General features: G+C 49.0%; 1 protein-coding gene across 4 annotated transcripts; it reads right to left on the bottom strand.

Moving 5' to 3' along the window:
* Window positions 1-36,540: 36,540 nt before the first annotated feature.
* Window positions 36,541-45,008, bottom strand: LOC125550477 (hydroquinone glucosyltransferase). 4 transcript variants are annotated; one of them, XM_048713478.2, is made up of 4 exons: window positions 43,162-45,008; window positions 37,793-37,907; window positions 37,441-37,484; window positions 36,541-36,984 (listed from the first exon to the last, which is right to left on the bottom strand). In XM_048713478.2, exon 1 carries the CDS (start codon window positions 44,941-44,943, stop codon window positions 43,486-43,488), a length of 1,458 nt encoding a protein of 485 aa, XP_048569435.2. In that variant the 5' UTR covers window positions 44,944-45,008; the 3' UTR covers window positions 36,541-36,984; window positions 37,441-37,484; window positions 37,793-37,907; window positions 43,162-43,485. The 4 variants fall into 4 exon arrangements, with proteins under 4 accessions (XP_048569435.2, XP_048569436.2, XP_087373768.1 ...); XM_048713479.2 differs by having other exon boundaries at window positions 37,808-37,907; XM_087517642.1 differs by having other exon boundaries at window positions 43,485-45,008.
* Window positions 45,009-72,089: the final 27,081 nt, after the last annotated feature.

Raw genomic sequence — 72,089 nt, 5'->3', positions numbered from 1 at the left:
TGCACACCAACAAGAACTTCGACCAGCAGAGGACCAACTGGGTGATGCACCAGTACCACCTCGGGGACTTAGAGCAAGAGAAGGAGTGGGAGCTGGTCCTCTGCAAGATTTTCTTCCAGACGAACACTAGGGCCAGGAGTAAAAAGATTATAAGTTAGTTTGGTATTGGTAGTTGTACTTCCTTGTCGTCCGCAAGTTGGTATTAAGGATGGCAATTTTACCCATGGGTACGGGTACCCGCGGGTACCGTACCCGCATGGGCAGGGTATGGGCACACTTTTATACCCACGGGTAATACACATACCCTACACGTTAAGTCATGGGTAGGGTACGGGTAGGGTCTTGTACACACAGGTATACCCATACCCTGACCACTTGTGAACTAATATTAAGTTGTTACAATTAATTATTAATTTGTCATGTGACTCATCTACTTCTATTAACTTCTGAGTATGTTGTGATTTCTAAATTTTATTATTGGTCTGAGCTGAAATAATTGATTTTTTTGTCAAATGTGCTATCAATCAGTGTGAATTATGAACAACTTGTGTACTATTGGTTCTACCCGTTGGGTACCCAATGGGTATAGGTATCCATTGGGTATGGGTATGGGTAAAGTTTCATACCCATGGGTACGAGTACGGGTAGAATTTTGTACCCACTGACTATACGGGTATGGGTATGGTATTGCTCTACCCTACCCATACCCTGCCCACTGCCATCCTTAGTTGGTATTGTTGTTAACGATCTTTTGGTATGAACTTGCATTTGCTTCCAACCATCATGCCGAGGGTCGACGTGGATATAAAGCTGAATCATTTGTTTCGAAATGAATTTTCAGGCACCTGATTGTTATTTATGGGTAGCATAAGCACCCGCCGTTCAAATTCCCAGTTCTCCAATTTTTTCGAAACAAGTGCATGGACTTATTATCACTATAAAAACACAATATCCGTGCTGCATCCCAGTTATCATTCTGTACTTGCAGAATTCTCTCGTTTATTGAGGACGTATATTGTTTTTTCAGGTCGAGCAAGTTTCAACTGGGTTGTAGATTGCCCAGGGTAGGTTTTGTTTTTAACAGGCCCAGACCATGACGACAACGGGACACAAAGATCCAGCAAGTATCTACTGGCCTCTGGCCCGCCAGCATTAGTTATATTTTGTCTTACAACATCTGCAGGCAGTTTTTTTACTGAATCAAACACACAACCCAGTTCTATCTTCCTCTTGAAACGCATGTCCTACATCCGTTTTCTTATCTCTACCTATAGTTTTACTAGTTCATATACACGTATCATTATATTGAAAACACATAAAATTCCCTTTTTCATATTTACATCCTTATTTTTGTTGTTTTTCCCACCCAGCGCTGATTTTTTTACCACTAGTTTTCCCTTAAACCAACTCAATTGTCCCACGTCATATTTTCTTACAAAAACAAAACAATTATTTTGGCAAATCAATAAGTTCTTAACAAATGTTTATCATTTCAGGATTACAACAGTTCAGACTCCACTAAAATATGCAAGATAAGGCTGAACTTTTTGACCGTGGTCCTGGGCAAAAAATGGGGTGTAATAAATTACTTAAGAATTAGCAAATGGGCTGCAAATTATAAAAAATAGCAAATGGGCTTTATGTTGTCTGCCACAGATTTGGAGGCTGACTTGTGGGCCTACTAAGTTCATGCGTGAGGGAGTCCTGGATTAGGGGGTGTCCGGATAGCCGGACTATACCTTCAGCCGGACTCCTGGACTATGAAGATACAAGATTGAAGACTTTGTCCCGTGTCCGGAAGGGACTTTCCTTGGCGTGGAAGGCAAGCTTGGCAATACGGATATGTAGATCTCCTACCATTATAACCGACTATGTGTAACCCTAGCCCTCTCCGGTGTCTATATAAACCGGAGGGTTTTAGTCCGTAGGACGAACAACAATCATACCATAGGCTAGCTTCTAGGGTTTATCCTCCTTGATCTCGTGGTAGATCTACTATTGTACTACCCATATCATCAATATTAATCAAGCAGGAGTAGGGTTTTACCTCCATCGAGAGGGCCCGAACCTGGGTAAAAACATCGTGTCCCTTGTCTCCTGTTACCATCCGCCTAGACGCACAGTTCGGGACCCCCTACCCGAGATCCGCCGGTTTTGACACCGACATTGGTGCTCTCATTGAGAGTTCCTCTGTGTCGTCACCTTTAGGCCCGATGGCTCCTCCGATCATCAACAGCGACGCTGTCCAGGGTGAGACTTTTCTCCTCGGGCAGATCTTCGTATTCGGCGGCTTCGCACTGCGGGCCAATTCGCTTGGCCATCTAGAGCAGATCGAAACCTACGCCCCTGACCATCAGGTCAGATTTGGAAGTCTAAACTACACGGTTGACATCCGCAGGGACTTGATCTTCGACAGATTCGAGTCATGGCCAAGCGCGCCGCACTGTCATGAAGGGCATGATTTAGCTCTGCCACCGAACAGTGCCCTGGAGGCCGCACCCGCATCGGCTCCGACCCTTAATTCGGAGCCAACTGCACGCGATCGAGGATGGATGGTTGGACACCGCCTCGGGGGCAGCAATCTCTACGGTGATCGAGCCGAACACCAGCCCTGTCCTCTGCGAAGCTCGTGACTCCAAGGAGCCGGACTCCTCTCCGGACTCCGAGCCCTCCGCGCCCCTGCCGATCGAATCCGATTGGGCGCCGATTATGGAGTTCACCGCCGCGGACATCTTTCAGCACTCGCCCTTCGGCGATATTCTGAATTCACTAAAGTCTCTCTCTTTATCAAGAGAGCCCTGGCCGGACTACGGTCAGCAAGGTTGGGATGCGGATGATGAAGAAATTCAAAGCCCACCCACCACCCACTTTGTAGCCACTGTCGATGATTTAACCGACATGCTCGACTTCGACTCCGAAGACATCGACGGTATGGACGCCGATGCAGGAGATGATCAGGAACCAGCGCCTATAGGGCACTGGAAAGCCACCTCGTCATATGACATATACATGGTGGACACCCCAAAGGAAGGCGATGGCGATGGAACAGCGGAGGATGACCCCTCCAAGAAACAGCCTAAGCGCCGGCGTCAGCGGCGCCGCTCTAAATCCCGCCAAAGCAAAAACGGTGATTACGGCACAGGAGATAATAACACTCCGGATAGTGCCGAAGAAAACCCCCTCCAGCAAGATTCAGCACAGGAGGATGGAGAAGCCAGCCCTCATGGGAGAGCGGCAGACAGAGAGGTCGAGGACGATAATTATATGCCTCCCTCCGAAGACGAGGCAAGCCTCGACGACGACGAACTCGTCGTGCCAGAGGATCCCGTCGAACAAGAGCGTTTCAAACGCAGGCTTATGGCCACGGCAAGCAGCCTCAAGAAAAAACAGCAACAGCTTAGAGCTGATCAAGATTTGCTAGCCGACAGATGGACTGAAGTCCATGCGGCCGAAGAGTATGAACTCGAACGCCCCTCAAAGAGCTACCCAAAGCGCAGGTTGCTACCCCGATTAGAGGAGGAAGCACCTAAACCAGCGCATGATACGACCGACCGGCCACCTCTTGGCCACGACAGAGAGGCCTCTCGGCCCTCCACTCAAGCCGCACCCCGGCGCCGCTCAAAAATACCAAGGCACGGGAAAATGTGCCCGACCTGTGCGACATATTGGAGGACAAAGCAAGGCAAACAAGATCGATCTACGGATCACGTGGGCGCCCCACGGCACGAGACGGTAATCATCACTCCGGATACAGTAAATCCGGCCGGGCCGAACACAACAGACAAAGCTCGTTTGAGCTACGTCGTGATATAGCCCAATACAGAGGCGCCGCACACCCACTATGCTTCACAGATGAAGTAATGGATCATCAAATCCCTGAGGGTTTCAAACCCGTGAACATCGAATCATACGATGGCACAACAGATCCTGCGGTATGGATCAAGGATTATCTCCTTCATATCCACATGGCCCGCGGCACACGCCATCAAATACCTCCCACTCAAACTTAAAGGACCAGCTCGGCATTGGCTTAACAGCTTGCCAGCAGAATCAATTGGTTGTTGGGAGGACCTGGAAGCCGCATTCCTCGACAATTTCCAGGGCACCTATGTGCGACCACCAGACGCCGATGACCTAAGCCACATAATTTAGCAGCCAGAGGAGTCGGCCAAGCAATTCTGGACACGGTTCCTAACAAAGAAAAATCAAATCGTCGACTGTCCGGACGCAGAGGCCCTAGCAGCCTTCAAGCATAACATCCGTGATGAGTGGCTTGCCCGGCACCTTGGACAGGAAAAGATGAAATCTATGGCAGCACTCTCGACGCTCATGACCCGCTTTTGCGCGGGATAAGATAGCTGGCTAGCTCGTAGCAATAACTTGACCAAGAACCCTGGTAATTCAGATACCAAGGACAACAGTGGCAGGTCGCGTCGCAACAAGCAAAAGCGCCGCATTAACAACGACAACACTAAGGATACGACAGTTATTGCCAAATTCAGAGGCTATAAATCCGGTCAGCGGAAAAAGCCATTCAAAAGAAATACTCCGGGCCCGTCCAATTTGGACCGAATACTCAACCGCTCGTGCCAGATACATGGCACCCCCGAAAAGCCAGCCAATCACACCAACAGGGATTGTTGGGTGTTCAAGCAGGCAGACAAGTTAAATGCCGAAAATAGAGACAAGGGGCTACATAGCGACGACGAGGAGGAGCCCCGGCCGCCGAACAATAGTGGACAGAAGGGATTCCCCCCACAGGTGCAGACGGTGAACATGATATACGCAACCCACATCCCCAAGAGGGAGCAGAAGCGTGCGTTAAGGGACGTATACGCGATGGAGCCAGTCGCCCCAAAGTTCAACCCATGGTCCTCCTGCCCGATCACTTTTGATCGAAGGGACCACCCCACTAGCATCCATCACGGTGGATTCGCCACATTGGTTCTAGACCCAATTATTGACGGATTTCACCTCACTAGAGTCCTTATGGACGGCGGCAACAGCCTGAACCTGCTTTACCAGGATACAGTGCGAAAAATGGGCATCGATCCCTTGACGATTAAACCCACTAAAACGACCTTTAAAGGCGTCATACCAGGTGTAGAGGCCAACTGTACAGGCTCAGTCACACTTGAAGTGGTCTTCGGATCTCCGGATAATTTCCGAAGCGAGGAATTAATCTTTGACATAGTCCCGTTCCGCAGTGGCTATCACGCACTGCTCGGGCGAACCACATTTGCCAAGTTCAAAGCGGTGCCGCACTACGCATACCTCAAGCTCAAGATGCCAGGCCCTCGAGGCGTCATTACGGTCAATGGAAACACCGAACGCTCTCTCCGAACGGAGGAGCATACGGCGGCTCTCGCAGCAGAAGTGCAAAGCAGCCTTTCAAGGCAATTCTCAAGTCCGGCTACTAAACGTCCGGACACCTTCAAGCGCGCCCGGAGTAACCTACAACAACACTGTCTGGCATGTTCCGAGCAAGCGTAGCAATGCGGCCCCAACCCCAGCCCTCGCGAAATTGCGAAACTAGTTCATCGCGTACATAACTATGCTCTGGAAATACCATGGGCACAGGGAGAGGGGCACCATCATGGCATGTCTGAAACACGGCTTAAACCGCACTAGGGGCTGCCGATTTTTTAATTTTCTCTTACTTTCGGGACTCCATTCTTTGGAAGGCCTGTCCGGCAGTACAATTGCCGCACAAACGATGCAAGAACCAGGGAAGCAGAAAGTTACACCGTACTATGGAACTCCCAGGTGGTCTCTATCACAAGCAGTATACCTGTTTCGCATACCATTCCGCAGCCTGCCCCTGGAAAGGACATGTTAAATAGTCCAACCTTTTGCTTATCGCGTTATTTGTATCGTTCTGCTTTGATCGCAGCTTTTTTAATAAACAATGCATAGCTTTTGTCTATTTTTGCATTAATCTTTTTACGAATATATGTTCAATAATGACATGTTGCACCCGTACACTTTGGTATGGCCAATACGCCAGGGGCTTAAGTACCCCACAATCTGGTGTGAGAAGTCCGAACACTTTCACAAGTGCGGCACCCCGAACTTATAGCATTATATGCATCGGCTCTGAATCATGTCTTGGGTCAATAGTTGGGTTTGCCCGGCTCCTATGTTTTGGTGCCTTACGTTCCATTATATCGGCTAAGGTAGCACTAGGAGAACTACTGCGATTGTGCCCCAGTTGAGCTGGGCTAAGCACCTCAGTAGAGAAAGCTAAAACTGACTGTCATGATAAAGCGAGAGCTGGTCGCTGTTTGAGAGGTTTTTCGAGTCCCTAAAGACTTATGCCGCTTAGAGCGAGGAGTCGGCTTTGTCCAGCCTAGGCGTGGATAGCGCCCTGAACTCGGTCTTCCGAATACTAGGGGCTTCGCCGAAATTTAAAATTATAGAATTCTATGGCTAAGTGAGAGTGTTTAAGCATTATAGTCTGATTGCCTTGTTCGCTGTGCTGAGCGCCTCCCTCGAAGGACCCAAAATGGGAAAAAGAGCGCTCAGGTTTATCCCGAACACCCCAGCACTAGTGGCATGGGGGCAGAAGACGACGACTCACCATCTCTCAAATTTGATAAACGGCCGCACAGAAGGTAATATTTTAAATTCAGAAAAAGCATTGCTTAGCGCATATGAACAAGTTTTCAGCGCACAGGACAAAACGAGCGAGTTTACTCAAAAATTACATCCCTGGAACATTCATCCGCCATAAGGCGGGCACCCTTCAGAACGCCCTCATAATACATCTCGGGCTTGCGATGCTCTTTCCCCGGCGGTGGCCCGTCCTTCACAAGCTTCTCAGCATCCAACTTGCCCCAGTGCACCTTAGCGCGGGCAAGGGCCCTACGAGCACCTTCGATGCAGACGGAGCGCTTGATGACTTCGAGCCTTGGACAGGCCTCCACCAGCCGCCGCACCAGCCCAAAGTAGCTCCCAGGCAGAGCCTCTCCAGGCCACAGCCGAACTATGAGGCCCTTCATGGCCTGTTCGGCCACCTTGTGGAGCTCGACCAGTTGCTTCAGCTGGTCGCTCAAGGGCACGGGGTATCCGGCCTCAGCATACTGAGACCAGAACACCTTCTCCATCGAGCTGCCCTCCTCGGCTCGGTAGAATGCGGCGGCATCGGACACGCTACGGGGCAAATCTTCGAATGCTCTTGGAGAGCTCCGATTTCGGGTAAGTAACAAGTAACTCAATTTTACATGTTTGCTTTGCATAAAGAATGCCTTACCCGCCACTATCTTTTTCATCGCGGCCACCTCCTGGAGGGCCTTCTGGGCTTCAGCCTTGGCAGACTTGGCATTTTCCATGGCCGCCACAAGCTTGGACGCTCGCGTCTTTGAGTCAAGCTCCAAACTCTCATGTTTTTTCATGAGAGCCTGGAGCTCTTGCCGCACCTCGCCAACCTGCGCCTCATACTTCTCCCGCTCGGTGCGCTCCATGGCCGCCCTCTTCTCGGCCTCGGACAGCGCTTGCTTAAGGGTCGCCACCTCAGTCATGGCCCCTACAATAGCCACGTTAATCCTGTCATTTTATGCAATTGCACCTTTTATATATTTCAATAAGGTATTTCTTACCTTCCTTGTCCTCGAGCTGCTTCTTGGCAAGCCCGAGCTCTTGCTCGAACTGCTCGAGGTTCTGCTTCAGCGTGTCCACCTCCGCAGTCAGTGCGGCGGACGCCAGCAGCGAAGCCTGCATACGCATATTGACTTAATTACGTTAGACTCCTGCGAATATTATTAGATCCTCTATTCGGCTTTTCATTCCGAACGCCAAACAGAGCATCAGGGGCTACTGTCTATGCGGCAATATTTTTACATATCTTTTACATACCTCAAAGACTGTTAGAAGGCTGGCACACGCTTCAGTCAGTCCGCTCTTGGCGGACTGAACCTTCTAGAACACCGCACTCATAATAGTGCTGTGCTCCTCGTCGATGGAGGCGCCGTTAAGCACCTCCAGCAAATTGTCCAGTACCTCCGGTTGGACGGAGGTCACCGGCTCGGTAGGCTTGCTCCTCTTAGAAGGAGGCTGCCTACCGGAGTCCGGAACCGTTGAAGGTTCCGGCGCGGAGTCTGGCTCAAAGCCAGACTCGGAGCCCTTGGGGGATCTATCCCCTTTGCGCCTGGAGTCCGGGAGGTCGCCTTGCGGCGCCTCCAGGACCACCTCCTCCTGGCTTGGCACCTGTTGGTACAGCACCTCGGCGTCGTCCGTAGGGTGGGGGGAGGTAGCGGGCGAAAGTGAATTCATGTCCAACGAATCCAGGGAGCCGCTCGACGACTCATCGAGCCCGGCCCGGGCGGGACTGCATAGTCATATTCGGCGTAAGAAGGAGCTGTGCAAGAAAGGAACACTATGAATTATTCTGGTGTCCGAATACTTACGATTTCGCCAGGGGCTTGGCCCTGTGCGGCCACTCCTCTTCGCCGTCGTCGGCGTTGGTGGAGTAGTCCGGAGGAAGGGTCTTCCCCCTCTTGGACCCTTCGGCCTCCCCAGTTGGGGCGGCCTTCCTTTTCTTTCCTCCCCCCCGCTGGAGGGGGAGAGGTTTCTTCTTCCTCCTCCTCGTCTTCACGGGAGGAGTGTGTCTCGGAGTCGTCGGATGATGATTCCGACACCTCCTGGCGCCGGGCACTCTTCCGAGTCCCCGTGGCCTTCTTCTTGGCCTTCTTCTCCGGCCCACATAGGGTGCCAGAACCAGCAGCTTCGCCAAGCGAGCATCGGCTGGGTCTTCGGGCAAAGGAGTCGGACAGTTGATCTGTCCGGACTTCGCCTGCCAATCCTGTCAAAGGTAAGGGAGCTTAGATCCCGCATAGAGTCAAACTATGGAAAACTAATACCCTGTAAAAGGTAAAAATAGCTTACCGCACTAGCGTGACGCTGCGTGCTGAATCCGTGATCCTCGGTAGCGGATGCGGGAGCCTCGGCGCCCTTGAATAGCACCTTCCAGGCATCTTCGTACGATGTGTCAAAGAGCCTGCTCAGAGTTCGGTGCTGCGCTGGGTCGAACTCCCACAGGTTGAAAGCCCGTTGTTGACACGGGAGGATCCGGCGGATGAGCATAACCTGGACTACGTTGACAAGTTTGAGCTGCTTGTTCACCAGGGTTTGGATGCATGTTTGCAGTCCAGTCACCTCTCCTTTGTTGCCCCACGACAGGCCCGTCTCTTTCCAGGACGTGAGCCGCGTAGGGGGTCCGGATCGGAACTCGGGGGCTGCGACTCATTCAGGGTCGCGCGGCTCGGTGATGTAAAACCACCCCGATTGCCACCCCTTTAGGGTCTCCACGAAGGAGCCCTCGAGCCATAGGACGTTGGGCATCTTGCCCGCCATGGCGCCTCTGCACTCCGCTTGGTTGCCACGCACCACCTTTGGCTTGACATTGAAAGTCTTGAGCCATAGGCCAAAATGGGGGCGGATGCAGAGGAAAGCCTCGCACACGACGATAAACGCCGAGATGTTGAGGATGAAGTTCGGGGCCAGATCATGGAAATCCAGGCCAAAGTAGAACATGAGCCCCCGGACGAATGGGTGGAGAGGAATGCCCAGTCCGCGGAGGAAGTGGGGAAGGAACACTACCCTCTCATGGGGCCTTGGGGTGGGGAGGAGCTGCCCCTCTTCGGGAAGCCGATGCGCGATGTCGTTAGACAAGTATCCAGCCTTCCTTAGTTTTTTGATGTGTCCCTCTGTGATGGAGGAGATCATCCACTTGCCTCCCGCTCCGGACATGGCTGGAGAAGGTTGAGGTGGGGAGTGCGGACTTGGGCGCTGGAGCTCGAGTGCGCGGAAATGGATGAGCAAAGGAGGAAGAAGGCGTGGATGAAAAAGGTGGATTCTTATCCCCTTATATGGGTGGATGCGACTATGCGTTCCCACCAGCCTGATAAAACTCGCTTATCTCCCAAGCACCGTAATCAATGGCGCGGTTGGGTTACCCACGCCCGTATTGATGAGAATCCTGGAATAAGGGGACACGATCTCTGCTTCGACAAGACGTGCCAAGGAAACCGCCTCGCGACACGCTGCGGTGGGGTAGTAAAAATGATTCGAATAAAGGCTTGGCCGCGGTGTGATGACACGCTACGGAATATGTCAGCAGATTAGAATTGTGTAAATATTATTCTCTCTATGGCAATATGTGGAAACTTATTTTGCAGAGCCGGACACTATCCTTTGTGTTTAAAATCTTCTATGAAGTACTTGGAGGAGGAACCCGCCTTGCAATGCCGAAGACAATCTGCGCGCCGGACTCGTCGTCATTGAAGCCTGGTTCAGGGGCTACTGAGGGAGTCCTGGATTAGGGGGTGTCCGGATAGCCGGACTATACCTTCAGCCGGACTCCTGGACTATGAAGATACAAGATTGAAGACTTCATCCCGTGTTCGGAAGGGACTTTCCTTGGCGTGGAAGGCAAGCTTGGCGATACGGATATGTAGATCTCCTACCATTGTAACCGACTCTGTGTAACCCTAGCCCTCTCCGGTGTCTATATAAACCGGAGGGTTTTAGTCCGTAGGACGAACAACAATCATACCATAGGCTAGCTTCTAGGGTTTAGCCTCCTTGATCTTGTGGTAGATCTACTCTTGTACTACCCATATCATGAATATTAATCAAGCAGGAGTAGGGTTCTACCTCCATCGAGAGGGCCCGAACCTGGGTAAAAACATCGTGTCCCTTGTCTCCTGTTACCATCCGCCTAGATGCACAGTTCGGGATCCCCTACCCGAGATCCGCCGGTTTTGACACCGACAATGAGTACACAAGGTTTATCAAAAAAGAAACTTAGTCAACAATCGACTCTACCAGCGTCAGACCGTTAGATGTCAATCTAACAGCAATCGTGCTTCTTCAGTCTCTGATCTTCCTGCCCCAGCCGCCCAAACCAGCGCCGTCGGAACCGCCTGCTCCCGCCTCCCGTGGCCGGCAGTGCTGCCGGGAAGGCCTCACGGCCCCATCATCCTCGCATCCCTGGCCTGTCTATCCCTCTACTCACCCACACCTCCTGTTATTTTCCGGCGACGGCAGCCGAACCAGTCAACCCTCGTACTCTCCACCGCGTGGGCAGCCACTGCCGTGTCTTCCCCGGCTCCGTGTCGTTCCCTTCGTAGGCCTCGCCGTCGTCCACCGCCCTGGTGCTCTCGGCGTGGCGTGGTCAACGATGTCCATCCAACGGCCGTAGTGCTTCTTCAACCTCTGGTCTTCTTGCCCCAGCCGCCCAAAGCAGCGCCGGTCGTGCCGCATGCTCCTGCCTCCCGTGGCCGGTTGTGCTGCCGTGGAGGCCTCACCGTCCCCATACTACTCCCACCGCTGGCCAGGCCATCCCTCCACTCACCCACTCCCCCTGTTATTCTATGGCGACGGCAGCCTCACACCAGAGCCGAACCAGTGAACCCTCGTACTCCTCTCCGCGTGGGCATCCACTACCGCGTCTTCCCTGGCTCCGCGTCGTCCCCCTTCCTAGGCCTCGCCGTCGTCCACCGCCATGGTGCTCTCGGCGCGGCGTGGTCAATGTGGTCAACGATCGACTTCCATCGGAAGAGTACTGTACGTGGAGAGGCTGACTGCTGGGTCCATGGCAGCCGCAAGGAAGTGCCTCCTTATTACGCGCAAAATAATTATTCCTCCACCTGACAGCAGGGACCCACCGGACGGGCCAGCAGTATTTCGCTGAAAAAACGTTTCCCCCTGACTGCTGGGACCCACCGGACAGGCCACCGTATTTTGCAAAAAAACGTTTGCCCCTGACTGCTGGGACCCACCGGACGGACCACCGTATTTCGCGAAAAAATGTCCCCCCCCCCCCGCTGTCAGCTCGGACCCACCGGAAGTGCCTCCTTATTACGCACTGAAAAATGAATACTCCCCCTGCTAGCTGGGACCCACCATGGTGGGAGGCTGACTTGTGGGCCTACTAAGTTGATGAGGACGGAGGGCTTTGTCAACTTAGTCAATATGAACAATTCTAGCTCCAGTGACCGTACGATGTCCATCCAACGGCCATAGTGCTTCTTCAACCTCTGGTCTTCTTGCTCCAGCCGCCCAAAGCAGCGCCGGTCGTGCCGCGTGCTCCTGCCTCTCGTGGCCGGCTGTGATGCCGCAGAGGCCTCACCGCCCCTACTACTCCCACCGCCGGGCCAGGGTATCCCTCTACTCACCCACACCCCCTGTTATTCTGCGGCGACGGCAGCCTCACGCCGCAGCCGAACCAGTGAACCCTCGTACTCCTCTCTGCGTGGGCATCCACTGCCGCATCTTCCCTGGCTCCGTGTTGTCCCCTTCCTAGGCCTCGCCGTCGTCCACCGCCTTGGTGCTCTCGGTGCGGCGTCACTACTAGAAAAAAGCCTACTAATGGCGCACTGGTTTTGCCTACTAATGGCGCATTACCAGTGCGCCATTAGTAGCACGCCACTAGTATATCTTACTAATGGCGCACCAGGCAGTGCACCATTAGTTTTGCCCATGGTGCGCCACTAGTGTTTGCTATATTAATGGCGCACCACACAGTAATGCGCCATTAGTAACAATTTTTTTAATTTTTTTTCTTAATCTCAGGTCACTATTTCACCTATGAGATATACAACAAGCATCCATATAACAATCATAGCCAACACACAAGTTCCATCATATATACATAGATAGCCAACACACAAGTTCCATCATATATACATACATAGCCAACACATAGTTCCATCGTTACATATTACAAAAGTTTCACATTGTTCATCCAACACTGTTCAGTTCTCATGCATTGTTCTTCTCCTTCTCCTTCCTTAGCCTGATGCGGCAAGAGCGGCGAGGCGGTGGAGGCGGTGGAGGCAGTGGGATGTAGTCTTCTACCTGAATTGGCGTGGCCATGTCGCCCAGCTGTGGGATCGCCGGCGCCACCACCAGTGCGTGGTCATTGTCAGGCACCACCACCATCGCGAGGCCACCTTCAGGCACGACCATCGCTAGGTCATCCTCAGCCACCTCCACCTCTTCCCTTGGTCAGCCACCACCAGTGCTAGGTCATCCTGCAGCTCCTCATCCCCACTCTGCTCCTCTTCTCCTGCACTCCAGTCCGGATCATCCTTCTTGTTGTCTATGCTGCTGCCAGAATCGCTGCTGCTTTCGTTATAGCCATGGTCGCTGCTGCTTTCGCTACCGCCATGGTCGTTGCTGCTTTGGCTGTAGCCATTATCGCTGCTGCTGCTCCCATTACCTGTCCAAATGCAACAATGACCGTTAACAATCAATGTGAGACAAAGCCAAATGTAGAGGAATAAGAAGAGGCAGAACGTACCGGCATCATAATCTTCAGTGTAGCGCATGCGACACATAGTTGGGTTGAACACCTTCACGATGAGCGTGGTGGCATCGTCGTCGTACCTGAAGAGAAGGAAGTACCCCAGTCGCAGGTCGTAGGCACGGTAGAACTTCTCCCACCCACGAGACAAGTACATGTGGCCCTCCTTGCTCATCAACTCCACATCCCACAGCCTGCGAAACCCGCTGCCGGCCTATCGCACCTTCACATTATTTGGCGGATCTTCACCCATCAGCATGTTCTTAAAATTGTCAGGCAGCCTCTGCAGTTTGGGACAATGAGTGATGTAGGCAAACAACAGATATCATAATAAGATGGGTGAAGCTAGGGGAGATCTCTCATTTTATATACCTGCGTCATGAATGATACTGAAGTCGCAAGTATGATAGTGAAGAACTCGGAAGCATCCAACTCGTACTGCGGTGTCGCAGAGCGGCGGTGGCTGCTTCCCGCCATCTCTGATAAGCAGCAGAAGAGATATTTTTATGATACAAGAAGAAAGCAGCCACCACTACAGTAAAAACAAGCAACTACACACACAGGAGTTGTAAAATATGCCTGCTATTCTTTTTTACATAAACATGTAATTAGTCAAGACTAAAACATAAATATCCCTGCTATTCTTTTTATGTAGCAACTTTTTTGTATCCTTCATATACACTGGAGTACAATGCTTTATAATGTTCCATCATCATTACAGAAAATTGACAATTGTCCATAACAGTTCACTGAAATTTTTGCCTCATAGCTTGGGTGGGTTAAGTACTAGGAGACTATTTCAGTTTTACATGCAGATTTTGACCAAAAAACACATGGTCTTTTTAACAGTTTTCAGTTTGGACAGAATACTAAAAACTACAGTTTGGACAGAATTCCTAACACTTTGGTATTCTAGTTACAAAACATCCAAAAGGATTTGATGCATGGGCCGGGGTATCGGAGGAGGAGCCGATGGAAGAAGGGTCGCGGCTTGTCATAGTAGGCACACTGGATAATACTACAACCGCAAAAGCTATGTTTTTTTCTCAATTCAGATATCTAACCACAGAAGCTATGTTTTTCTTAAATTCAGATGAATCTAAACACAAAAACTATGCTTTTTTCAGTTCAGATGAATCTGCCACATCATTACAACTATGATAAGAAAGGTAAGCAATGTTTAGCTTTGTACCGTCACAAAATCTTCTAATGATAGAGTGGAATCCCGTGTGTACCCAGCTTCTTCCAACACCTTTGTTAGTACTTGCTGAAAGGCATCAATTCAAATCGTGTTAATTTGAGACTGTACTGCTGTACATAAGCTTGAACAAAACATTATGCATTATGCAAAGCAATACTGACATGTTTAAAAAAAGCAATACTAAAAATATTCACTACGAATATTCAGAAACAACACAGATCAACAGATGATCCAGAAGCTTTCGAAGTAGCATCTGCCAGTGTTGTAAGGATGGCAAGGGGGACACACAATGATGCAATGCACAGTAGATTACATACCGAACAAATGCAAAATGGTTTCAGTGGATCTAGTAGATAGATATCGAGAGATGGAAGGCCCCCACAAAACCGACCAATTCTTTAGAGAACACCGACCAGCCTACTTTGCACTATGCGGCAACAGAAAGGGATCGAGGAGGCAATATCATGTACTGTATGTATTGTACGACAGTAGTGCAATTCGACCGAACCAATCGACGAGAGTAATCAGACACACGTTGTGCGTTGTGAAGCTGCATGCATGCTGGTCTCACATCTGGTGCAGTGGTACTACACTTCACTCGGTAATTCGGCATGCAAAAGATAGAAGAAAATGCTGGCAAACTTGCGTTTGAACGCAAACGCGGATCTTCTAGAAGCTTCAATGCTGGGAGTATCAGCTGGTCAGTTTGCAACAACAGAAAGCAGAGAATGCACTGCACTGCACACATGATGAAAAAAGCAATATGCGGAAAGAAACATGCAGTCTGTCTTTCTGGCTGGTCATCCATCAAAGACTAGTCATCTGGCAAAGATCTATGACAGAAAGCAGCAAATAAAAGTCAGATGATCAATATAATACGCACACCTACGTGCGTCTTGTCGTAGACAAATTTATCACTAGATATCTCAAGATAAATTAATCAGCAGTGCTAACAAAGGCGAGGTCTTCAGAGATACGAAGCAGGCCGAAAGAAACTGCCCAGGATTCTTCCTTGACCAGTGACCACAATGGACGCGGCCACAACGATATGGACACAAAAACTCTGATTTCAGGCTAACAGCATACAGATTAAACTGAGTGTGAATACGTGTTTATAAAATGTTTTTCTCCCAACAATTAATACTTCTACTTATATCAAACACAATAGTTCAGACAAACTCCCAAGTCTTAACTGAAGCAGAGTAGCAGAGTGGCAGCAGTTTCAGTAAACTGTTTTTGGGACTAACAGTTTCAGTACAGTACGATTTTCATATATCAAAGACACTATGATAGCAGAACAACAAAATCGATTAGACATGACAAATATCTCCTATGGACCATGGGCAGGGAATGGGGAGGAAGGGTGGAGAGGGAGGAAGGAGGAAGAAGGAGAGGTACCTGGGCGGGCGCGGCCGGTCGCCGGAGGGGTCGGGGTCGGGGTCGGCGGCGGCGGCGGCGAAGGGATGGCTCGAGGGCGTTCGCGCTCGTCCGGGTCCTCGGTCTCGAAGAGGAAGACGGTGGTGGTCCTCCTGGGCGCCTTGGTTGGTCGTGGGCAGGGGCCGACGCGGGGGGCGCGGGGTTTCTAGGGTTTCGAGGGGGGAGGCGGGGCTCGGGGGGAGGCGGCGCTCGAGGGGGAGGAAGGGGAGAGGGAGGCGGCGGGGGCGCGTGGGCGGCGGCGACGCGGTGGAGCGGCACGGTGGAGGGAGAGGGACGAATCAAACTAGTCTGGCGAGAGGGAGGGGGAAGGTGCGGCGCGGTGTGGATGGGTTTAGATTACTAATGGCGCACCCCCGGCGGTGCGCCATTAGAATGTTTTTTTTCATAGCAATGGCGCACTAGCCACCCGTGCGCCATAAGTAAGAATTTTTTTATTATTTTTTAAAAAATGAATATGAATATGAAACAGTAATATTTTTTTATAAAAACATAATAAGTGTTGTTTAACAACAATTGTAGTCTACACTTTATTATTATTATTTTTTAGAAAATGAATATGAATATGAAACAGTAATAATTTTTTATAAAAACAGTAATTTTTTTTAAATATCATCAAATTTGTTATTTGAAAATATCATCGGCGGCGGCGGTGGAGCCGGGGAGGGTGCGGTTGGGTCGTCGGCGGTGGTGGAGCGGGGAGGGTGCGGGGGGTGCTCGTCGGCGGTGGTGGAGCGGGGGAGGGTGCGGGGGGCTGGTGCTCGTCGGCGGCGGTGGAGCGGGGGAGGGTGCGGTGTGGGTCGTCGGCGGCGGTGGAGCTAGCGGGAGAGGGTGCGGGGGGTGCTCGTCGGCGGCGGTGGAGCGGGGGAGGGTGCGGGGGGTGCTCGTCGGCGGCGGTGGAGCGGGGGAGGGTGCGGTGGGTCGTCGGCGGTGGTGGAGCGGGGGAGGGTGCGGGGGGGTGCTCGTCGGCGGCGGTGCAGCGGGGGAGGGTGCGGTGGGTCGTTGGCGGCGGTGGAGCTAGCGGGAGAGGGTGCGGGTGGGATCGAGATCGAGATGAAGGGTGATAGCGATCGAGATATGGAGGGGGATCGAGATCGAAATGGAGGGGGGAATTTACAGTAATGGCGCACTGTCTGTGTGGTGCGCCATTACTAGTTAGAACTAGTAATGGCGCACTGCCAGTCTGATGCGCCATTAGTGTGTATGGAAAAATGGAAAAAAAATATTTAACACTAGTGGCGCACCCCATTTCTGGTGCGCCATTAGTGTCTTCCACACTAATGGCGTATCACCAGCGGGTGCGCCATTAGTATATACTAGTGGCGCACTGCTTCCCTGGTGCGTCATTAGTATCAATCCTATTTATAGCCCTTTTCCTAGTAGTGCGTGGTCAATGTGGTGAACGACTGACTTTCATCGGAAGAGTACTGTATGTGGAGAGGCTGACAGCTTGGTCCACGGCCACAGCCTAGTTTTTTTGTGATTTGCCAAGTAAGTCGCTTTGTCAGGCCTGTTGGGCTGCAAATCTTTGAAGACAAGGAGAGCTTCATTCGGCTGGCCGAGAAAATGGCCCATCAGTAATGAGAAATGAGTTGTACATTTTTAAAACACATCAAACCAACAATTAGTTTCAAATATCTTCTTTTTTCATTTTGAGATTTTAAATTACATTAATTTTTATGCGTGGAGAATTTGTTGGATTTTATATTGATATACATTTACTTTTAAAATCAGTTTGAATGTGAGTTGAAATTTTGGAATTAAAAACAGTTCAGACGCACCGAAATATGCAAATTTTTGTATAATTTTTTAACCGTGGCCACAATATGGGCTGTAATGCTAACAAAAAGAATATGGGCTCCAAAAAAACCTTAATAATTAGCAAATGGGCTGTAAATTATCAGAAATAATGGCAGATGGGCTGTATGCTATTTTCCACAGATTTGAGGCTTTTCTAAAAAAAGGTTGACGCACAAGCAGTGACTGTTGGATGGCCATCCAACGGCCGTCGTGCTTCTTCAATCTCTGCTCTTCCTGCTCCAGCCGCTCAAACAGGCGCCGGCGGGACTGCCTGCTCCCTCCTCCCCGCGGCCAGCTCTACTGCCGCGCAGGCCTCACCGCCCCACCGTACTCCCATCGCTGGCCTAGCCATCCCTCAACTCACCCACACCTGCTGTTATTCTCCGGCGACGGCAGACGAACCAGTAAACCCTCGTACAATCATACTCCCCTCCTCATGGGAAACAACTGCCGAGTCTTCCCTACCTCCGTGTCGTTCCCTTCCTAGGCCTCGCCGTCGTCCACCGTCCTGATGCTCTCGGCGCGGCCTGGTCAACGTGCTCAACGATCGACATGCATCTGAAGTGGACTTTATGTGGAGAGGCCGACAGCTGGGTCCACGGCCGCACGCAAGGAAATGCCTCCTTATTACGCGCAAAATAATGATTCCTCCATCTGACATCAGGGACCCATCGAAAGGGCCTCTGTATTTCGCGAAAAAAACGTTACCGCCGCTGACAGCTCGGACCCACCAGCTATATCTTCGCACACAAGGAAGTGCCTCCTTATTACGCACAAAAAAATGAATACTCCCCCTGTTAGCTGGGACCCAGTATAGTGGCAGGCTGACTTGTGGGCCTACTAAGTTGACGGGGACGGAGGGCTTTGTCAACTTAGTCAATATTCACGATTCTAGCTCCAGTGACCGTACGATGTCCATCCAACGGCCGTAGTGCTTCTTCAACCTCTGGTCTTCTTGCTCCAGCCGCCCAAATCAGCGCCGGTCGTGCCTCGTGCTCCTGCCTCCCGTGGCCGGCTGCGATTCGGAGGAGGCCTCACTGCCCCCTACTACTCCCACTGCTGGCCAGGCCATCCCTCTACTCACCCACACCCCCTGTTATTCTGCGGCGACGGCAGCCTCACACCATAGCGAACCAGTGAACCCTCGTACTCCTCTATGCGTGGGCATCCACTGCCGCGTCTTCCCCGGCTCCGCGTCGTCCCCTTCCTAGGCCTCGCTGTCGTCCACCGCCCTGGTGCTCTCGGCGCGTCATGGTCAACGTGGTCAAGGAACGGCTTCCATCGGACGTGGACTGTACGTGGAGAGGCTGACAGCTGGGTCCACGGCCGCAGCAAGGAAGTGCCTCCTTATTACGTGCAAAACAATTATTCCTCCACCTGACAGCGGGGACCCACCGGACGGGCCACCGTATTTCGCCCCCCTGACTGCTGGGACCCACCAGCTACATCTTCGCACGCAAGGAAGTGCCTGACAGTCAGGACCCATCTGGTCGAAGCGTACTGTAAGTGCATCTAGTGCCCCTTAGTGATTTTGGTGTATTGAAGACTTATAGGTTAAGGATCTAATGTGTTTATGAGTGTACACAGGTCTATAAGTCTATGAGGAGTTTGATATTTACAGAGAAAGTCGACCCCTAAAAATGAAGCTCTTCGACTGAAGACTTTGATATTCTGAAGAATTTCTGAAGACTTTGAAAGTGAAGAAATTGGTGTGACCTTGAAGACTTGGTTATCATTCGAGGAACATGAAGCATGAAGACTTTTGTTTTCGTAGTTTCATTTTCTCTTTCCTGAGTCATAGGAAACACTGTACTGTTCAAGGGGGTCGAGGAAATACTAAGGAGAAAATTTCCAAGTGATGCTCAACTCAAAACCTACACCTACCAATCCCTTCGAGTGAAGCCATTGGAAATCTCATACAGTCCAGTCAATTTCTTCAGTGACAGAGACGCAGTTCTTCTAGTCACTAAGGACTTTGTTCTGACTGAGGAGTTAGGAATTCGCCAGTGCGAATTGCCTACACAGTGAGGAACATGATAGCCCTGAGGAATTTGTGCCTCAAATTTCCGACCGTTGTTGAGCTGCGTGCCAGCTGTCCCAAAATATCTTATCCACCTAACGGTCATATCATTGAAGGGCATTTATGTCTTATCATGTCGGGCTGCTCCCTAGGCTATAAATAGCCGCCCCTACAACCACTAGCTGGTTGGCTGCTCCACGAGAACTTGACACTTTTCATTTGAGAGCAACACATCCTCCGAGGACTTTGAGCGAAAATCATCAAGTGAGGAAAATCCAAAACCCAAACCTAAAACACCTACAAACCCAAAGTGATTGAGCATCACTGAAAAGATTGATCCTGCATGGATCCGACGCTTGTTACCTTTGAAGACTGTGCTTCTTCCAGACGGTTAGGCGTCATGGTCTAGAGCATCCAAGAGGAATTGTGGATCGCCGAGTGACCGAGTTTGTGAAGGTTCGGAAGTCACCTGAAGACTTACCACGAGTGATTGGGTGAGGACTGTCTGTCCTTAGCTCAAGGAGAATACAGTGAGGACTGTGTGTCCGGGACTGGGTGTCCTCGAGTTTAAATACTCAGCCGCTCCAACCAGATGTACAACTGAGACAGCAGTTGGAACTGGTCTACCAAATCATTGTCTTCACCAAGCCAACTGGTTCTATTTCCTCAACACTTTCATTTCCTCATTAATGTGTTGTGTGTTTGTTCATATCTATGTTTGAAGACTTTGACTGAAGACTTTCTCAATTTCCTCAGTTCAATTTCTTTAGTCTGTTTGTCTTCATCTTGTGCTATCCTATGTTTACGCTTTCTGTACTCTGTGTTTGTCTTCATTTCATCATGATGACCATGCATGTATTCTGCTATGTTTACTTCTGAGTACTTATTCCGCTGCTAGTATTTCTTCGCTAAGGAATTTCCTCACTGGCAAATTCCTCAGTGAAGAATTTCATAAAAATCGCCTATTCACCCCCCCTAGTCGATATAACGCACTTTCAATTGGTATCAGAGCAAGGTACTCCCTTGTTCTGTGTGATTTTGGTTTAACCGCCTGGAGTTTTAGTTATGTCGACCGCAGATATGAAGAAAGTGACATGCCCCATCTTTGATGGTCACGAGTATCCCAAATGGAAGGCCATGATGAAGAAGCGTCTCATGGTGATGAACAGCGAGCTGTGGACCGTCACTGAGATTGGTCTGACCGATCTGTGCAAGATGGCGGAAGCTGATGACATTCGCAAGTACACCCATCTCAACCTCATAGCGAAGGCCGTCATCTGCTCCAGTCTGTCTCGAAATTAGTTCAGGAACGTCATGCATCTCGATCAGGCGAAGCTTATCTGGGACCGTATCTCTAATGTCTATGAAGGTCATGGAACCTGTCATGATCCTTGGTTTGAGGACTTCAAGGAATCTCTCAAGTCAATGACATTTGAACCAGAATCATCATCTTCCTCACCATGTCTTATGGCAGATGATGAAAAGGTAACTGAATGCTATCTGTCTGAATCTAGTGATGATGAATCTGGTGATGAATTTGGACCCAGTTATATCAAACTTGCTTCCCTTGCTGCTAAACAACAAAGAGCTTTGGAAAAGGCTCACGAAATGCTTAGTAAGAGCGATGATATGTTGGGTGAAGAAATGGATCAGTCAAAAGCTTTGGCTGAAAGTCTTTAGAGACTTCATTCTAAGTATGACTCCCTTCGAGATCAGCTTAACTCTCTCTTATCTGATCATGAGAAGCTAAGAGTGAGTTATGAAGATCTTCAGAAGGAGCGCGATTCATTGCTTGCTCAACAAATCAGCGCTGCTCAGGAAGAATTCATTCCTCCATGTTCAAAATGCATTGAACGAGAATCTGCTAATTCTTCACCTGAATGTTCAAATGCTTCTAATGTTACAAATTCTTCACCTGTCTCTGCTATCACTAATTCCTCATCTGAGGACATTGCTAGTATCACTGACGATGCAGGGCTGAAGGAATTGTACATGACTGGCATGTACAAAAGCCTCAAAGGGCATCAGACTCTTTGTGATGTGCTTAAAAAGCAGATCCTCAACAAGAACCCTAGGAAAGAGGGTATTGCCTTTGAGAGGAAACTCAATGCTGATGGTACATATTGGAAGCCTGAGCAGTATCCCAAAACCTCATGGGTTGCTGCAAAGGGACCTCCAGTTGATCCATCCAATTTATCTGGTTATACATGTGAATCTTCTCATTCTTCTGATGAGTCATTTGACTCCAACTATAAACTGTTCAAAAATCAGAATGGTGAAGTATTTGCTAGATATGTTGGCACTAACTGCAGGAATGGTTCCCCTATGAAGAAAATTTGGGTTCTCAAAAGGTGCCTTGAAAGTCTTCAGGTGAATGTCCTCATGACACCACCTGTGAAGAATAGGAACCCCAGATCAAATTCTTCATACGGACCAAATTCTTCATATGGATCCAAGTCCTCATACGGATCAAATTCCTCACATGGATCAAAGTCCTCATATGAACATCATCGTGCTAACAACTCTATTTCGTAGGGAAGAGCCAAGGGCTATGAATATGAGCATTATTCTTCAAATTATTATGTTCATAAGTCCTCGAAGAATTTCTCTGCTTATTCATATGCTTACCCTAACCCCTCTTATGTGAAACGTAATGGTTTGGCCGCTATGCCTCCATTCTCATATGGAGCTCACAGAGTGATGAATTCTTTGCCACCCCTTCAGATGTGGGTGGTGAAGAAAAAGAACTAATCTCTTATGCAGGGTCAGGTCTCCAGATGTACTGTAACGTCTGAAGAATTTGCTGGGTACCTGACAAAGTGCCTGAAAGGACGCAGGCTAACCATGATGAAATGAACTTTCATTTCACACGTCCTCCCTCTGCTTTATCTGTCTTACTGCTTGATGAAATTGATCTGATGAATTGTGATATCATATTCTTCACTGCTGAAGTATATGAGTTCATAAGTTGCACTAATTCATCTACAGGATGATCAACCCAAAGCCACTGAGTGGGTACTTGATAGTGGATGTACAAATCACATGACTGGTGACAGGAATCTGTTGATGGATGCTCCTTTATCGTCATCACATCTGAAGCATATCATCTTCGCTGATAAAAGCAAAAGTCAGGTATTGGGTCTAGGTAAAGTTGCTATCACAAAGGATCGACACATGGACAAAGTCATGCTTGTTGAGTCCTTAGGATACAACCTTATGTCTGTCTCAATGCTTTGTGATCTTGATATGGTTGTTGTCTTTGGCAAGTATCGTTGTGTTGTGATTATGGAAGCTGACAATTCCAAAGACTTCGAAGGCTTTAGGAGAGGAGACTTGTATATTGTTGATTTCTCTGCAGATTCACAACCAGCCGTGTGCCTACTTGCAAAAGCTTCAGAAGGATGGCTATGGCATCGACGACTTGGTCATGCAGGCATGAGGAATTTGCACACGCTTGCGAAGAAGAAGCATGTTATTGGCATTGAGAATGTCAAATTCCTCAAGAATCACTTATGCAGTGCCTGTGAAGCTGGAAAGATGACCAAGGCCAAGCATCCAGCAAAGACCATCATGACCACTACTCGACCATTCGAATTGCTTCACATGGATCTCTTCGGTCCTAACCACTATTCCTCTGTTTCAAATGAAGCATCTCAATATGGCTTTGTTATTGTTGATGATTACTCTCGTTACACATGGGTACACCTTGTCTCTTACAAACATGAAGTGTAGGAAGTCTTCAAACGATTTTCCTCGAGGGCTTCAACCAACTTTGGTGTGAAGATCAAGCACATCAGAAGTGACAATGGCACTGAGTTCAAGAATTCGGGTCTCAATGAATATCTTGATGAACTTGGTATTACTCATGAGTTATCTGCTCCTTATACTCCTCAACAGAATGGCGTCGTGGAGCGCAAGAACAGGACTCTTGCTGAGATGGCTCGCACTATGCTCGATGAGTACAAAACCCCTCGTCGTTTCTGGGTTGATGCAATTGATACTGCGTGCCATATCATCAACAGAGTATATCTTCACAAATTCTTCAAGAAGACTGCCTATGAATTCCTCACTGACAAGAAACCCAATGTGAGTTATTTCAAAGTCTTCGGTGCTAAATGTTGGATTAGAGATCATCATCACGACTCTAAATTTGCACCGAAAGCACATGAAGGTTTTATGCTTGGTTACGGAAAGGACTCGCACACCTACAGAGTCTTCAACAATGTTCTTCACAAGATTGTTGAAACTGTAGATGTGCGGTTCGATGAAACTAATGGCTCGCAAAGAGAGCACCTACCTTCTGTGTTAGATGAACCAGCACCAGAGGATTCTATCAAGCACAAGGGTACTAAAGATGTCATTCCTACTGAAGAATCTGCTGAAGAATTTATTTCAGAACATGAAGAACGTCGAGCTGATGCACCTGAAGAAAATGCTGAGGAAATTGATGCTGAAGAAAATGCTGATCAAATTCCTCAACGACAACCAGCTCATCCTCGCGTTGCAAAAGAAGTGCAAGTGGAGAAGATCATCGATGACATTAGAGCACCAGGTCCTCTCACACGCTCAAAAGCTTCACATCTATCTAACTTTTGTGGGCACTTTGCTTTTGTCTCTATCACAGAGCCCACTAAGGTAGATGAAGCATTTCTGGAGCCTGAGTGGATTCAGGCCATGCAAGAAGAATTACATCATTTCAAGCTCAACAACATCTGGGAACTGGTCAATCGTCCCGATCCACGCAAGCATAACATCATTGGCACAAAGTGGATCTACCGCAACAAGCAAGATGAAAATGGTGTTGTGGTGAGGAATAAGGCACGACTAGTAGCTCAAGGCTACACACAGGTTGAAGGAGTTGATTTCGATGAAACTTTTGCACCTGTTGCTAGACTTGAGGCTATTCGCATATTGCTTGCTTATGCTAACCATCATGATATCATCTTATATCAAATGGATGTGAAAAGTTCATTCCTCAATGGTAAGCTTGAGGAAGAAGTATATGTTGCTCAACCCCCAGGTTTTGAAGATCCAAAACATCCTGACAAAGTCTTCAGACTTAACAAGGCCCTCTATGGCCTCAAGCAGGCCCCACGGGCGTGGTATGATACATTGAAGGAATTCTTCATGAAGAAAGGCTTTGTCGGAGTAATTGGACACGGATACCCCTAAGATGGCGAGACAATAATTCAAGACATCGGGGCTAGCAAAGCCCCTTAGTCCAACTACCCGGCCGGCTGCTGGCTGCTCCACCAGGCCAACTGCAGGCTACCGACTGCTGGCTGCCGACTGCTCCACCAGGCCGACTGCTGGTTGCCGACTGCTGGTTGCCGACTGCTGGCTGCCGACTGCTGGCTGCCGACTGCTCCACCAGGCCGACTGCCGGCTGCCGACTGCACCACCATGCCGACTGCTCCACCAGGCTGACTGCCGGCTGCCGACTACACCACCAGGCCGACTGCTCCAACCAGCCGGCTTCCCGAAGTCAGCTGCAGCCTGACGCGACCCTGACATGACGACCGTACCCGGCACTATTCACATGACACCCCAGCCATCATGTACAGTGTCACTTGTCCCCTGGCACTATTTATGAAGTGACCCAGGGGACAAGGATGACACCCCACCATGCCACTAGCTAGCTTACATCCTAAGCTACCTCACACTATAAAAGGAGGCCTCATCCATCCATCCAGGATGATGGACTCACGCACACACACAAGCTAGCTAGCTAGCAAGAGAGCTAGCTAGCAATCCATCCATCCACTCCTACGGGTAAGCATGCCCAAGCACACCCACTCGGCCAAGAGCAACGATCACCATGCCACATGCATATACGAGGCCAGATGCCTATGGCACTGACCTTAGATACAGCTCCAGGAGCACTCTGTACCAGATATACCACATATACTCAGACATGCAGGAGTAGGGGTGTTATCTCTCTGGAGAGCCCCAAACCTGGGTAAACTAGCGCGTGCTACTCGCATACCTGTCCCTGGATATTCCGGCAGCAGTCTTTCCCTCACACGAAGCCACCTTGTGGCATATGTCGTCTTGCACCCCCCCCCCCCGTGAGAATACCACGACATTTGGCGCCCACCGTGGGGCGGTACTATGCTACCGCGCTGCTGTTGGTTTCGCAGTCCGGGCGGGACCATCTTCGTCATCACCGCGGCGTCGCCATCGTCTCTCCGGTAGCGCTCGGGGGCCCGACTTCGACGCGCCCTCGGAGTGGCCACGAGGGGCGGTACGTCCTCGCCGTCGGCCTCTTCATCTTCACCACCACGGCGTCGCGCTGTCTCTCCGGTAGTGCTCGGGGGCTCGACATCGACCTGCCCCCGGAGTGGCCACGAGGGGTGGCGCGTCCTCGCCGTCGGCCTCTTCGTCACCACTACCGCAACGCCGGCCGTCCGTCCTCCCGCGCGCGCCGCGCGGGGCCTCGCTTCGGTCGGCCATGTTCGTCCGCGCGCAGCTCGCGTCTGCTTTCCTCCGCGCATCGCCTTGCTCCAGCTGACACGCGCATGCGCTCGTCCACATATCACCCATACAAGCTAGCTAGATGCAAGTCATACAATGGTCAAACCATTAGCCATACGCTTCCCAGATAATGGCCATACACACTTCGTACACTATCCAGATGCAAGTTGGACAATGCGCGTATGATGGCCAGATAATCCATGTACATTGGTCGGATACGAACCAGATATATCCCGTACACTACCCAAACAAAAGTCAGATAATCCCCAAATAATGCTCATGCAATGGTGTGGCTGTGCCCGCGCCTGGTCGTTGCTGACCGGTTGTGCCCGCGCCTAGTCGCGTCGGCCATCCCCGCTCCGGCTGACCATTCTAGCCGCCTCCCGCGCGGCTGCTCGCGCCGCTACATGCCTCAGCTCCGCCTCGCGCTGCTGCTGCCTGCCGTGCACGCGCCTCCAACAACAACGTCGCCTCCGGCTCCCCTGTTGCCCCACGCGTCTGCGTACCCGCGCAGCATCTAGCCGGCTGGGCTCCTCTGTCCAGCTCCGCGCACCTGTCACGGCACCCGCCCGTGTCAGCGCCGCTCCGGCCGCGCGTTGCTCCGGCCGGCTTCGCCTACTCCAGTCGGCTCCGCTGCACTCGGCCGCCGACTCGCCGTTGTGCGCTCCGCTTCGATTTCGCCCGAGGCCTCCGCTCCAGCAACGCACACCCCACCTCGGTCATCTCCGTGTCGCGATTCGCGTCGACCCGGCGTCTCCGCGTCGTCCGCTGTCGCCCGCGCACCTCCGCCGTCTACGCCGCTTCCGCGACCCGACGCCGGTTGCCGCCCCGCAGACAGTCTTCCTTGCCACCGGCTGCGGCGTCTGGCCGCCTCGCGCAGCCCCTGCCGGCTCCCGAGCCGGCCGGACGCTCCTCTGTTCGCGCCCGCGTGCGACCTGCCCGGCCGCCTGCTCCGTCCGCGCGACCGCGTCGCCCTGGGCCGGCTGCTGCTTTGCGCCGGCTCCCTGGTCCCGTGCACGGCCCGTCACCGCCCGCGCCGCCCCAGCCGGCTCCCTCCGCAAGTCGGCTCCCGCAAGCACGCCCACGCCGGCTGCTCTGCCTCCTTGCCTTCCGGCTGCGCCAAGCGCGCCGTCCTGCCGGGTTCAGAAAAAAGAATGACAGGCCGGCTGCAAGATGAGCCGGCTGCCTGGCCGGATGGAAAAAAGAATTGAGTCTGTGTGAAAAAAAATGAAGAGCCGTGCCTGACTGCTCAAGGCCGGCTGGGAGAAAAAGAAAAGGGCCGGCTGCCCGAGATCCAGCCGAAAAGAAAAGGGCCGACTGCCCACAGCCGGCTGAGAAAAAAAGCGCCCAAGCCGGCTAGAAAAATAGAAGAAATAGAAGAAAAAAAGAGAGAGAAAGAAGTCGGCTGGGACAAAGAGAAGAAAAGAAACACCCGTCCGGCTGATTCGTCCGCCTGCTTCGCCACTCGGACGGTCAGTCCTGACCCGCGCTGTCGGCAGTGCCAAGCCGGCTGGTCTGCCTCCTGCTCCGAGGCACACCCAGCAGGTGCGCTGACGCGCCCCCGCAAAGAAGAGAAGACAAAGTAGTCACCGGGAGATCCGGTCCGACTGCTCAGCAGTCGACCCGAATCTCGGGGGCTACATCCAGCGGATGCGCTGACGCGCCCCCGCGAGGAAGAAGGCGAGGTGGTTGCCGGGAGATCCGGCCTGACTACTCAGCAGTCGGCCCGAATCTCGGGGGCTACACCCAGTGGGTGCGCTGGCGCGCCCTCATGGAAGATTGCAAACAAGAAGAGTTTTGTCCGGCTGCCAGGAGCCGGACAGAAAGAGAAGAGAAGAAAAGGCCGACTACCCGCTAGCCGGCTGAAGAAAAGTCTTCGGGCCGGCTGAAAAAAAAGAGACTCCGCGTCCGGCTCCCAGCAGCCGGCAGAAGAGAAGAAAAAAGAAGAAAAGGGCGCTGCAAGACGCCTCGCCGCCTGGCTGGTCGAGCCTGACCGGCCGGGACACCCTTCGAGCACCCGGAGGGTCGAAGGCTTCACCCAGCAGGTGCGCCGACGCGCTCCGTGAGCGCCGAGTCGCGTCGGCTGTCTTCGACGACCGCGAGTACACAAAAACCAATGTGAGCTCCTCACCCACATGTTTTTTGCACCACGCAAGCACGGATAACCCCGAGCGATACTCGGGGGCTGTCTCCGCATTTTATTACAGTAGCATCACTATTCGCCCCGCCACCAGCCAGAGTTGGCCCGGGGGCTGGCCGCTTGGCCTGAAACGTTAGTTCCTGCAGATGGCTTAGTACCGTGCATGGTACCAAAGGCCCACTCTTAGTCACAGACCGCAGAGCAGCTGTCCGACTAGCAAGAGTGAACGCTGGAGGCCACCCACGTGAAAAACGTCCGGGAAGAAAAACGGATCGGGTGATCCGGCCGTTTCCTTCACAAGTATCTACTCGGTTGAATCTGCTCCCAGACTCTGAATACTATACACTCCACTTCGCGGCCCACTCTCAGCCACAGACCGCAGAGCGGCTGTCCGGCAAGCAAGAGCACAAGCCAAAAAGCGGAGGGAACACGAAAAAGATTAAGGGGGCTCGGACGAAACCGAGTCGGCACCCTCCGCATAAAACTTGCAATGCTAAAAAGCAAACATTTGATATATTTGCGTGGACTAACTTCGTCTTTTTTATGATCATTTTCATGAACACTCGCATAAAAACCTCCGCCCAACTTTGCCAAGTTGCCCGGAGGCTTGGGGGCTACTATTGGAGTAATTGGACATGGATACCCCTAAGATGGCGAGACAATAATTCAAGACATCGGGCTAGCAAAGCCCCTCAGTCCAACTACCCGGCCGGCTGCTGGCTGCTGGCTGCTGACTGCTCCACCAGGCCGACTGCAGGCTACCGACTGCTGGCTGCCGACTGCTCCACCAGGCCGACTGCTGGCTGCCGACTGCTGGCTGCCGACTGCTCCAGCAGGCCGACTATCGGCTGCCGACTGCACCACCATGCCAACTGCTCCACCAGGCCGATTGCCGGCTGCCGACTGCACCACCAGGCCGACTGCTCCAACCAGTAGAGTTTAACCACCAAATTCGGGATGTATTGACGTGGTTCCTCTACGGCTAGGACGTAAGACCCGCACGAAGTGTTTTTTACGTGACTCCAGTTCGATGCAGAGTTTGGACCACCATCGCCTTCAAGGAAAGGGTTGGTCAAATTGTGGCCTTTGTCAGTTTTATAAGAGCTGAAAACAACCACTCATCTTCTTTTCAAATGTCTCAGCACGTATTTGGGGTTTGCTCTGAGACCGAGTTGGCCTAATTCACATGAACATCAAGTTTTAGCACATTTTCCTCCCGTCACGCATTATTCATGCCTGTGTGTTGGGAGTTATGGAACGAAAGAAGTCTGCGGGTTATCAGTATTATTACTGGTTACTAGTAGAACGCCCGTGTGTTGCTCTGGGCTTTTGAAACTGAATTACGATGTTAATAACGGATTCTACGGCCGTGTGTTGCTACGGGCTTTTGAAAATAAGTTAAGATGCTAATGATGGAGCTAGCTAAAATAACCGAGAACAATGTCATCTCAGCTAACACAACAATCAGCTAACACACTTCATACTCTCAAATCCTCCACAAATGTCCACGGACGCGCCCGGTCAATGACCGAATAGGAGAGAGAAGGAAAAAAGGTGACCCAACCACACCCCTTATATCATCCCTAATGTCCTATACGTCCGGGTTGTCCGCAAACCCTCTATTGACACCATATATGGAGAGGATATGTGGGCTCGCGGACACGGTCCATCTTTCTTTTTTTTTCTTCCTCTTCATCTCCACCAATAACATGCAAGTGAGGGAGAAAATGTGGAACATGAGTGCATGCACAGACAAAAAATGGCTCAAAACGGACACAATCAGACACTGATCGGGCACATCTGTGGATGTCTCGGGGGCGGATTTGGTAAATCCAGCTATAGATGCTCTCTTATTGACAACAAAATAAAATATGTTTTTTATTCCATAACATCATGAATAACATCCGACGGATACCTAACCCAAGTTTTATATATAACTTATTCGCACAACCCTCCTCCGCTAGCCAATGAGTGGATCCATAAGCCAAGCATCTCACGCATGCCACCATGTACCCCTCCCTTGATCGCATGCACTTCTTTAGCTCAGTGATAGGGCTATAGATTGAACTATCAATTTCTGAGCTTCTTAACCTAGAAGCCACCGTTTCTTGAGTCTATCTTTAGGATAAGCTTTGCCACGTCCAGTTCACGTGTAAGCTAAGCAGCTGTAACACCCCGGATGTAATTTACCTTATCTGTATCCAAACTCTTGCCGTTTCCGACACTAAGTTATTTTATTTCCTCGTTGTCGGGTTTTTGTCTCCATGTGTTGTTGTCTTTGTCATGCATCTCATATCATGTCATCATATGCATTGCATTTGCATACGTGTTCGTCTCATGCATTCGAGCATTTTCCCCGTTGTCTATTTTGCATTCCGGCGCTCCTATGTCCTCTAGTGGTCCTTTCTACCTCTTTTCGCGTGCGGGTGTTAAACGTTTTCGGATTGGACCGAGACTTGTCATGCGGCCTTGGTTTACTACCGTTAGACCGCCTGTCAAGTTTCGTGCCATTTGGACTTCGTTTGATACTCCAACGGTTAACCGAGGGACCGAGAAGGCCTCGTGTGTGTTGCAGCCCAACATCTCTCCAAACTGGCCCAAAACCCACCTAAACTCCTTCCATCATCTAGAGCGTTCGATCACGATTGCGTGGCCGAAAACCGCACCTCATTTGGAGCTTCCTAGCTCCCTCTACCTATAAAATAGCATCTCTCTCAAAAATTCGCGGATCATTCTACCCTTAACCTAGCTCCTCTTCCACCGCGCCGCGCCGGACACATCCGGTTCGGCCGGAAAAAGTCGCCGCCGCCGCCCGCGACGAACCAGGGCGCGCCACGTGTCCCGGCGGGTCCCCAGTTCGCCGCCTCGCCCGCGCCGGCCCGCCTGGCCCGCGCGCGGCCCTCCCCGCCGCCGAGCCGGGCCCGAGCGCCCCGCGCCTCCTCGCCTCTTCCCCGCCACCGCGCTGCCGCGTCGAGCGCCGCGCCGCCGCCTCGCCCAACTCCGGCCACCGCCCGCCATTGCCGGCGACACCGTCGACCTCGACGGACTCCACCGCGGCGCCCCGCGTCCGCCATCCTTCTCCTCGAGCCGGCGCCGCCCGAGGCCGACTCCGGGGCGCCGTCCCCCGGCGAGCTCCTTCCTCGGCAAGTCCGGCGACGAGCCACTGTTCCGGCGAACTCCGGCGACCCCCTCCGTTCAACATCGAAGTGCGTGCATGCTACAGTGCCGGCCCGATCTGGATCTGAGATCCGTTTGCCTAGGTTGACTTTTTCTCCTCTAAACCTAATTTTCTTGCCTACTTTGACATGTCATAACTCTGCATCCGCAGCTCCGATTCGTGCGTCTAGCATATCAAAATGTTCGCCTCGACGAGTACATCATTTCATCTCATTACATCATTTTCATTTGAGCTCATCTTGATGCCCGAAATGCTGTAGGAAGAGGGCTATATGAGGAATATTTCAGATCTGTTTCAGCAAATGGCCTTTTGTCATTTTTGCCATGATTAATGTGTGCATGCTATGATCCTGAGCTCTACATGTGTTTTGTAGAATGCCATGTTATCTTTACAGGGGTGCTTGCCATGTATTTTTGTGATCTTTGTGGTGACTAGCACAAGCATGCAAAGTAGCGTAATCGTTGATGCTGATTTCAGGGACTTAGTATTTCAAGTCCTTGTCCTATTTTTGTCTTTATGCCATATGTTCATGTTGTTTCCTAGTGATCCGTGCCTCTTTTGAGGATGATCAGTAAGGATGTTTTATTAATATTATGGTGCTCTATCCATCCTTGTCTTTGTTTGCATTTATGGAGCACCCTAACTTGAGTCAATCGAGCTCTACTTTTGCTATAAAATGATCCTGGCAGATTGTTGACATGTTTAGCGATTTTGCCGAGAATGTTGCTATTGATCCGTGCATGCTATGTTGTTGTTCTTGCCATGTCTAGCTTCTATGCCATGTCTTCTTGATGGATGTATGCTTAGTTTGTCATGACATGCTCTGTAGTGAGTGCATCGAGCTCGTAAACATGCCTACTTGTTAACTGTTTTGTATGCTCCAGTTTTTCACTAAGTCTGAATCTGTTTATGTTTTTGCCATGTTCACATGCTTGCAATTGTATTTTCTGATCCCTTTTGACTCAAGGTCACTAAGGGACTTTTGTTAAGTGCTTTGAGTAGCTTCATGCCATGCCTTGATTTGCCATGTTAAGTTCCTGTAGCATGTAGTTTTCATGCTCTTAAGATTGCTTCCTGATAATAAATTCCAGACTTGTATTAATTTCACTAAGTCTGAAACCTGTTATCATTTGCAATTTTTCCATGCTTGTTTGAACCTGTTAATAGATGAATTATCCGTAGCTCAGTGTTCATCTTTTTTCAAGCATCATGAGTGGATCACTGCCATGTATTTTTTTGTTATGTTTGAGTGCTGTAGCATATTTATCTTGATGCATTTAGATGGCTACTTGCTGATTATCGCAGACCGGTGCCATATTTGTTTTGTTTGCCATTTCGAAACCGTGCATCCGATTCCGGTGATCTTTATATCGATTTCAGCCGAAATCACCTCACCTTTTCAGTGGCACTCTTGTATTTCCAAGTTGAGGCCAGGTTCAATTATTCCTTTGCAAATCTTGTATATGCATCACATATCGCATCCCGCATATCATACCATGTTTGCATCATATTGCTTGAGCATTGCACGTGGTTGATTGTGCTCCTTTTTGCTTGTTGTTCTTGTTTGGGTAGAGCCGGGAGACGAGTTCGTGAACGAGGAGCCCGTTGAGTTCGCTTACGAGGATCAAGGCAACTCTGAGTACTTTGCAGGCAAGATGACCATACCCTCGAAATCACTTCTATCTTTGCTTGCTAGATGCTCGCTCTTTTGCTATGCCTATGCTACGATACCTACCACTTCTATCATGCCTCCCAAATTGCCATGTCAAACCTCTAACCCATCATGTCCTAGCAAACCGTTGTTTGACTATGTTACCGCTTTACTCAGCCTCTCTTATAGCGTTGCTAGTTGCAGGTGAAGATTGGAGATCGTTCCTTATTGGAACTTGTTATCGTTGGGATATCACAATATTATCTTGTTTATCTTAATGCACCTATATACTTGGTAAAGGGTGGAAGGCTCGGTCTTATGTCTGGTGTTTTGTTCCACTCTTGCCGCCCTAGTTTCCGTCATATCAGTGTTATGTTCCCGGATTTTACGTTCCTAACACGATTGGGTTATAATGGGAACCCCTTGACAGTTCGCCTTGAATAAAACTCCTCCAGCAAGGCCCGACCTTGGTTTTACCATTCGCCACCTAGCCTTTTTCCCTTGGGTTTCGTGGACTCAAGGGTCATCTTTATTTTAAACCCCCGGGCCAGTGCTTCTCTAAGTGTTGGTCCAACCCAGAGCATCGTGCGGGGCCGTCCCTTGGCAATTTGGGTTACGTTGGCTCCCGTACGCTTAGCTTATCCGGTGTGCCCTGAGAACGAGATATGTGCAGCTCCTATCGGGATTTGTCGGCACAGCGGGTGGTCTTGCTGGACTTGTTTTACCATTGTTGAGGATGTCTTGTAACCGGGATGCCGAGGCTGATCGGATTGTCTTGGGAGAAGGAATATCCTTCCTTGACCGTGAGAGCTTGTGATGGGCTAAGTTGGGACTCCCCTGTAGGGATTTGAACTTTCGAAAGCCGTGCCCGCGGTTATGGGCAGGTGGAAATCTGTTAATGTTCGATTGTAGATAACATGAAACTTAATTTAATTAAAATGCACCAACCGCGTGTGTAACCGTGATGGTCTCTTCTCGGCGGAGTCCGGGAAGTGAACACGGTGTTGGAGTAATGCTTGACGTAGGTTGTTCTAGAATCACTTCTTGATCATAGTTGTTCGACCGTGCTTTTGCCTTCTCTTCTCGCTCTCTTTTGCGAATATGTTAGCCACCATATATGCTAGTCGCTTGCTGCAGCTCCACATCATACATTTACCTTACCTATAAGCTTAAATAGTCTTAATCGCGAGGGTGCGAGATTGCTGAGTCCCCGTGACTCACAGTTTACTTCCAAACCAGATGCAGGGACCGATGATACCGTTCCAGACGATGCGCTTGAGCTCAAGTGGGAGTTCGATGAAGACTCTCGTCGTTACTATGTGTCTTTCCCAGATGATCAGTAGTGGTGCCCAGTTGGGGCGATCGGGGACCGTGTCGCATTTGGGGGTTGATATTTATTTTGGTACCGTAGTCGGACTATGAGTGTATTGGATGAATGTAATGACTTATTTATGTATTGTGTGACGTGGCGAGTGTAAGCCAACTATGTAACTTTCCCCTTTATTTATTTACATGGGTTGTTGTGAAGATTACCTCACTTGCAACATTGCTTTCAATGCGGTTATGCCTCTAAGCCGTGCTTCGACACGTAGGAGATATAGCTGCATCGAGGGCGTTACAGCAGCCCATCGACACGTCTAGAGTTAAGCAAATTCAGTGTCCATGGTGAAGGAGAAAAAATGGCATGTGCCCCCACCCGGAAAAAATATTTTTGAACCAACTAGTAGTTAAATGGTTAGGATAGTGGTGGTACCGACCATGTGTGAGTGCATGTGTCTATTGATGGTGTGCATACTGTTAGCCATATTTCTTTAAACTTCTATCAAGATACAGAAATTCAAATACAAACACATCAAAAAAATCTGGAGTTCGTGGGCTTTTCTTATTCCCCGCCGGTCGGTTTTTCATGGGGAGTATTAATGCACATTTCCTAATATCTCAACGTTCCAACCTTGTAGACATGAGATTGTCCAAAAAACGTTTTTTTTACCATTATCACTTAGTTACCTGGAAAAAGATGCCATTTTTTTACAGAATTATGGAATGGTTTTTTAAACACTTAATTATACTATTTTCATTATGAATAATGCATTTGTATGTCAAGTCGTACAAGTTCGATTGCACACCCGCGGAACATCCAATGAATTCTCAAGATTCAGTTACACACCGATCATGACAGGACCCTAAAATAATCAAAGAGACATCATGCTTGGTTGTTGGCCCACATAAACTCGCAACATTCAAATACACCAGACGACCTTCCATTATGAAAATTTGGTAGTAGAGGTGAACATATACAAGGCTATAAATCAAAACGAACAGATCGACTATGATACAAATAAAATGTAAGAAGCTGGCAACATTCACTGCTAGGAAACTGTACAGTGCTACCCATCTTCAAGTTGTTCCCCCTCCCTGCATCCCCACACCGGATCCGGCTTGCCTGCTCCCTCCCCATGCTCCCATCCGTGCTCCCACTTCATTTTACGGCTGTCTTTTTTTCTTTTTTTTTCTTTCTAATCTAATAATCTCTCCCTGATTTTAAGGGGGTGGGGCCAGGCCTTATTTTGTTCCAATCAAATCAAGCCACGTATGCGGGAGCACGGATAGGAGCACGTGCAGGGAGCAGGCAAGTCTCGTCCACCCACACCACCTCCATTTGTTCATGTTAATTACAGCACAAGGTGGATGGATCGATGCAAGTGTTCACATACACATGCATCAATTGGAGATCGGGAATAGAACGGAATATAACAAAATAAAGATTGTGAGAGAAACTAATTAGATGGGTTTTATGTTTCATGAATGTGCCATGTCCAGCTAACATGTTAATTCCATTTTTTCCATCATTTCATTTTCATATGGCGACCAAGATGATTTTGCTTATCCATTGCCACATATTATTTCCATCCCCACCCTCGAGCAAAAAATTATCTCTTCTTTCGTCATTTATCTTCTTTTGCCGCTTTGTTTTTCATTATGCTCGTCAAACAAGAATTGCCTTGCCATATACCCTTACATATTCTTGCAAGTGGAATTGTTATGGTACCATATCAACGTAAGTTAACCATTTCCAATTCTAAACACCCATGGAAGAACTTTCGCCTACAGGAAACGCCAAACTAATTAAGTAAAAAAATACCATACCATATTCGAACGGATAAGAATTACCTGTTAGGCTAAAATTACAGAGAGCATAACTTCTCCCTCGATTCCAAGTTAATTGAAATCCAAAGCAAAATAAAACTATGTATAATGCCCAGATTTGCTACTTAAGACCTATATATGCTGACAAAGAAAATATCATTCTTTGTGCTCTATTTATTACATATAGAATAGTAGAAAAAAATATTTCATTCAGAATTAACTGGTTCAGAATTACAAGATCTTACACAAAGTAAATATCATTCTTTGTGTAATCAAACTATTTGATTCAGAATTACAAGATCATAGGCATTTAATTACAGAACCAACCTGGTTGTGTTGACTATTACTCCCTCCGTACGAAAATACAAGACATTTTTGCAATTCAATTGAACTGAAGAATACGTCTTATATTTTGGTACCGAGGAGTATATCTGATCACTTTTGCAACCAAGATCTTCCTAATATACTTTTGCAACCAAGATCTTCCAGATATAAGCACGCACACTTTAAACCAGATCCGCACACCAAATGAAACAACCATTTCTCCCTTTTTCATTCTTCTAGAAATCCAGCAATGGAATTATGATATAAACTGCTCTGTTACCTTTAGATGTAGGGTCCTCCATGAATTAACTACAAAAGAACGACAAGAGAAAATAATTAGATTTTAGTACATGTCATCTCCAAACCTGCATAAAGCATGAAAATTATTAATTGTACCCAAGAAAAATGTGGGAACATCCTGAACTAAGTAGTAATTAACTATAAATCTAACACCTGGAAGGGTTCTGGTTATATAAAAAGTTACATTCTTATACAATGAGAGCAGATGGGAGCGGGTTTCACATTACATATTTCAGTGGCACGAGAATTATGCAACAAACTGAAACTCTTAAGTAGGTAACTGGGCATAGAGTGCATGAAATAAGAAAGACACATGGCCTTCATTAGTATTCATATATTTCGTGTGTATTTGTTGCATATGAATTGGGTATATTATTTCCGGCTCTAAGATAAAAACCTATTAAGGATAAGTCATAAGGACGAAAACGAAATGTCATAAATTACTGTTTAGGATATGCAACTTACGGCAGAGAATTATTTCAACTACCAAGTTTGGTTCCAGTTCCATCCTGCAGCACGAGAAGAGGCAAACAAAAATTGCCTATCAGTAACCATGTGAGAGAGTAGGTATACTTTTTTAAGATTAAACATTATAACAATAACATCAATGACTTTTAATGCATCCCACATTTCTTGTGCTGACAATTGATCTGTGTTTATTCCCAATAACACGTTATAGTTAAGAAACTGATCTAATTAGTTGAACATGTGTCCCCTTTGCACACAATCACAAATTCACAATATAGTAAAACCGCAGCAGGCAACACCACGTTAACAAACAGCTGATTTGATTTTGAATCATCTCTACTGAAAATACCATGCAGGTATGCACCAGGTCATAAGCCAATCTTCCTACTGTAAACAAACTCCTCCTCCTCCCTGGGCCTCTTGCTCATCATGCGTGAGGCCGTGCAGCTCATCGAGCTCTTCTCCTGCACATACAGTTTAAGCTTCAGTTCAGACAACATGTCGAGTTCACATGTGCAGAGTACATACAAGTGGGTACAGGCTCTTGGGGATCTTGTTCGGAAGAGGAAGAGGGCGGCCCCTGTTGAGTATCTCTATCCTCCTCTCACCACAAAGCAAAACTCCAAAAGACACAGAAAAAGGGAGGGACCAAAAAATTCTCACTCACTGAAGTCTCTTAGCTAATTATTAGAGAAACTAAAAAAGGCCCAAAGGAGATGTCCATTAAAACACAAGCACGTACCCCCCCCCCCCCCCTCCCACCACCACCCCTCCCCTACAGGCTACAGGATCTTTGTTACCACAGTAGAGTTTAACCACCAAATTCGAGATGTATTGACGTGGTTCCTCTACGGCTAGGACGTCAGACCTGCACGAAGTGTTTTTTACGTGACTCCACTTCGATGCAGAGTTTGGACCACCGATCGCCTTTAAGGAAAGGGTTGGCTAAATTGTGGCCTTTGTCAGTTTTATAAGAGCCGAATACAACCACTCGTCTTCTTTTCAAATGTCTCAGCGCGTATTTGGCCTAATTCACATGGACATCGAGTTTTAGCACATTTTCCTCTCGTCACACATTATTCATGCCTGTGTGTTGGGAGTTATGGACCGAAAGAAGTCTGCCGGTTATCAGGATTATTACTTTTTTTTTTGAAAGACAGCAGGAGAGCTGCTGTGATTCCATTAAGAAGAAGAAAGGCCGATGGCCGAAAACAACGTCAGGTCGGAGACCAAGTGAGAAAAATAAAAATACAACCGCTGTTGGCTTTGCCATACAAGATCGCGACGAGTTTATAAATAGTGCTCAGCCTGGGTCAAATGGGATTGGGCATCCAGCGAGTTTCCAGATTGCTGCTTCATCCCTAATTCGGTTGACCAGCGTTGGCAGCGGTAGTTCTTGCTGGTGGAAAATTCGTCAGTTTCGCTCGAGCCAAAGTTCCCAGCAGATTAGCATTGGCAGCGCCTGCGTACCTCTTCTACGCGTTGTATCAGTGTCCTGGGGTGTAAGCTCTTGTAGCCATTCATGGAGCGTTGCATCCACGCTCCACTGAGAAGACTTAAAAGAAGGAATGTTTGCAGTCGTGGCCATATAGTCCCAGACTCGTCTGGACCATGAGCACTCTGAGAATAGGTGTGCGGCCGTTTCAAGGCAGCGCATGCAGAGAGGGCAAAAATAGTTATTGTCCCAACCTCTCAACAATAGCACGTCCGCCGTAAGAATCTTGCGCTGCAAGGCCATCCATAGGAAGATCTTGCATTTGGCAGGAGCCCATCCACGCCAGACACTGTTGTATATAGGAGATTTGATCATTCCTTCAAACTGGAGGAGGTAGGCCGATCTGGCGGAGTAAGCACCATCATTTGTTAACTTCCAGGTAATGTGGTCTTCTACAACTGGGTTAAGCTCTGTATGGTCAAGCAAACTAGATAGGTTGATGAGTTCTTGGATCATATCATCTTTCCAGTTTCGCTCCAGATCATGCAGCCAATTGTTCGTTGATAGTGCGTCATAGACAGTGCATTCTTTTCGAGAGGCCGCGCCGAATAGAGCGGGAGCAATGTCCCTGGGCACCATGCCATTCAGTCAGGCATCTTTCCAAAAAAGCGCAGTCTTCCCATCTCCAATTGTCACTCTCGTAGCACTTGCAAATAGCGCGAAGTCTTCGTCGTCACAGGGTCCGTACGTGCCAATTATTGGGATCTTAGCAGCGGTCCATCTTAGCCAAATCCATCTCATCCGGAGAGCTCGTGCGAATTTTTCCATGTCCTGGAGTCCAAGGCCTCCTAAGTGTTTCGGGCGACATACCATATCCCAGCGCACTCTGCATTGGCCACCATTGCATTTCTCCTCAGCGCACCAGAACCAAGCCCGTGTTCGCTGAGCGAACCATTTTAGAAGCCATTTTGGGGGTTTTTGCGAAGAGAACATGTACACTGGCAAGGACTGTAGGACTGCTCTTGCAAGAAGTAATCTGTCCCCTTTAGACATCAGCTTTCCCTTCCAACCAGCCATCCTGGAATCGAGCTTGGTCATTATGTTGATGTAGTGAATCTTCTGAAGTTTTCTAATGGATAGAGTCACCCCGAGGAAGGTACAGGGGAACGTGCCCGTGGGCACGCCCAGCGGCAGCAGCACATGCTCCAGGTCCACTTCATCGCAACGTATTGGCAAGGCAACACTCTTTGCGAAATTAGTCCACAGACCTGTTACCTTTTGGAAGATGTCCAGAATGTGTCTCACCATCCTCATATCATCCTGCGAAGGGTTGACAAAGAGCGCCAGGTCGTCCGCATATAATGAGGTTCTCATTGTGGCCGCTCGCCCTCGCAGCTTCGAGAGCAGCCCATGCTCGGTTGCCAGGTCAAAAATTCGGTGCAAGGGCTCCATTGCGAGGATGAATAGGAAAGGGGACAGCGGGTCACCCTGGCGAGCGCCGCACTTGTGCCAAATTCTTACTGATGGTATGCCATTAACCATAACCATAGAAGAAGAGGATGATAAGATAAGGGCAATCCATTCACGCCATCGCGCCCCAAATCCCATGGCTCGTAGGCAGTCCAAAATGTAAGGCCAGGAAATGGAGTCAAAGGCCTTTGCCAGATCGAGCTTTAGCAGTATCGCCGGGAGATGAGCCCGGTGGAAGTGCTTCGCAAGGTGTTGGACATAGATGAAGTTTTCCTGGATGCAATGACCATTAATGAACGCGCTCTGGCATTTAGAGATGAGAGCTGGCAGCCACGGTGCTAATCTTCTTGAGAGGACCTTCATGATGATCTTCATAAGACTGTGAATTAAGCTGATGGGACGGTAGTCGCCGATCCCCATCGGGTCCTTCTTCTTTGGAATCAGTACAATCAGCGCATCATTTATCTTATGGAGCGATCGAGCATTGAGATTGAACAGTCGCTGGAAGACACACAGAAGGTCGTCTTTGATTGTGTCCCAACAAACACGGTAAAATGCTCCCGAGAACCCATCGGGCCCCGGAGCTTTGTCCGCTGGCATGTCCCAGATCGCCTCCTTTATTTCCTCCAAGGAAAAATTTTGTTCTAGATCTTGCAGATTTGTTGGGTTAAATTTGAGGAAATCCCAACAGAATGCCGATGATGTTTCACTCGGAGTGCCCAGAACCGTCCTGAAATGCTCACCAACTGAGTCAAGTATGCCCTCCTGGTCACTAAGCAGCACACCATTGGAGTTTAGCATGGAGTGGATAGCATTCCTCTTTGCCCGAGAATTAGCCTTGATGAAGAACATCTTGGAACTGGACATAGAATCCTTTAGCCAAGATACTTTAACTCTTTGGCGTTGCTTAATTCTGAGCAGGACTGCAAGGCCAAGACATCGAGACTTCAGAAGTGAACGAATTGCTGACTCATGATTAGTCAAGGATCTCTCATCTTGAGCAGATTCTAATCGCAGAATAAGCTCCTGCGCTGCCGCGAACTGGAGTTGTAGGTTTCCAATTTTTGTCCTGCTCCAGACAGTAAGCGCACGCGCAATGGTCCTAAGCTTAATATTAAACGAGCTAATCGGATCATTAGATCCTTGCACACTATTCCAAGCCACAGTCACCACCTCCTGGAACCCATGGATGTGTTGCCAATATAACTCAAACTGGAACCTTCTCTGTTTTTTTATCATCCCCTCATTCACTAGGAGCAGCGGGCAATGATCCGAAATGGAAGAAGACTGAGGGAGAAGTTTAGCTGCCCGAAATTTGAGCTCCCAATCCACAGTGCAGAATGCACGGTCCAGACGGACCAATGTTGGCGGAGATTGTTCGTTGGACCAAGTGTACCGCCGTCCGATCAGGTCAACCTCGGCGGAGATTGTTCGTCAGACTTGAGGTGTGCAGGGGATTCCGAAAGCGAAGCATCCATCGCCGATCCACGTTAGGATTGTTCTTGTCTGCCGCCGAGGTTATGAGGTTAAAGTCGCCTAAGACTAGCCATGGGGTGCTTACTGAATTAGCTATCTCCTGCAGCTCTAACAGGAAGCTGGCTCTCCTTTGATCATCATGAGGTCCATACACAGTGGAGATTGTCCATGGGCATCCATACAGAGGTTTAACAAGGGCCGTGATGGAGAATTCCTTAAGCACTACATCAGAGATGGTGTGCCTCCTCTTGTACCTTGGGCAGGCAGCGCAACTGCACCTTGAAGCAACGTTCCCCCTAGCTCCTTCCTGTCCTCCTCAGAAAAGGAGCACATGGACATCCCAAGGTCCCCAAAGGAGCTGAATACAGCCTCGGTAGATGCGTGCCAAGCTGCAGTGGCGGACTCACAACCCAGCCCGTGGTTCTGTCCAGAAGCAGCAGAGGGGAAAGGTTGGAGTGTCGCTGCAAGTAAGGCGCAGCACCGCTTGCCTCACCGATCTCAAAGTTCTTCCAGCAGCCTGAAACAGCTAAGCCTGAAGGCAGCCCTGGCACCGAAGCAGCATGCGTGAAGGAGGGGGCTTGGAACTGCAGGTGTGGGGAGGCCATCGAGACAGGCGCATCACGGGCAGCAGAGAGAGCAGGCTGGTCTCCCCGCACTGGACTAACTGGTTGGGCCGAACAGCGTGCCGCAGAACGGTGGACAGAGCCAGCCGGGACGGCGGAGTAGGAGCCTGAAGATGCCTGCCGGCGGGGGGAGGGCGGAGGGCTCGGATGGCTTGCGAGCGGGCGGGGGTGGTGGCTGGGGGAGGGAAGCAGAGCAAGTACGCGCAAAGTGGCCAATGCCCTTGCACCGGATGCAGCGGAGAGGTTCACGGCAGTCAGCAAGGCGATGGCGCTTTGACAGGCAGCGAAAACATTTGCCGCGGAGTCTAGCCTTAAACGCGAGATGCTGCTTCAAAGCCATGGGATCAGAGGGCGGAGCACGCCGGCCCTGTCGCCCCTGCCGCGGATCTCCCAAAACGAGGGCCTGCGGATTGCGCTTCTCCTTCCTGGAGCGCACTTGTTGCCATCCAAGGGAGCTATCCTCGGCAGCAGCATCGCCGGATCCAGTAGCAGGCTGCTGCCCAGCCGCGGCAGGCAGAGCGGCATCAGGCAGCAACCCACCCTCTGGTGCCACAATAATGGAATGGAGGCGAGGCGCGGCGCAGCAACCCACCGAGGAGGGCGCAGCCCAACCGTCAGGCGCGACGATCAGCGAGCGCAGCCTGGGCTGTGCGGCCGGAGCCGAAGCAGGGCAAGATTCCACTGCCGCGGGCGGGATACGGCTTTGAATTGTACCCAAAATGGTGGCCGAGGGGAGATCTGGAGAGGGGATCTCCACCAGGTCCGCATCTTTACGCAGGCAAGGGGACGCCGAGGATAGGCCGGCCGGCGGGGATGCCAGTAGCTGCAGGAGAGATGTAGCATCGGCAGGGGAGCGGTGGTTGGGGCTTGAAGGTGGATCTTGGGCTCCGGCCGCCGTGGGGGCAGCGGAGGAGAGGAGAGGGGTGGGTGCATAGCGAGGCGAAAATCATCAGGATTATTACTGGTTACTAATAAAATTCGAATTGAACTGGCAGGGGGGTGCCATGCGCAGTTGGTGCAGTCACGAGTGTACGTGCCTCAACTGCCCGCGCCAAGCGCCGCCCTCCACTTGGCGGCGACATCCTCCAGCGCCCGGCGGGACGAACCATCCGGCGACCACGCGCGTGCCGCCGCTCGCTGCAGGTCCTCGGCCCGGCGCCGCACGACGAGTCCATTCTCCCCCTCCATGAGCTCGTTCACCGCGGCCGCGACTTCCTCGCGCGCCACGGCGCCGCCGTCCTCTCGCGCCCTCGGCCGCAGCGCCACCCCGAGGGCCCCTTCCAGCAGAGCGGCGTTCATCCTCTGCTCCGCGTAAAGCGGCCACGCGACCATCGGCACGCCGGACGCCGCGCTCTCCAGCGCCGAGTTCCACCCGCAGTGCGACACGAAGATCGCCGTCGCCGGGTGGGACAGGACGCGCACCTGCGGCACCCAGGCCGGCACGGCGAGGCCCCTGCCCCTCGTCCTCTCCAGGAAGCCCTCGGGAAGCCACGCCAACGGGTCGTCGTCGTCGTCGCCGGTCCCGAAGACACACGTGCGGCCATCCAGGCTCGGCATCCGCACCACCCAGAGGAACCTCTGGCTGCTCGCCTCTAGCCCGGCGGCGAGCTCGGCCGTCTGCTCCACAGACAGCGCTCCGCCGCTTCCGAACGCGACGTACACCACCGACCTTGCCGGCTGGCGGTCCAGCCACTCTAGGATGGCCGACGCGCCGGTTTCCTCGTCGGAGTTTGACCGGACGAACGGCCCCACGGGGAACGCCGGTGGGAACGTGCCTTGCTCCGCCGCCTGCCTGAACTCTTCCACCATGGCAGGTTCCATCTCGTAGAAGGTGTTCATCAACAAACCGTCGGCACGGCGGTATCGCCGGCCTCCCCGGAGCAGTTGCGCGTAAGCCAGACCGTTACAGTCGCGATACGGGACCGGAAGCTCTGCGCGGCGCAGCGACAAGCCCCCGGGGATCTCGAGAGGCTCCGGGAGGTTGCGGTATTCGCCAGGGGCCGCGTCGTCGTGGAGCTCCACGATGCGGCGCATCAGGTAGATCATGGTGAGGCTGCTGGGGACGAAGACGTAGCACGGGACGCCGAGCTCGACGGCGAGGGGCAGCGCCGCGGAGCAGAAGAAATCCGGCACCAGCGCGGCGAGCGGGGTGGTGGAGCCCATGGAGCGGAGCAGGGTGCCGAGGCTTGGGAGGGAGCGCTGAATAAGCTCCACGAGCAGGCTGCCGCGGAGGGCGTCGGCGGGGAGGTCGTCGATCTTGACGGCAGGGAGCGCAACGGTGGAGACGGAGTCAAGGATGCCGCTGGGGAGGGCTTCTGAGTCGGAGAGGCCGCTGAAGGTGACGATCGTGGCTGCGAAGCCGTGGTGCTCCACGAGCCGCCGCGCAAGCTCGGCCAGCGGTATGAGGTGGCCGGCGCCGGGACTGGCCAGCAGCACGACGTGCGGCCTCGCCGCGGATGGGGCTGGCGCGGAGCCGGCGTTCGTGAACGACCCCATCGTTAGTACTACTTAGTAGCACCGGTGGCAAGATGTGAGCGACCGGTTTGTTAATCACACAAGCATCTTGTGAGCATCTGGTCTAGTTAAACATGAGCCGCATGTGATGTGCATGTAATTATACTTAGCGAACAAAGGAACAAAGGGGCTCCCAAGGCATCAACAAATAATTTGAAATTTCACCTTAAACAAATGGTTTAAGAAAAAGTAAAAAAAAACTGATTTTTTTTGAAACAAACTTAATCTAGTGTTATAGTCCCTCTTGTCCTTTTTACTTCGCATATTAAATTTGTGTCAAGTCAAACTTTATAAACTTTGACCAAATTTGTATTAAAAAATATCAACATTTACAATACCAAATATATATACTACACTTTATAATGAATCTAACAATATTGATTTGGCATTGTGAATGTCGATATATTTTTCTATAAGTTTGATCAAAATAGAGATATTTTGACTTCAGACAAAACTTATATAAGACTAAAAGGACCGAATGTTGTACTTGTATAAAAGGTCCCCGCGAAGGAATAACTTCAGTCGACTTCGGGGCAAAAAAAGGAAACAAAATTGTGAGTACAAAAAGAGTGAATAGTAATGTTTATGTACTGTCGGATCTGTTGCCAGCCTGGAGGGGTCCGGCCAGCTTCGGCCGGATCTGTCGTCGGGAGGACATCTAGTGGCACAGGGTGGTGGAGTGGGTCCTTCTAGGCTCCCTGGTGGGTGGTATGCGGCGGTGTGCGTTGTGCATCTTGCATGGTGTGATGAAGGCAGTGCGGCGTGGTGGTGGTGGCCTCCTTCTCTTGGTTTTGGACTGATGGGTAGGTTCAGATCTAGGGTTCGTGCTCACGTTGGCCAATTCGGGGCCCGGGGCGGATCAGAGCTTGTGCTCCATGTAGGAGAGGTCGGGCTTGACCTGGGATGTGCTCGTGAGTGGTGCTCGTGCTCCTCTCGTGGGTATGGTGCTCGGTGGTGGTGGTCGTGTTATCGTTGTGTCGATGTGCGGATCGGCGCCGGTGACGACGGACATGGCGTCGTGTAAGCTCGCCTGACCAAGGGCTTGGCTCGCTAGCGGCCATCGCTAGCTTCAGAGTCATGTCCCCCAGTCCACCGGGTGGCTGGGGACGCAGGGTGGGTGCCTCCTATGATGGAAACGCCTACCTAGACTCAGGGACTGATGCCGGGCTAGGAGTGGATGGAGTGTTGTCGCTCTTCCTAACGTGGTTCGGTGAGTTGTGATGTGAGTGGCATACGATATCTCGCGACATGGATACCGGGGCGGCGGTCCCGGATGGTGGTTTGGATGGTTGCTTTTCGGCGGGCATTATTGCGGTGGTGGCGGCGCTCCTCTCGTGTTGTGTGGGCATCAGGAGGTGTTGCAGCGGGTAGCCCGAGCGTGTCCTCTCTTGGAAGGGCGGTGCTCCGATCCGGATTTGGGGATCTGGCATTGTCACATTCCTCCTGGCGGCCTCGTGGTGGCACAGTTGAGTTGCGGAGCGAAAGCTCTGTGCCTTGGCGCCAGTGACGGCGACCCCGTGGGTGATGCGTTCTTCTTGAAGACGTCGTTGTGGGTTCTTCTTTCCGTGTCAGGGCTCCAGATGAGGATCTTTGTTCGGTGTGTACTCGACAACAGCGACGCTTTGCGTCATTCTCCCTCTTGAGGGTGTTGTCGTGGAGCTTAGGTGTGATAGGTCGTAGCATGGTGATGTTTAGGTCTTCCGGTGCTCGTTGTTGGTAGCGTAGTCGCGTGCGTTCTAGGTGTGTCGGTTATCTCAGGATCGGCTTTATAAGAAGGCTACCTCACCATCTTATATCGTTCAGCCCTCTACTTTTTCGGGTGTTGCTTTTATATATAAAGCGAGATGAAAGCCTATTTCGAGAATGTTGATATACCGTTGATTCTTTTCTCATCAGAATACGATGAAAGGCATTCATTCACGATTTTTTCTACATGGGTACTGTATGTGATCGTATTTGTCTTCAAAAGTTTGAAGAATTTTATTAGGTACTTTGCAATTTTTAATTATTACTCCCTCTGTAATACTTGTCAAAAAATAGACCTATTTAAACATATCTTAGTCATATCTTAGTTATAGATACATTTTATTTTAGCCATTTCCTTGACAAGTATTTTCGGATGAATGGAGTATTTCTTAATTAGGCTCCATTGACACCAGAGACCCAAAATCCGCGCCAACAAAGGGACGAACAATTCATGCTCCTTGGAATAAAATTGCCAGTCGCCTTTTACTCAATTGTTCGATCTGTAGCCAATGGAGCAGCATCATTCTTCTTCCTTTAGCTTTCTTTTTTTCTCTCTGGCAGCACCACCCTTCTGTCGCCACCACCAACAGCTCCTGCAACGGGCGGTGTTGCCACATCCAACTCGCTGCCCGACCTACCATGACCGTTCCCTTCGCCGTACCAACATCGCCCCGGTCGGATCTTATGGGATTCGATTGATGGTGGTCTTTGGTTGATGTGTTTGAATCCAGTTTTTTGTTCATGTGTTCACATGTTTAATTCTTTTGATTTACGGCTCTTCACTAGCGATAGTTGCTGCTCTTGTGTGCTGGTTTTATGGGGTCTTACTCCGACGACTTTTTAATTGTATATTACAACAACGTTTGCTGGCTCCGGTAAGAAAGATAAAATGACGGTGACGCATCTTCGATTTGCTATAGTGCTTGTATTCGTCGTTAGATGATTTATATGGACCTAGTTGTTCTTTTGCTACCTTCAATGTCCTTTGGCATCTCCAACGCCGACCTTCAAATCACCCGCATCCGTCTGAATTGCGTTATCTAGACCGTGGAAGCCACCCAACGCATATTTGTATTGGTCCACGACGCGGTCCAGACGATACTTTCTTTACAAATCGAAGACAAACATGTGAAGCTTTGCGGCTTCCGGACAGCACACACGCCCACTTGTGACCACATAGGCCTTCAGACATCATTTTGCATGTAGTGTCAGACGAGATCCCTAGTGGAGATGTCCGAATAAATTAAACGTTAAGCTAAAAAAGAAGAATCTGACTGATGCGGCTGAAAAGATTCAGTAAATAGCGACCGCGATAAAGAAATCAATCCGTAAATGTCTTTTTAGATTTTACACGTAGATAGATTGAATAAATAAACGGAAGAAATGCCTACACATGGTTATCACGACTCGGAGTGGAAGACCACTTTATATGCGGTAAAATTATTCTTTGTTTCACTGTCACGTGAGCGGCCGAGCCAATTCTTAGCCTGTGACTATCAACGACGTGCAGTACGATGTCAATGTGAGGCACTGTTCAACGACCCCATCGATCGCTAGCCTAACTGTGCTGCTCCAATGGCACCGTGGGCGCGGCTGGTTGTTGCACGACACCTCGTCCCTTCAGCATCCGATCAGCCTGTCAATGTCTTTCTTCCCAGTTTTCCAACAAAGTATAGTAGAGAAAACGTCACTGTTAAAGTACTTGTGGAAATAATCTCGGGCGGGGATGGTGGAGACGTGCGCGACGGTGAGCACCGGAGCCTTGTCTTGAAGCACCTTTCGGCTTTTTTTCCCACCCTGCGTCCTCAAGCGGGTCTTGCCCGATGGCACCAGAGACCAAGGTGCCGATGAGTCGCCCTTTCTGGGGGTGTCTTTGTCGTCACTTGTCAAGGTTGACCTCGTCATCATCGTTAAGGTAGATCTTGAGGGCGGCACCTCGACCGCGCTTGGTGGTCTTCGAGGTGTCCTCAGACCGGAGCGGCACCCGCCTCGCAGGCTGGGGATCTTCCAGTCGTGAGGCCGGCTGCCCACGCCCTTCATGCCTACCACGATGAGCAAATTGTCGATGACATAGAAGCAAGTATCATCATTAGATGAAAGAAAGGCCCCTCCCCCCCCCCCCCCCACCCCTACCTCTCTCACACACAAAAAATCAGTAGATGAAAGGAATAAAGGAAAGTGCTTACCCTGCATTGGCGTGATGCTGGAAAATCCTGCATCATGCGGCTTGTTCGGGAAGTTGGCGACCTTGCCCTTGAACATCAACGAGAACATTTCCCTTAGGGTGGTCCGAGTGGCGTCCTCCATGTCATCGTACTACCACATCGATAAACCATGTCTTGGAGCGGCTTAGAACCATGAGCTTGACATCCACCAACCTCGTACCTTTGTCGGATAGCTTGACTATTTTCTCGGCAAGCCTGGTAAGCATGGCAGACTCCTGCAGAGCACAACTCTTTGGCTTCCATGAGTGCTCCTGAGTAGGACTGGGGGGGGGGGAGGGTGACGATCTTGGTCCAGGTTGGATCTTCAAGTCCTACATCTGGTATTATAACCATTCCTCCTGCCAGATTTTGTAAATCTTGACGAAATCCCCTTCCAAGTGCTAAACCCGATGATTTTGCCGATGTTGGCGCCACCACATTCACACATCTCATTGACGTTGGTCTGTGGCTTGATGCAAAAAATTTGCGCCACAAACCGAGGTGCAGAAAGAAGCAAAGAAAATCCTACCTAGCGTGATGAAGCCTTGCCCTTTATTTCATCAACAACCACCTCCTTGTCCTTGGAGGTCCCCGAAGCAGCCTGGTTGATCTGGATTATGAACAATATGAATGAAGGTCAATTAAAGGACAAATGCGACATACATATGCGCAAGATCAATGAGGAATGGAGAATTGTTTGACCACCATTACCATACATGTTGATCAAAGATCATCATTCACTCATCCCACCCACCTACTCCAAAGTCCCTATTTATCCACCACCACACTCCACTACCTCTTCCGACCATCTCTGTCTTTCTCTCTCTCTCTCTCTCTCTCTCTCTCTTGTACTGTCTCATCTTCCACGACTTCGTCTCTCTGTCTCACCACCTTTTCATCGCCATGAACTCCAGTCTCGGCACCTTCCCCAACGACATTGGATGTTGGACATTCCTCCTTGGGTGCTTGCTCGATGACTGCACCAAGTTCGCGAAGACCATGGAGGTGTGCACTCAGTTCAACAACATTGACGACATGCATAAAGAGGCAGACATTACGGTGATGAAGGCCACGATGGAGGAGTTGAAGATGCTCATACATGACCCAACCAAAGGCGTTATATCAGTGGGCATACTGCGCTAGGAGATGGATCATGCCGAGTGGGATGATCCTGGTCAAAGATCCAGGTGGGCTAAGTGCAGGTTTGTTAGGGCTCTTCATGACCAACCGGCCATTGTGGTGGCACCGACCACCATCATTCTGGAGGACGATGAGTAGGAGGAGATGAAGGAAATATGCCCTAGAGGCAATAATAAAGTTGTTATTTTATATTTCCTTATATCATGATAAACGTTTATTATTCATGCTAGAATTGTATTAACCGGAAACTTGATACATGTGTGGATACATAGACAAAACATTGTGTCCCTTGTAAGCCTCTACTAGACTAGATCGTTGATCAAAGATGGTTAAGTTTCCTAACCATAGACATGTGTTGTCATTTGATTAACGGGATCACATCATTAGGAGAATGATGTGATGGACAAGACCCATCTGTTAGCTTAGCATATTGATCGTTCAGTTTTATTTCTATTGCTTTCTTCATGCCAAATACATATTCCTTCGACTATGAGATTATGCAACTCCCGGATACCGGAGGAATACCTTGTGTGCTATCAAACGTCACAACATAACTGGGTGATTATAAAGATGCTCTACAGGTATCTTTCAAGGTGTTTGTTGGGTTGGCATAGATCGAGATTAGGATTTGTCACTCCGAGTATCGTAATTATATATGAATTATTTATTACTAAACAGAACCAAAAAGCAATAAACAAAAATAAAATTGGGTTGCCTCCCAACAAGCACTATCGTTTAACGCCCCTAGCTAGGCATAAAAATAAGAATAGATCTGGGTATTATCATCTTTGGTATGCAATCCATAAGTGGCTCTCATAATAGATTCATAAGGTAGTTTAATTTTATTTCTAGGAAAGTGTTCCATGCCCTTCCTTAACGGAAATTGGAATCTAATATTCCCTTCTTTCATATCAATAATTGCACCAATCGTTCTAAGGAAAGGCCTACCAAGAATAATAGGACATGTAGGATTGCAATCAATATCAAGAACAATGAAATCTATGGGCACATAATGTTGGGGATCGTAGCAGAAATTTAAAATTTTCTACGCATCACCAAGATCAATCAATGGAGTAATCTAGCAACGAGGGGAAGGGGAGTGCATCTACATACCCTTGTAGATCGCTAAGAGGAAGCGTTACTAGAACGCGGATGAGGTAGTCGTACTCGTAGCGATTCAGATCGCGATCGATTCCGATCTAAGCGTCGAACAACGGCGCCTCCGCGTTCAACACACATGCAGCCCGGTGACGTCTCCCGTGCCTTGATCCATCAAGGAGAGAGGGAGAGGTTGGGGAAGACTCCGTCCAGCAGCAGCACGACGGCGTGGTGGTGGTGGAGGAGCGCGGTACTCCTGCAGGGCTTCGCCAAGCACTACGAGAGACGAGGAGGGAGAGAGGTAAGGCTGCGCCTTGGGAGAGAGAGACTCATGTGTTGGGCAGCCCCAAAACCTCCACTATATATAGGGGCAAGGGCAAGGGGAGGCGCCCTAGGGTTTCCCCTAGGGGGGCGGCGGCCAGGGCAGATGGGATCTCCCCCTTGGGTGACTTGGCCCCCAAGCCAGGAGGTGGGAACCCTAGATGGGGCGCCCCAAACCCCCTGGTCACATGGGAATAGGTGAGGGGGGCGCACAGCTCCTTAGTGGGCTGGTTTTCCCCCTTCCCTTGGCCCATGAAGCCCCCAACACTTGTCGGGGCTCCCGAAACACCTTTCGGTCATGCTGGTCATCACCCGGTACCTTCGAAACACTTCCGGACTCCAAAAACCTTCGTCCAATATATCAATCTTCACCTCCGGACCATTTCGGAACTCCTCGTGACGTCCGGGATCTCATCCGGGACTCCGAACAACATTCGGTAACCGCGTACATACTTTTCCTATAACCCTAGCGTCATCGAACCTTAAGTGTGTAGACCCTACGGGCTCGGGAATAATGCAGACATGACCGAGACATCTCTCTGGTCAATAACCAACAGCGGGATCCGGATACCCATGTTGGCTCCGACATGTTCCATGATGATCTCATCAGATGAACCACTATGTCAAGGATTCAGTCAATCCCGTATACAATTCCCTTTGTCTACCGGTATAGTACTTGCCCGAGATTCGATCGTCGGTATCCCGATACCTTGTTCAATCTCGTTACCGGCAAGTCTCTTTACTCGTTCTATAACACATCATCCCGTGATCAACTCCTTGGTCACATTGTGCACATTATGATGATGTCCTACCGAGTGGGCCCAGAGATACCTCTCCGTTTACACGGAGCGACAAATCCCAGTCTCGATTCGTGCCAACCCAACAGACACTTTCGGAGATACCCGTAGTGCACCTTTATAGCCACCCAGTTACGTTGTGGCGTTTGGTACACCCAAAGCATTCCTACGGTATCCGGGAGTTGCACAATCTCATGGTCTAAGGAAATGATACTTGACATTAGAAAAGCTATAGCACACGAACTATACGATCTTGTGCTAGGCTTAGGATTGGGTCTTGTCCATCACATCATTCTCCTAATGATGTGATCCCGTTATCAATGACATCCAATGTCCATGGTCAGGAAACCATGACCATCTATTGATCAACGAGCTAGTCAACTAGAGGCTTACTAGGGACATGTTGTGGTCTATGTATTCACACATGTACTACGGTTTCCGGTTAATACAATTATAGCATGAACAATAGACAATTATCATGAACAAGGAAATACAATAATAACCATTTTATTATTGCCTCTAGGGCATATTTCCAACAGTCTCCCACTTGCACTAGAGTCAATAATCTAGTTCACATCACTATGTCATTGTAATGAATCCAACACCCATGGGGTTTGTTCATATATCGCTTGTGAGAGAGGTTTATTAGTCAATGGGCCTGAACCTTTCAGATCCATGTGTGCTTTACAAATCTCTATGTCATCTTGTAGATGCAGCTACCACGCACTACAAGGAGCTATTCCAAATAACTGCTCTACTATACGAATCCGGTTTACTACTCAGAGCCATCCGGATTAGAGTCGAAGTTTGCATCGACGTAACCCTTTACGACGAACTCTTTTACCACCTCCATAATCAAGAAAATTCCTTAGTCCACTAGTTACTAAGGATAAGTTCGACCGCTGTCATGTGATCCATTCCTGGATCACTCTTGTACCCCTTGACTGACTCATGGCAAGGCACACTTCAGGTGTGGTACACAACATATCATACTGTAGAGCCTATGTCTAAAGCATCGGGGACGGCCTTCGTCCTTTCTCTCTCTTCTGCCGTGGTCAGGTCTTGAGTCTTACTCAATATTCACACCTTGTAACACAACTAAGAACTCCTTCTTTGCTGATCTATTTTGAACTCCTTCAAAATCTTGTCATGGTATGTATTCATTCGAAAGTACTATTAAGCGTTTTTTATCTATCCTTATAGATCTTGATGCTCAATGTTCAAGTAGCTTAACCCGGATTTTCCATTGAAAAACACTTTTCAAATAACCCTGCATGCTTTCCAGAAATTCTACATCATTTCTGATCAAGAATATGTTAACAACATATACTCATCAAAAATTCTATAGTGCTCCCACTCACTTCTTTGGAAATACAAGTTTCTCATAAACTTTATATAAACCCAAAATCTTTGATCATCTCATCAAATCATACATTCCAACTCCGAGATGCTTACTCCAGTCCTTAGAAGGATTGTTGGAGCTTTGCATACTTGTTAGCATCTTTCAGGATTGACAAAACCTTCTGGTTGTATCACATACAACCTTTCCTCAAGAAAAATGTCGAGGAAACAATGTTTTTACATCCTATCTGCAAGATTTCATAAATAATGCAGTAACTGCTAACATAATTCCAACAGACTCTTAGCATCGCTACGAGTGAGAAAGTCTCATCGTAGTCAACTCCTTGAACTTGTCGGGAAACATCTTAACGACAAGTCGAGCTTTCTTAATGGTGACACGTACCATCATTGTCTGCCTTCCTTTTAAAATCCATCTGCACCCAACAGCCTTATGACCATCAAGTGGTTCTTTCAAAGTCTATACTTCCTTTTATACATGGATCCTCTCTCGGATTTTATGGCCTCGAGCCATTCTTCGGAATCTGGGCCCACCATCACTTCTCCATAGCTCATAGGTTCATTGTTGTCTAGCAACATGACTTCCAAGACAGGATTACGTACCACTCTGAAGTAGTATGCATCCTTGTCGACCTATGAGGTTTGGTAGTGACTTGATACGAAGTTTCATTATCACTATCATAAGCTTCCACTTCAATTGGTGTAGGTGCCACAGGAACAACTTCATGTGCCCTGCTACACACTAGTTGAAGTGACGGTTCAATAACCTCATCAAGTCTCCACCATCCTCCCACTCAATTCTTTCGAGAGAAACTTTTCCTCGAGAAAGGACCTGTTTCTAGAAACAATCACTTTTGCTTCCGGATCTGAAATAGGAGGTATACCCAACTATTTTTGGGTATTCTATGAAGATGCATTTATCCGCTTTGGGTTCGAGCTTATCAGCCTGAAACTTTTTCACATAAGCATCGCAGCCCCAAGCTTTTAAGAAACGACAGCTTAGGTTTCTCTAAACCATAGTTCATATGGTGTCGTCTCAACGGAATTGTGTGGTGCCCTATTTAAAGTGAGTGCGGTTGTCTCTAATGCCTAACCCATAAACGATAGTGGTAATTCGATAAGAGACATCATGGTATGCACCATATCCAATAGGGTGCAGTTGTGATGTTCGGACACACCATCACACTATGGTGGTCTAGGTGGTATTAGTTGTGAAACAATTTCCACAATGTATTAATTGTGTGCCAAACTCGTAACTCAGATATTCATCTCTATGATCATATCATAGACATTTTATCATCTTGTCATGACGATCTTCAACTTCACTCTGAAATCACTTAAACCTTTCAATAATTCAGACTTGTGTTTCATCAAGTAAATATACTTAGCATCTACTCAAATCATCTGTGAAATAAGAACATAACGATATCCACTGCGTGCCTCAGCACTCATTGGACTGCACACATCAAAATGTATTACTTCCAACAAGTTGCTTTCTTGTTCCATCTTACTGAAAACGAGCCATTTCAGTCATCTTGCCCATGTGGTATGATTTGCATGTCTCAAGTGATTCAAAATCAAGTGAGTCCAAACGATCCATCTGTATGGAGTTTCTTCATGCATATCTACCAATAGACATGGTTCGCATGTCTCAATCTTTTCAAAAACGAGTGAGTCCAAAGATCCATCAACATGGAGCTTCTTCATGCGTTTTATACCAACATGACTCAAATGGCAGTGCCACAAGTACGTGGTACTATCATTACTATCTTATATCTTTTGGCATGAACATGTGTATCACTACGATCGAGATTCAATAAACCATTCATTTTAGGTGCAAGACCATTGAAGGTATTATTCAAATAAACAGGGTAACCATTATTCTCCTTAAATGAATAACCGTGTGGCGAGAAACATAATCCAATCATGTCTATGCTCAACGCAAACACCAAATAACAATTATTTCGGTTTAACACCAATCCCGATGGTAGAGGGAGCGTGCGATGTTTGATCACATCAACCTTGGAAACACTTCCAACACATATCGTCATCTCACCTTTAGCTAGTCTCCGCAGCCTTTTATTTCAAGTTACTAACGCTTAGCAACCGAACCGGTATTTATTACCCTGGTGCTACTAGGAGTACTAGTAAAGTACAAAATAATATGACGTATATCCAAAATACTTCTGTCGACCTTGCCAGCCTTCTCATCTACCAAGTATCTAGGGTAGTTCTACTTTAGTGACCGTTCCCCTCATTATAGAAGCACTTAGTCTCGGGTTTGGTTCAACCTTGGGTTTCTTCACTAGAGCAGCAACTAATTTGCCGTTTCATGAAGTATCCCTTCTTTCCCTTGCCCTTCTTGAAACTAGTGGTTTAACCATCAACAATTGATGCTCCTACTTGATTTCTACTTTCGTGGTGTCAAACATTGCGAGTTGCTCAAGGATCATCATGTCTATCCCTGATATGTTATAGTTCATCACAAAGCTCCAATAGCTTGGTGGCAGTGACTATGGAGAACCATCACTATCTCATCTGGAAGATTAACTCCCACTCGATTCAAGCGATTGCAGTACTCAGACAATCTAAGCACATGCTCAACGATTGAGTTTTTCTCCCTTAGTTTGCAGGCTTAAGAAACTTGTCAGAGGTCTCATACCTCTTGACGTGGGCACTAGTCTGAAATTCCAATTTCAGTCTTTGGAACATCTCATATGTTCTGCGACGTTTCAAAAACGTCTTTGGTGCCACAATTCTAAACCGTTAGTATTACGTACTGAACTATCACATAGTCATCAAAACGTGTATGTCAGATGTTTCCCAACATCTACAGATGATTCTCGAGGTTCAACACACTGAGCGGTGCATTAAGGACATAACCCTTCTATGCAGCAATGAGGACAATCCTCAGTTCACGGACCCAGTCTGCATAATTGCTACTGTCAACTCTCAACTAAATTTTCTCTAGGAACATATCTAAAACAGTAGAACCAAAGCGTGAGCTACGACATAATTTGCAAAGACCTTTTGACTATGTTCATGATAATTAAGTTCATCTAATCAAATTATTCAATGAACTCCCACTTAGATAGACATCCCTCTAGTCATCTAAGTGATACATGATCTGAGTCAACTAGGCCGTGTCCGATCATCACGTGAGACGGACTAGTCATCATCGGTGAACATCTTCATGTTGATCATATCCACTATACGACTCTGTTGACACACGAACACGTCACGTGTACCCTCGACACCGGGGGTGATGCACCGCAGCTCACGTCGAAGGAGACCCGACCGACAGCGCGATACGCAAGACAGTCGACGGGCGCTTTTGCAGACCCGAAAACCCCACACCCCCGGGAGGGACCCCGTCAGGGAGTGCAGCGGCTATGGGCTGCCCTAGGTCGATTCGCTCGCCCCTAGAGCCTCGGGATTCGCAGCTCTCAAACACGAAGAACAACGAAGAACGAGATAGAAAAACGGTGGAGAGATAAAACGTAGATGAAAAAGTAGTATATTGATTTGTTCGATTGTGTGTTGTTCAATTGGCCGTCACCCCCAACATATATAAGAGGCGGCTGGACTTCCCGTACAAGTAAAGGATTCATCTAGGCTTTCCTTACAAGAAAAATTACATCAATTCACGTCCTAGAGTCCTAATTCTATTCCAACTCGGATTCAGTCTGAATCTGGCCCAAACTCTGTCTTCCTTCTTGCGCGGGCCGCCGGGCTTGCATATGATCTCCGATCGAGATGGCCCAAGTATCAAACTTGCGCGCCTCGACGATACGAACAACTCTCATGTTGATCACTTTTTCAAGTAAGGCCATCTTGAATACTTTTCGAGGTCATCTTTATCTTCCAGTCGGACTCGGTCTTGCAGTAGACTGGATTATCCGAGTCTCGTAGTGAATTTGTAGGCTATATATTATCTCTGATGATGATGACTCCAAAATCAAAGTTTACCGTCTTGATGATACGCACAACTTCTGTATTGAAAACTTCTTCGTCCAAGGTCATTTTGATAAACTTTCGAGCACATGTTCAATTTCACTCGGACTTGAGCCCATCCACTCGGATATTAGATACTTTCACTCGGATCGTCCGATTGGACTTTTTCACTCAGAAGACAATCTTTCACTCGGATGACTATATTTCCACTCGGATGACTATATTTCCACTCGGAAGGCACTATCTTATTCACTTGGATGACTATATTTCCACTCGGAAGGTACTATCTTATTCAATCGGCAAGTTTTCGTCCCGATGGTAATCTTTTCACTCGGAATATTTTCACCTGGACGACAATTTCACTGGGATGATCATATTTTCACTCGGATGACTATATTTCCACTTGGATAATAATAAGTTCATCCGGTCAGCAAACTTTCACTCGACCGTAAAATTTCACTCGACCGTAAACTTTCACTCAGATGGTAAACTTTTCACTCGGATTTCCGACTGAAAACATAGCCCGATCTTGATTTGTCTCTCCAGGCCTCATATGATCTCGGATTGAGACAAATTATATATGAAAATCAATCGGCTCGACGAGACGAAACTTTTCCATGTTGAAGGTTTTTCGATTCAAGGCCTTATTGATGGCCGAATTACTCGCGCAACCTATCAGACAAGTGTCTGGCACCTCGCGCCATATTTCCGTTGAGGTTCAGTCTGCAGTATATTGCCTCTAACTTTTGCATATGAACTCGGATTGAGATGATTTATATATCAAAATCGATTGCCTCGACGAGACTAAGACAATTCTTTAAGAGTGCTCCTTCATCCGAGGTCATCTTGAAGACGTGATTGGCAAAAAACCACTCGGAACATTGAAATATGCCACTCAGAGTATAGTTTCGATCCGTAAGATAAAGTCGAACGAATATAACCGAAACATCAAAGTGGTTCCACTCGGTGACGTGAATATTTTTATGCTGAAAACTCATTCACTCGAGACCATCTTCATTGCAATCTGTATCTTGCCAAAATCAGGTGTCAACAGACTCATGTTCGACCTTTCGGTCTTCTGTGTTCCGAGGCCATGTCTGTACATGCTAGGCTCGTCAAGTTAACCTAAGTGTATTGCGTGTGTAAATCTGGCTTACACCCGTTGTATGCGAACGTTAGAACCTATCACACCCGATCATCACGTGGTGCTTCGGAACAACGGACCTTAGCAACAGTGCACAGTTAGGGGGAACACTTTCTTGAAATTATTGCGAGGGATCATCTTATTTATGCTACCGTCGTTCTAAGCAAATAAGATGTAAACATGACAAACATCACATGCAAATCATAAAGTGACATGATATGGCCAATATCATCTTGCGCCTTTGATCTCCATCTTCGAGGCGCGGTATGAACACCATCATCACCGGCACGACACCATGATTTCCATCATCATGATCTCCATCATCGTGTCTTCATGAAGTTGCCTCGCCAACTATTACTTCTACTACTATGGCTAACGGTTAGCAATAAAGTAAAGTAATTACATGGCGTTTCATTGACACGCAGGTCATAAATAAATTAAGACAACTCCTATGGCTCCTGCCGGTTGTCATACTCATCGACATGCAAGTCGTGATTCCTATTACAAGAACATGATCAATCTCATACATCACATATATCATTCATCACATCCTTTTGGCCATATCACATCACATAGCATACCCTGCAAAAACAAGTTAGACATCCTCTAATTATTGTTGCATGCTTTACGTGGCTGCTATGGGTTTCTAGCAAGAACGTTTCTTACCTATGGAAAACCACAACGGTGATATGCCAATTGCTATTTACCCTTCATCAGGACCCTTTTCATCGAATCCGATCCGACTAAAGTGGGAGAGACAGACACCCGCCAGCCACCTTATGCATCAAGTGCATGTCAGTCGATGGAACCTGTCTCACGTAAGTGTACGTGTAAGGTCGGTCCGGGCCGCTTCAGTCAACAATGCCGCCGAATCAAGATAAGACTAGTAACGGCAAGCAAATTGAACAAATCATCGCCCACAACTACTTTGTGTTCTACTCGTGCATAGAATCTACGCATAGACCTAGCTCTGATACCACTGTTGGGGATCGTAGCAGAAATTTAAAATTTTCTACGCATCACCAAGATCAATCTATGGAGTAATCTAGAAACGAGGGGAAGGGGAGTGCATCTACATACCCTTGTAGATTGCTAAGCGGAAGTGAGCGAGTCCTGGATTAGGGGGTGTTCGGGTAGCCGGACTATACCTTCAGCCGGACTCCTGGACTATGAAGATACAAGATTGAAGACTTCGTCCCATGTCCGGATGGGACTTTCCTTGGCGTGGAAGGCAAGCTTGGCGATGCGGATATTCAAGATCTCCTACCATTGTAACCGACTTTATGTAACCCTAACCCTATCCGGTGTCTATATAAACCGGAGGGTTGTAGTCCGTAGGCAATCAACTCCATACACAACAATCATATCATAGGCTAGCTTCTAGGGTTTAGCCTCCTTGATCTCGGAGTAGATCTACTCTTGTACTACCCGTACCATCAATATTAATCAAGCAGGAGTAGGGTATTACCTCCATCGAGAGGGCCCGAACCTGGGTAAAACAAAGTGTTCCCCGCCTCCTGTTACCATCCGGCCTAGACGCACAGTTCGGGACCCCCTACCCGAGATCCGCCGGTTTTGACACCGACATTGGTGCTTTCATTGAGAGTTCCTCTGTGTCGTCGCCTTTAGGCCCGATGGCTCCTTTGATCATCAACAACGATACGGTCCAAGGTGAGACTTTTCTCCCCGGACAGATCTTTGTCTTCGGCGGCTTCGCTTTGCGGGCCGATTCGCTCGGCCACCTGGAGCAGATCGAAAGCTATGCCCCTGGCCATCAAGTCAGGTTTGGAAGCTTAAACTACACGGCTGACATCCGCAGAGACTTGATCTTCGACGGGTTCGAGCCACGGCCAAGCGCGCCGCACTATCTCGAGGGGCATGACCTAGCTCTGCCTCCGGACAATGTCCTGGAGGCCGCACACGCATCAGTTCCAACCCCTAACTCGGAGCCTACTGCGCCAATCGAGGATGAACGGTTGGACATCACCTCGGGGGCTGCGATCCTGAAAGTGATCGAGCCAAACGCTAGCCCCGCACTCTGCACGACCCATGACTCCTAGGATCCGGACTCCTCCCCGGACTCCGAACCCCCCGCACCCCTGCCAATCGAATCCGATGGGGCACCGATAATGGAGTTCACCGCCGCAGACATCTTTCAGCACTCGCCTTGTGGCGATATCCTGAACTCTCGAGTCTCTCTCCTTATCAGGAGAGCCCTGGCTGAACTACGGTCAGCGAGGATGGGATACGGATGATGAAGAAATTCAAAGCCCACCCACCACCCACTTGGTAGCCACTGTCGACAATTTAAACGACGTGCTCAACTTCGACTTCGGAGACATCGACAGCATGGATGACGATGCAGGAGATACCGACGAACCAACGCCCATAGGGCATTGGATAGCCACCGCATCTCACGATGTGTACATGGTGGATACCCCTAAAGGAAGCGACAACAAGGAAAAAAGGGGATGAGACGGGAGATCGACCCCCCGAAAAGCAATCAAAGCGTCGGCGTAAACGCCGACCCAAGCCCGCCTCGGCAAAAACCCAGCCATAGAGCAGGACGAGCCGGTAGACGACAAGCAGGCCTTAGAGCAACCGTCCGAACAGGGCAACACGGATAGAGAAACCGAACATCCCTCCCCCGGCGAAAACGGCATTCCGGACGACCTCACGCCGAATAAACCTATGGAGCAGAAGAATCTCCACGAGAGGCTCGTTGCAACTGCATGCAGCCTAAAGAAGCAGAAGCGGAAGCTAAAAACAGTGGAAGACGCACTCCGGATTAGATGGAGAAAAGTAATCAATACCACAGATAAGTACGGTGACAGTCGCTGCACTAAAAGCTATCCGAAAAGAAAGCTACTGCCTGAATTCGACGAAGAGGCCCTAGAGCCCTTGCATTCAAAAAATGAAAAAGCCACACGGTCGGATAGACGACCCCATAAAGCGGCAAGCGGCGCCGCACCTAAATCGGCATGCGACCCACTTAAGGATTCGCATCATGGCCCAGTCAGGTCCATTTATGGGCCAAGAAAGCAAGCTCTCGTAAGCAACGCTATGAAGCCATCATCAGAATCCGGCACACCCAAATACAGGGGTGCCGCACACCCCCTGTGTTTCACCGATGAGGTCCTGGACTATGAATTCCCAGAGGGATTCAAACCCGTAAACATAGAGGCATATGATGGAATAACAGACCCTGGAGTTTGGATCGAGGATTATATCCTCCACATACACATGGCTAGAGGAGATGATCTCCACGCCATAAAATATCTACCCCTTAAGCTTAAAGGGCCAGCCCAGCATTGGCTTAAAAGCCTTCCCGAAAACACAATAGGAAGCTGGGAAGAGCTCGAGGATGCTTTCCGAGCAAACTTTCAAGGGACCTATGTCCGCCCTCCGGATGCAGACGATCTTAGTCACATAACTCAACAACCCGGAGAATCAGCTCGGCAGTTCTGGAATAGATTCCTCACTAAAAAGAATCAGATAGTCGACTGTCCGGACGCCTTAGCAGCTTTTAGGCATAACGTCCGAGACGAATGGCTCGCCAGACACCTCGGCCAAGAAAAGCCAAGAACAATGGCCGCACTAACAAGCCTCATGACCCGCTTTTGTGCAGGGGAGGACAGCTGGTTGGCAAGGTGCAGCCCCAGCGACCCAAGTACATCCGAAACTAGGGATGGAAACGGAAAACCGCGACGCAACAAGGACCGTCGCTGGAATAAGGACAAAAGTCTGAAGAGCACGGCAGTCAATGCCGGATTCAAAGGCTCACGACAAAATCAGGAAAAATCGCCCCCCAGGATAACAGGGACGATCCATCCAACCTAAATAAAATCCTAGACAGGATATGTCAGATACACAGTACTCTCGGGAAGCCTGCTAACCATACCCACAAAGACTGTTGGGTTTTCAAACAATCCGGCAGACTCAATGCCGAACACAAGGGGCTCGACACACCAAGCGAAGACGAGGGTGAACCCCAAAAGCAGAGCACCAGGAAACAAAAGAACTTCCCACAAGAAGTAAAAATAGTGAACTCACTTCACATAACAAAACGTGCGGCGCCCGTAAAGGTACGCACCACACGGCCCATCCCCAAAGGGTCCTGCCACTGGTTGTCAAAATCGATCATCTTCGATCAGCTAGATTATTCTAGGAATATCAAGAATGTAGGCTGGACTGCCTTGATAATCGATCCAATAATTGGCGGACTCCAGTTTTGAAATGTCCTTATGGATGGCGGCAGTGGACTAAACCTGATATATCAGGATACAATCCAGCACATGGGGATAAACCCAGCAAGAATCCACCGCAGCAAAACCTCCTTTCAAGGGGTAATACCTGGTCCGGACACCCATTGTACGGGTTTTCTCCGGCTCACAGTCACATTCGGCTCTGCCGATAACCTCCACCGCGAAAAGCTGGCCTTCCATATCGTCCCGTTTTCAAGTCGCTATCAAGCACTACTGGGACGTGAAGCTTTCGCTCGCTTTAATGCAATACCGCATTATGCATCTCTTACGCTTAAGATGCCCGGTCCACGAGGCATCATCTCTTTGAAGGGAAAGCACTAAAGTGCGCCTCCCCAAGCGGAGGACTGTGCGGCCGCTTTGACAGCCCCACAGCAAAATGGCCTCACCGGCCAAAAAAACTTCAAAATAGGTCATTCAAGACCACGAACGCGGATAGACGAGTTCGGTGCAAAATCATCATTGATGCAGGCCTAGAAGCCATATACCCCTGCACTAGGGGCTCCACGCATATACAATAAGAGACAATAAAGCTCAAACTTATATATCTTACTTTATACTTTGCTTATTTTAAACTTTTTCGGCACAACCCGTTTTCAACTCAGTTCCTCTCTTTTACAGATGAACGTCGTGCGGCGCCCGTCCAGGATACGGCACAACGGAGACAGAGGCGCAGACGTGCAGTAGGGACCCGTCCTAAAGGATTCTTTTTAGATTAAGACCCTGCGTAAACCTTTTTTACTGTCTCTTGTTGCTACACGTCCCCTGGTTTTTTCTTTCTGATATAACCAAGGAGGAGGCTGGCGTCTTGGCATGTGGCCACGTCAGAATTTTTGCACGTACCTGGACACTAGGGGCTTTCTTAATAAAGAGTGTCATTTCGCCCGCACTCATAAAGACCGAACACCTTAGGGAGTGTTCGGCGTCGCGAGTTTTGGCATTATATGCATCAGCTCCGAATCATGTCTTTGGTCAAATGTTGGGTTGCCCGGCTCCTGAGTTCGGCTACCTTACGTTCCGCTCTATCGGCTAAGGTAGCACCAGGAGAACTACTGCGATTGTGCCCCCGGTTCGGCCAGGGCGAGCACCTCAGTAGAGAAAGCCTAAAACTGACTGTCATGATGCAGCGTGTGACTGGTCAGCCACTCGATGACCTATCGGAATCTATCAGATTCCTCCGCTTTAACGAAGGGCCGCTTCCCGGTCAGGCACATACGCGCCCCAAATTCGGACGAGCGCAGTTGCCACCAAGGAGCTACCTAAAGAGTCTCATTGTCAAACACCTATGGCTAGGTGAAAGTGTTAAAGCATTATAGTCCGGTTGCCTGGCCCGCTGCGCTATCACCTCCTTTGTAGGACCAAGACGTTGGGTTAAGTGTGAAAATGCGTCTTCTGCGAGCACCCCCGCACTATGTGCATGGGGGCTGAAGCCAACGACTGCCATCTTTCAGATTCTATATATATATATATATATATATATATATATATATATCTTAAAACGGCCGCATAGGAGGTGTTCCCAATACTTGGAGGCACAAGTATAAAAAAGGCCACTACAGTTTATCAAAATATTACTTTATAATTACATATGCTATCATAACATAGCATCTTTCGGGCACTGCGTCTCTATTACACGAGCGCCTTCAAGAACTTCCTGAAAATAGTGCTCGGAGGGTACTCGGCTTTTGTACGAATCTCGGGATGCAACAACGGTGGTCTCCATCTCTGCCCAGTATGTATTAACACGGGCAAGAGCCATCCTAGCGCCCTCTATGCATGCTGACCTCTTCATTGCATTTATACGCGGCACCGCGTCAAGGAATTGCTGCACCAAGCTGAAATAACTCTTCGGCTCCGATCTCCCCGGCCACAGGTGACCCATGACGTACTTCATGGCGAGTCCAGACAACCTATTGAGTTCGGCCCATTGAGCCAAACGATCATCCACTGCCAGTGGACGCTCTGGATTGTGAAACTGCGACCAGAAAAGCTTTTCCACTTCGCGATCTTTCTGATCTCGAAAGTGTTCGGTCGCATCAGCAGCACTCGCTGCCAAGTCCAGACAGGTATCCTCCACACTCCACATCCGGTCCAACGGAGCAAACTTCGGATCACAAAACTTCCTCCGCAGCATAAGGGGCTTTCCAGCCGCAATCTGTTCGGCCTGATGCAGCTCCTCCTTCGCAGCTCTCATCACAGAGCGAGCATCCTTGGCATCGGCAACGGCCTTCTCTAAGTCCGTCTGTCTTGCCCCGTCTTCTTTTTCAAGAAGTTTGCAACGGTCTGCAGTGCTCTTTAACTTCTCGGCCATCTCGGCCATTTATTCTTTGCTTCGGCAGTGAGCAGCCTCTTCGGCTTTCAGCTCTTCAAGGGCCTTCTTGGCAGCCGCATCGCTTTTTCTGGCTTGCTCCTTAGCTCGGGCAAGTTCTGCCCTAAGATTCTCCACGGCGGTCGTACCATCTGCGTCAAGCATACACATTGTAAGACACTGACATGAAGCTCCTCTTACATGATGCCACCCAAAGAATTACATAACTTGAGCCTCATCAAGCCGCTTGTTGACAAGCGCGATGTCGGCGTCTGCCACGTCCAGTTGCCGCTTTAGTTCGGCCACATCATCAGTTTGGCTTGATTCCGGACACCTCGCCACCTACATTCAAAGGCGACATCTTAGACCTGGGATTATGATCCTCTGCGTGCCGTCATTTCTTGACAACGCGCAGAGTCTCAGGGGCTACTATCTATACAGGGCGCATTTTACTTATGCGCAACTGACAAAAGTGTACATTATCTAACGTACCTCAAAACCCATCAGTAAACTTTTGACGGCCTCATGCAATCCGCTTTCTGCGGATGAAATCCTTTAAATCACCGTGCCCATCAATGCATGGTGCTCCTCTGAGATAGAAGCTCGCCCCAGCAGAATCTTCAGCTCCTCCAGCCGAGCACCAGACGGTGCCGGACTTGTCCTATGGCCTCTTTCGAAGGCCGGACGCGGAGAGCCTTGGGAGGCCACATAGCTATCTTCCGCCCCTGCCGGATTCAGAGAAACCCTCCGCGACGGCACCTCAGGGTCGCCCGCCTCGCTAGGCGGTACGGCAGGGGGAGCCGTCCCGCTCTCCATCATCTCCCGAAGACGAGCTCTGCTGAGAAGGGCTGAGGTCCGAGCTACAAGGTAAAATTTCGGTTAATCTTCTCAGATATAAATCAAGGATTTCTCTCATCCCTCAAAAGGAAAACCTCTCTCTACTTACGGCTCGCTGGAGGGCTGATCCCCTTGAGGGCGTAGTCCGGCCGAGGAACTCCCCAGAGTCGGACCCTCTGACAAGGATTTTCTCCCCTGTTTCGAGGCCATGGTTTCCGGGTCGTCAGCGGCGGCTCTCTTCTTCCCCTTAGGAGAGGAATTTTCGGTTCCTCCCTTCGGGGCAGCCTCCTTCGAGGAGGCCATAGCTTCCTTGTCCTCCCCCTCCAAAGGCATTATCTCCAACATCCTGACCAGCACGGGATCCGGCCTGGTTTCAGGAAGTGGAGTCGGACACCTGATTAGCTTTGCCTTCGCTATCCACTCCTGTTTAAAAGGACGGCTCTTTTAGGGGCAAGTTTATGACAATTATACGGATAGAAGGTCCGGGCACAGGGTTGCTTACTTGAGTATCCGGGCGATTGCAGCTTAGGCCTGCGTCCTCGGTTAAATCCGGACACATCTCTTGTGATCCGAAGTACATCCTATACATCTCCGCGGGCGTTGCGCCCATAAAATTCTGGAGAACTCGCGGTCCCTCTGGATTAAACTCCCACAGGCGAAGGGGGCGACGTTTGCCGGGCAATATTCGGCGAATCAGCATGACCTGCGTCACCTTGACCAAACTGGGGTCTCCTTCCAAGAGATCCTTAATTCGGCCCTGTAACAGGGGCACGTCTTTGGGCAAACCCCAATCTAATCCTTTGTTGACCCATGACGCTAGCTGTGATGGGGGACCCGAGCGAAAGGCAGGAGGACATTGGAATCTAATATTCCCTTCTTTCATATCAATAATTGCACCAATCGTTCTAAGGAAAGGCCTACCAAGAATAATAGGACATGTAGGATTGCAATCAATATCAAGAACAATGAAATCTATGGGCACATAATGTTGGGGATCGTAGCAGAAATTTAAAATTTTCTACGCATCACCAAGATCAATCAATGGAGTAATCTAGCAACGAGGGGAAGGGGAGTGCATCTACATACCCTTGTAGATCGCTAAGAGGAAGCGTTACTAGAACGCGGATGAGGTAGTCGTACTCGTAGCGATTCAGATCGCGGTCGATTCCGATCTAAGCGCCGAACAACGGCGCCTCCGCGTTCAACACACATGCAGCCCGGTGACGTCTCCCGTGCCTTGATCCATCAAGGAGAGAGGGAGAGGATGGGGAAGACTCCGTCCAGCAGCAGCACGACGGCGTGGTGGTGGTGGAGGAGCGCGGTGTTGGAAATATGCCCTAGAGGCAATAATAAAAGCATTATTATTATATTTATTTGTTCATGATAATTGTCTTTATTCATGCTATAACTGTATTATCCGGAAATCGTAATACACGTGTGAATACATAGACCATAATATGTCCCTAGTAAGCCTCTAGTTGACTAGCTCGTTGATCAACAGATAGTCATGATTTCCTGGCTATGGGCATTAGATGTCATTGATAACGGGATCACATCATTAGGAGAATGATGTGATGGACAAGACCCAATCCTAAGCATAGCACAAAGATCGTGTAGTTCGTCTGCTAGAGCTTTTCCAATGTCAAGTATCTTTTCCTTTGACCATGAGATCGTGTAACTCCCGGATACCGTAGGAGTGCTTTGGGTGTATCAAACGTCACAACGTAACTAGGTGACTATAAAGGTGCACTACAGGTATCTCCGAAAGTGTCTGTTGGGTTGACACGGATCGAGACTGGGATTTGTCACTCCATATAACGGAGAGGTATCACTGGGCCCACTCGGTAATGCATCATCATTATGAGCTCAAGGTGACCAAGTGGTTGATCACAGGATCATGCATTACGGTACGAGTAAAGTGACTTGCCGGTAACGAGATTGAACAAGGTATTGGGATACTGACGATCGAGTCTCGGGCAAGTAACATACCGATTGACAAAGGGAATTGTGTACGGGGTTGATTAATCCTCGACATCGTGGTTCATCCGATGAGATCATCGTGGAGCATGTGGGAGCCAACATGGGTATCCAGATCCCGCTGTTGGTTATTGACTGGAGAGTCGTCTCGGTCATGTCTGCTTGTCTCCCGAACCCGTAGGGTCTACACACTTAAGGTTCGGTGACGCTAGGGTTATGAAGATATGTGTATGCAGTAACCCGAATGTTGTTCGGAGTCCCGGGTGAGATCCCGGACGTCACGAGGAGTTCCGGAATGGTCCGGAGGTAAAGAATTATATATAGGAAGTGCTGTTTCGGGCATCGGGACAAGTTTCGGGGTTATCGGTATTGTACCGGGACCACCGGAGGGGTCCCGGGGGCCCACCGGGTGGGGCCACCTGTCCCGGGGGGCCACATGGGCTGTAGGGGTGCGCCTTGGCCTACATGGGCCAAGGGCACCAGCCCTACTAGGCCCATGCGCCTAGGGTTTCCACCAAGGAGGAGTCCAAGTGGTGGAAGGCACCCCGAGGTGCCTTGGGGGGGAGGGAAACCCTCCCCTGGCCGCCGCACCTAGGAGATCAGATCTCCTAGGCTGCGCACCAACCCCCCTTGGCCCTCCTATATATAGTTGAGGAGAGGGAGGACTTCATACCTCAGCCTTTGGTGCTTCCTCTCTCCCCGTTACGTCTCTCTCTCTCGTAGTATAGGCAAAGCCCTGCTACTGTGACGCCCTGCATCCACCACCACGCCGTCGTGCTGCTGGATCTTCATCAACCTATCTTCCCCCCTTGCTGGATCAAGAAAGGAGGAGACGTCATCCGTTCCGTACGTGTGTTGAATGCGGAGGCATCGTCCGTTCGGTGCTAAGATCTTCGGTGATTTGGATCACGTCGTGTTCGACTACATCATCCCCGTTCTTTGAACGCTTCCGCTCGCGATCTACAAGGTATGTAGATGCATCTAATCACTTGTTGCTAGATGAACTCCTAGATGGATCTTGGTGAAACCGTAGGAAAATTTTTGTTTTCTGCAACGTTCCCCAACACGCGGTACTCCTGCAGGGCTTCGCCAAGCACTACGAGAGACGAGGAGGGAGAGAGGTAGGGATGCGCCTTGGGAGAGAGAGACTCATGTGTTGGGCAGCCCCAAAACCTCCACTATATATAGGGGCAAGGGCAAGGGGAGGCGCCCTAGGGTTTCCCCTAGGGGGGCGGCGGCCAGGGCAGATGGGATCTCCCCCTTGGGTGACTTGGCCCCCAAGCCAGGAGGTGGGAACCCTAGATGGGGCGCCCCAAACCCCCTGGTCACATGGGAATAGGTGAGGGGGCGCACAGCTCCTTAGTGGGCTGGTTTGCCCCCTTCCCTTGGCCCATGAAGCCCCCAACACTTGTCGGGGCTCCCGAAACACCTTTCGGTCATGCTGGTCATCACCCGGTACCTTCGGAACACTTCCGGACTCCAAAAACCTTCGTCCAATATATCAATCTTCACCTCCGGACCATTTCGGAACTCCTCGTGACGTCCGGGATCTCATCCGGGACTTCGAACAACATTCGGTAACCGCGTACATACTTTTCCTATAACCCTAGCGTCATCGAACCTTAAGTGTGTAGACCCTACGGGCTCGGGAATAATGCAGACATGACCGAGACATCTCTCTGGTCAATAACCAACAGCGGGATCCGGATACCCATGTTGGCTCCGACATGTTCCATGATGATCTCATCAGATGAACCACGATGTCAAGGATTCAGTCAATCCCGTATACAATTCCCTTTGTCTACCGGTATAGTACTTGCCCGAGATTCGATCGTCGGTATCCCGATACCTTGTTCAATCTCGTTACCGGCAAGTCTCTTTACTCGTTTGATAACACATCATCCCGTGATCAACTCCTTGGTCACACTGTGCACATTATGATGATGTCCTACCGAGTGGGCCCAGAGATACCTCTCCGTTTACACGGAGCGACAAATCCCAGTCTCGATTCGTGCCAACCCAACAGACACTTTCGGAGATACCCGTAGTGCACCTTTATAGCCACCCTTTTACGTTGTGGCGTTTGGTACACCCAAAGCATTCCCACGGTATCCAGGAGTTGCACAATCTCATGGTCTAAGGAAATGATACTTGACATTAGAAAAGCTATAGCACATGAACTATACGATCTTGTGCTAGGCTTAGGATTGGGTCTTGTCCATCACATCATTCCCCTAATGATGTGATCCCGTTATCAATGACATCCAATGTCCATGGTCAGGAAACCATGACCATCTATTGATCAACGAGCTAGTCAACTAGAGGCTTACTAGGGACATGTTGTGGTCTATGTATTCACACATGTATTACGGTTTCCGGTTAATACAATTATAGCATGAACAATAGACAATTATCATGAACAAGGAAATACAATAATAACCATTTTATTATTGCCTCTAGGGCATATTTCCAACACACAATTCCTATTTGCAACAATAAGAACATCATTAATCCTTCCCATAGGTTTCTTAATAGTGGAATCCGCGAGGTGAAATTTCAAGAACAATCATCAAATTCACGGAAACCTAACACATCACACAGAGTTTTTGGAATCATGGAAACGCTAGCACCCAAATCACATAAATCATAGCATTCATGATCTTTAATTTTAGTTTTAATAGTAGGTTCCCACTCATCATGAAGTTTTCTAGGTATAGAAACTTCTAATTCAAGTTTTTCTTCATAAGATTGCATTAGAGCATCAACGATATGTTTGCTAAAAGCTTTATTTTGACTATAAGCATGCAGAGAATTTAGCACTGATTGCAACAAGGAAATACAATCTATCAAATAGCAATTATCATAATTAAATTCCTTGAAATCCAAAATAGTGGGTTCAATGCTATGTAAAGTTTTGACCTCTCCAATCCCACTTTTACCAATTTTTGCATCAAGATCTAAAAACCCCAAATCATTGGGACGCCTTTTAACTAAAGTTGACTCATCTCCAGTCCCAACATTATCAAGATTCATATTGCAAAACAAAAATTTAATAGGAGACACATCAATCACTTTTAGATCTTCATCCTTATTATCATCAAAACTAGAAGAACACGCTTTAATAAAGCAATCTTTTTTAGCACGCATCCTAGCGATTCTTGCTTTGCACTCATCAATGAAAATTCTCATGGCTTTGAGAGACTCATTGATATCATGCTTAGGTGGAATAGATCTATGTTTCAAGGAATCAACATCAAGAGAAATTCTATCCACGTTCCTAGCCAACTCATCAATCTTAGACAATTTTTCTTCAATCAAAGCATTGAAACTCTTTTGTGAACTAATAAATTCTTTAATACTAGATTCAAAATCAGAGGGCATATTATTATTATTTCCATAAGAAATTGTTGTAGGAATTACCATAATTATTAGAGGAATTACTAGGATACGGCCTAGGATTAAAGTTTCCTCTATACGCGTTGTTACCAAAATTGTTCCTACGAACAAAATTCACATCCATAGATTCATAATTATTCTCAATCAAGATAGACAAAGGCATATCGTTAGGATCAGAAGAAACACTCTTATTAGAAAACAATTTCATAAGTTCATCCATCTTTCCACTCAAAACATTAATTTCTTCTATAGCATGAACTTTTTTACTAGTAGATCTTTCGGTGTGCCATTGAGAATAATTAACCATAATATTATCTAGGAGTTTGGTAGCTTCTCCTAAAGTGATTTCCATAAAAGTGCCTCCTGCGGCCAAATCTAAAACATTTCTAGAAGCAAAATTCAATCTAGCATAAAAATTTTGTATGATCATCCACAAATTCAAACCATGTGTAGGGCAATTGTGAATCATTAATTTCATCCTCTCCCAAGATTGTGCAACATGCTCATGATCTAGTTTCTTAAATTTATAATATCGTTTCTAAGAGAGATGATCTTAGCAGAAGGAAAATACTTAGAGATAAAAGC

The sequence above is a fragment of the Triticum urartu genome, chromosome 4A, assembly GCF_056163025.1.
Source record: "Triticum urartu cultivar PI428250 chromosome 4A, HENAU_Tu73, whole genome shotgun sequence".
Taxonomy (NCBI): Eukaryota; Viridiplantae; Streptophyta; class Magnoliopsida; order Poales; family Poaceae; genus Triticum; species Triticum urartu.
Note: the sequence above shows the minus strand (reverse complement) of the source record. Positions and strands in the feature narration are given on the sequence as shown.

Bases quoted from the DNA above. Each gene is read 5' to 3' on its own strand.
- LOC125550477 (XM_048713478.2), bottom strand. From the start codon at position 44,943: ATGGGGTCGTTCACGAACGCCGGCTCCGCGCCAGCCCCATCCGCGGCG.